This window comes from Phaseolus vulgaris, chromosome 4 (genome assembly GCF_051622355.1).
Source record: "Phaseolus vulgaris cultivar YP4 chromosome 4, ASM5162235v1, whole genome shotgun sequence".
In the NCBI taxonomy this organism is placed as follows: Eukaryota; Viridiplantae; Streptophyta; class Magnoliopsida; order Fabales; family Fabaceae; genus Phaseolus; species Phaseolus vulgaris.
This window is the reverse complement of record NC_143501.1, coordinates 49,824,436-49,896,524: the sequence shown is the minus strand read 5'-3', so window position 1 is coordinate 49,896,524 and position 72,089 is coordinate 49,824,436. Positions and strand designations below refer to the sequence as shown.

At 31.5% G+C, this 72,089-nt stretch overlaps 6 protein-coding genes across 9 annotated transcripts in view; 3 read left to right on the top strand and 3 right to left on the bottom strand.

Annotated features, from left to right (window-relative positions):
* The window catches only part of LOC137838124 (golgin Putative 1), an 8,938-nt gene extending 3,807 nt beyond the window's left edge, over positions 1 to 5,131 (bottom strand). Inside the window, exons 1-12 of one of the 2 annotated variants that reach the window (XM_068647359.2) lie at positions 4,850 to 5,131; positions 4,257 to 4,337; positions 3,500 to 3,549; positions 2,802 to 3,413; positions 2,654 to 2,716; positions 2,451 to 2,528; positions 2,139 to 2,342; positions 1,482 to 1,538; positions 1,307 to 1,381; positions 1,156 to 1,227; positions 361 to 423; positions 153 to 251 (exon numbers count right to left, since the gene is read on the bottom strand). In XM_068647359.2, coding sequence (XP_068503460.1) covers positions 153 to 251; positions 361 to 423; positions 1,156 to 1,227; positions 1,307 to 1,381; positions 1,482 to 1,538; positions 2,139 to 2,342; positions 2,451 to 2,528; positions 2,654 to 2,716; positions 2,802 to 3,413; positions 3,500 to 3,549; positions 4,257 to 4,337; positions 4,850 to 4,877 — 1,482 coding nt within the window. In that variant the 5' untranslated portion in view covers positions 4,878 to 5,131. The remainder of the gene's footprint in view (positions 1 to 152; positions 252 to 360; positions 424 to 1,155; positions 1,228 to 1,306; positions 1,382 to 1,481; positions 1,539 to 2,138; positions 2,343 to 2,450; positions 2,529 to 2,653; positions 2,717 to 2,801; positions 3,414 to 3,499; positions 3,550 to 4,256; positions 4,338 to 4,849) is intronic. The other variant, XM_068647358.2, reaches the window with a different exon arrangement.
* An 11,086-nt stretch (positions 5,132 to 16,217) lies between these two features.
* LOC137838123 (uncharacterized) lies at positions 16,218 to 17,080 on the bottom strand. The gene has a single exon (XM_068647357.2). It carries the CDS (start codon positions 16,983 to 16,985, stop codon positions 16,413 to 16,415), a length of 573 nt encoding a protein of 190 aa, XP_068503458.2. The 5' UTR covers positions 16,986 to 17,080; the 3' UTR covers positions 16,218 to 16,412.
* A 16,438-nt stretch (positions 17,081 to 33,518) lies between these two features.
* On the top strand, positions 33,519 to 34,165 carry LOC137838122 (lachrymatory-factor synthase). Its single transcript, XM_068647356.2, has one exon. It carries the CDS (start codon positions 33,576 to 33,578, stop codon positions 34,089 to 34,091), a length of 516 nt encoding a protein of 171 aa, XP_068503457.2. The 5' UTR covers positions 33,519 to 33,575; the 3' UTR covers positions 34,092 to 34,165.
* A 5,050-nt stretch (positions 34,166 to 39,215) lies between these two features.
* STT3A (staurosporin and temperature sensitive 3-like A) lies at positions 39,216 to 48,224 on the top strand. The gene is made up of 23 exons (XM_068647354.2): positions 39,216 to 39,491; positions 40,158 to 40,220; positions 40,413 to 40,468; positions 40,588 to 40,659; positions 40,799 to 40,904; positions 40,983 to 41,033; positions 41,351 to 41,446; positions 41,675 to 41,734; positions 41,819 to 41,932; positions 42,425 to 42,511; positions 43,358 to 43,461; positions 43,552 to 43,647; positions 43,912 to 44,032; positions 44,124 to 44,204; positions 44,284 to 44,409; positions 44,513 to 44,740; positions 45,393 to 45,536; positions 46,193 to 46,379; positions 46,451 to 46,548; positions 46,691 to 46,770; positions 46,857 to 46,944; positions 47,825 to 47,914; positions 48,017 to 48,224. The coding sequence occupies exons 1-23, from the start codon at positions 39,372 to 39,374 to the stop codon at positions 48,071 to 48,073; spliced, it is 2,325 nt and encodes a 774-aa protein (XP_068503455.1). The 5' UTR covers positions 39,216 to 39,371; the 3' UTR covers positions 48,074 to 48,224.
* Positions 48,225 to 49,053: 829 nt separating this feature from the next.
* Positions 49,054 to 55,519, bottom strand: LOC137838120 (Gls protein (DUF810)). 3 transcript variants are annotated; one of them, XM_090301873.1, is made up of 6 exons: positions 54,708 to 55,519; positions 51,998 to 52,864; positions 51,198 to 51,653; positions 50,850 to 51,039; positions 49,831 to 50,756; positions 49,054 to 49,193 (listed from the first exon to the last, which is right to left on the bottom strand). In XM_090301873.1, the coding sequence occupies exons 1-6, from the start codon at positions 55,116 to 55,118 to the stop codon at positions 49,188 to 49,190; spliced, it is 2,856 nt and encodes a 951-aa protein (XP_090157999.1). In that variant the 5' UTR covers positions 55,119 to 55,519; the 3' UTR covers positions 49,054 to 49,187. The 3 variants fall into 3 exon arrangements, with proteins under 3 accessions (XP_090157999.1, XP_090158000.1, XP_068503454.2); XM_090301874.1 differs by having other exon boundaries at positions 51,994 to 52,864; positions 54,708 to 55,502; XM_068647353.2 differs by lacking the exon at positions 49,054 to 49,193 and having other exon boundaries at positions 49,775 to 50,756.
* An 8,868-nt stretch (positions 55,520 to 64,387) lies between these two features.
* LOC150028174 (uncharacterized) lies at positions 64,388 to 66,313 on the top strand. Its single transcript, XM_090301075.1, has one exon. The coding sequence runs from the start codon at positions 64,388 to 64,390 to the stop codon at positions 66,311 to 66,313; it is 1,926 nt and encodes a 641-aa protein (XP_090157201.1).
* The last annotated feature ends 5,776 nt before the right edge of the window (positions 66,314 to 72,089 follow it).

Below are 72,089 nucleotides of genomic sequence, written 5' to 3'. Positions count from 1 at the left end.
GTTCTTTGAATTGGTTTAGTCAACAACCAAAAAGAACACCGACTCTTTAAATATACTACCCTAATACTTGTTGATGAACTTTGAAGAAGATGTGAAATACAAAGAAACCTAATAAAGTTGCAAATTGACCCACTTCTCAAAATATGTTATACCTGAATTACTTGATTAGCCTCTTCTGGGGACTTTTTCTGTTCCCGGCGCACACGGGCTTCCATATCTTGTAGTTCTTGATTTAAAGATGCACATTCAACCTGGCCATAAATGTTACCAAAATCTTATTTAGTAGATCTTCCTTTCATCAGAATAGCAATCACAAATCAGCCTAAAAATTCAAAAAAGGAAAAGTGTTCATTCATGTACCTCGAGAAGTGCCAGCTTCTGCTCAAGTTCTGTGGCTTTTGCTGTCCTCTCATCCGCTACTCTCTGAAAAGAGGAGCAAATAACAAATCAGTATATACATTTAAACGAATGTCAATAATAATTCTAGAAGCAAAAGTAGCTCGACCAGGGGGACTGAAGCAGCCTTATTAATATTAACACATGCTTTACAATTGTGGATTTGTTACAATTGCTCATCATCGGTAAAGTAGATCTCTGTCAAAATTTTAAATAGCAAGACCAAAAGGCATAATCTGATGCCAAACATCACCAAAAGCTTGAGGGAATGTAGTCAGACTTGCGTAGAAGCATTGAACTAGCTGAGATGATCCCACCTCCTATTTTCAAATTTATTGTGACCAATTTTAACATTTTCATATTATTTTATAATCATCTCAAGATCCACTGAACAAGACTCTTTCATATTGACAAACACCCTGGCAAGTGAAGATTTATACATACTTTTTGCATACCCGGACAATTATTAGGATATGGAATTATGTATATGACCTGTGTCCAAAACTAAACTGAACAAAATTATAAAAATGAACCATTTTGAGAAAAAGAGAAACCAGACCACTTTATATTAAGGTTCTGATTGTTTCTTTGAGAAAACCAAACCAGGTATGAGTATAAAATAGATAACCAAACTGAACTGAACGGGATGAACCCAAAAAATGCATGATTTTGAGAGAGAGAAAATACACTTTATAAAAACAGATCGGTTAACCAAACCATTTTAAAATGGAGCTAAACCACAGTAAGTGCTTACATTACCTGTATCCTTGCAAGTGCAGTGGATGACTCAACAGCTCTGTGCTCCAAATCTACTTCTCTTTCCATAGCAGCCTGTTCTACCAATCAGAGAATCACTCAAATATAATGCCAAACACAGAAACTAGAGAAATAAACGACCAAAGTTACAGACCATTTTGGTAGCATTATGTGCAGCACGCTCCTCTTCTGCTCTTCGCTCAGCAGATGCTAGCTCCTCTCTTAGAGCCTACAAGAACAACAGTTTTAATATTAAAAAAAAATCATCATATAAATGGGAAATATTGAATAATTATAGTAATCATACTTGCATAACAGAACCTACTTACCTGCATCATCCTTGTTTCTGTTAGTTCTCGACTTCTCATCATTGATTCCATGCTTGCCTGGTAAGACATGAATAGGGTTATACAAGTCATAATTGTAAATAACACTCGACATTAAGAATATATAGAAGGTACAAACTACAGTGGAATGACTAATCCTACACTACAGAAAGAAACTAATGAAGGAAACTTAAGTAGGAAGATCATTTTGTTGCCTAGTCAATGTCTTAATACAGCTAATTTTTTTCCTGATTCAACTAGTAAAAAGATTCCCTGATATCTGCTAAACAGATAATTTTTATCAGTTATCATGTACAGATAAGCACACACTGCAAATCAATGACCATCTTATAGCTATAACATGGGACAGCAATAAAGCCATAAAGAAAGTAGTGGTAGAATTTTCTGGATTGTGGGTAAACATGCTATTCCAGCAAACCTTATCATTCAGAGTCCAAAAAACTGTTAGTAGATAAAAGTATATATAAACTACATTTTAAAATTCCTAGAAGCAAATACAACTAGTTCATTATTCATCAAATAAATAGTTCTACAAGATGAAAGGAAATTGCTCAGGATTTAGTTCAGGTGGAAACAGAAGTTGTATGAAAGTAAGTAAAATATTCCAAGGCACACTTCAATAAATTAACAAAGAGGAACCTGCATGGAAGCTAGATTTCCTTCCGACAATGCAGCCTGTCTCTTAACTGCATCCATGGAACTTAGAAGTGTCTCAATTTCAGCATTTTTTGCTGACAAGGCCTCAGCCATATTTGCTTCAACTCTTGTCACTTCCCTTTTACTTTCTGACAAATCCTTCTGCAGTTGTTTTATGCTAGCCTCATATGATTTACCCAGCTCTCTCTGTAGATTTAGAATTAATCACTGAGATACAGTAGTCAACATGTTTCTATTCAAGCATATAATGAGACTTTATATTCCTTTAAACAGGAAATGGTGATAGTGCTTCACCTCTGCAGTGAGAAGTTCCTCCAACTGTGCATTTTCAGATTTGTATTCTTGAAGGCGGGATGATAATCCAGCACAGACCTGAGCATCATTTGAAAATATCAATCCGGCATCTATAATGACCAATTAGGAAGAAAATCTACTTGAGATTCCAGAACTAAATCTTATGAAGCTAACAGAAATGTAGGTTTAAGCAACACCCTTACCCGAGCTAACCTTGCCTCTTTAGACTGACCAGTAGATTTTGTTGTTTTAAGCAATCCTTGAGCCTATATACCAACTAAAAAAATTAGTCAGGAGAATTTTTTAATAATGTGTACAGGGATGTAAAAACTTGTCCATTATAAGTATTACCTCCTCAAGTTGATCCTGTACTTTTTTGGGGGAGATTTCAGTATTATGATCCTCTGGATTTATCCTATCCACAACAGATTCAACTGTTTTTACATCAGAATCTTTGAGAGTGGTGTCATTATTAAGAGATGTGTCAGCAGCCACAGATTCAGATTTCTCTTGATCCATATTTTTATTGGCATCTGAATCTCCAGACTTGATAATTTGACCAGCACTGGTGGGTTCATCACTAGGGTTCTCAATTCCTCTGGGAGCAGGAAGAGGATCCATCTCACGAATGTCTGAAGCATTCTCTTGGGAAGGATCATCATTAGTAACAACAGTGGCAACTCCAACATTTGCATCGTTTACTAATGCTTCCACATCATCTGTGTCATGTTTAGCAACATCATCATCTAGAATTTTTGATAAAGAAGTGCCCAACAAGGGTGATGTTGCATCACTAGATTGTGGCTCCTTTGGTTGGTTTGTGGATTGGGAAGTGCTCCCATCATTTTCAGGATCAACTTGGTCTGTGGAAGTTGTTATGGCCGCAGGAGCTGGTGGAGATCCACTTTTCTCCTTGGTAGTATCACTGATTATAGTAGATGAATTGGATAATCCTTTTTGAGCCTGCAAAAATTCAAGAAGACAAGTTTGATGTGAATATTACATGGAATACTATATGTGGATGCTGGATAGTAATGCAGTGGCAATACCTTTGGTTTTGATCTTCCCCGCTTGCCTTCTGATGCTTGCCCATTTGATGCTAATTTTTAAAAAGGTAACAACAAAACAACTGTAAGCATTTCTGGTATAGGAGAATATGTATCACTAAATAATGATTTTGGTACAAGCTAGAAGAGTTTTGAGAGCTTTCCTATGGGAAATATATAACTTTTTCCATTGGAGTAGCACTCAAAAGTTCTTCTAGCCTTGCATCCAAACCTTAATGCCCAATTCATTGGTGTTGCGCTTATAAATTAGTCAGGTTCCAAGGTGGGATATGTAACATCTAGACAGAAAAAAGTTGTATAAAGGTACAGTGTATGGTTTTAGGCATCCAGTTTATAAGAACATGATTTCAATACCACTTTCCTCACAAAGGGATGGCTAATTCTAAGAACACACTGACTCTAACTCCTACAACTTAACGATTGTAGAACTACATTGGGCTTTTCCTGGCTTAACAAAAGTTTATCATAGTGCATGTTCCCTTCGGATTAATTTTGGGGAAATAACTACTTATTATTCAAAGGCTCTCTTAAGGAAGCTTACTAAAACAAACAGTTATTTCTTCAAAATAAGCTGAACCAAACACATTAAATGTTTTAAACCATAATGACCTCGATATTTATCTATATAACAGCACAGCTTTTCGGCAATAACGCAAGTCTAATTCCAGAAAAAAAGTATTCAGCATAAATTGACGCCTAAGACTAACTACAGAGTGAACCGAAATCACTAAATATAAACCTGGAGACTTAAAATCCGTCTGCTCATCCGATAAGTCAGTGACAACAGCCTTCGCTCGTCGATCTACAACTTCAAATAAACCTGATCAACCATGGCAAAAAAAGAGGTCCATGTCAGAACTAAGCTCAACAGGAAAAGAATCATCCATAAACGTAACATCCTGAAATGCAAATACATCAAGTGACATAGCTCCCTCTCACCACCATCTCTCCCCTCCAAAACAACAAAAATGAAGCAGCACTCCTAATTACAGACAATGCCGTCCTTCATTATTAAATTGCAAGAGACAAATCGCGAATAAGAGAGCATGTGCACGTATTATACTACATTGATGAAACCACGAAACCGTTAGCACTCACCAGTTCATTGCCTAATTTCCAACACATAAGCCTCACAGTTCGTTACTACAATAACATTGAAAAAAAATTCGCAGAACACGATTTCACAGATGAACATGTAACTGTCCATCGAAGGTTTATCGATCGAGATTGAAAACAATAACAAGATGACACAAACTCTTAGCTCTGGAAAATTGACGGAATCAGAAACGAAATCGGAGAATCGATGTGTAACAAACGAACGAGATCCGTTACCTTCAGCGGCTTTGAGCCACGAATCCATTGCCGGAACGAACAACGAGTTGCTCAATATTCGAATACCGAAGTGTTCAGAGATCCAACACTTATTGAGCTACTTTCATCGCCCGAGGAACGACGTCGCTTCGATTCTGCACTTGCCTGAGACGAATCGCGCGAGAAATATAACAAAACCGGTTCGGTGTCGTGTTGAGTTTCTGATTCGCCACTCCTCTCTTCACCATCTTACTTTAACGCAATTTTCTTATTATCAAGTGCGTTACACTAATTAAAAATAAATAAATATTCCGTTGAATATTACAACAATATTAGCCAAAATACCAAACTCTGATCAATTTTATTTATTTATTAAACTTAATTTCGTATATTTTATAATAATTTCATTTATCGTTAATTTTAGAAGAAAATAAAAATATAAAACAAAAAGTAGTGCATAATTTAAAACTTGTAATGAGTTACATATATTAATATATATATATATATATATATATTGTGTTCTCGTACGGATTGGATCTGATAGAATTGTCTGAAAAAACTACTACATTCTTCTTCGGTCGATCGATCATTTTTTTAACTTCTTTATTCTATTAAGCAACTTTGTTCGCTTAAATTGTTCTCCCTTATCTCATTTTGCTAGTCTTCACTCTTTCGCAAACGTTCTGTTTGGATGATACCGGCAAAAGGGACTCACACGCTCAAGTAATATATAAAGTTTGGTATTCGATACAATAAATGCGTGATGACGTACATTTTTTTTCGAAACTTATAACTATTTATATGATTATCATGGATTCATTCTTGTTGAGCCGAATTAAGGTTTGATCATAATTAAAATACATTACTTATCACTGTTTTAGATCTAATAACCTTCTGTTTGAACTTAATGATTTTGGCCGTGTTGACCAGCACAAATCGAAACTGATTTGTCCAAGACTCGTCTGAAACCGACCAGTACATATTATCCATTTAAATTTAAAATTATAAATATTGTACTCTATTTTTACAATGACTTTTACACTTATAAAACAAATAAGGGGTAAAAATATCTTTAAAACATTTTTCCTTTGTTTCTAAACAGTTTAAGAACAATTATAAAACGTAAACTTTCTCCCCAAAATATGGTGGCATGTCCATGTTTATGTTTAGTGTAATCACAAAACTTTTGATAGGGACAGTGACACGCTTCCTTCCAGATAAGTATTTATTCATTTCTATTTTAATCTTGCGGCGTCACTTATATAAAATACCAGAAAACTAGCGTGTTACACTATTTTATTTTAGCATGTTGTTTGATAAAAATATCATTTCCAAAAAGCATATTTTGTTTTATTCATAATTATGCAAATGATATTTATGCCACCTAGTTTATTTTGTTAACATAAACTAGAAATAAGGTATAACTTTTAACATTGTTTTGGTCATCGTTTATATTTATTTAGATCCAAAAGTAATAAATTTTTACTTTAAAAAAAGACATGATGGTTTTTAAAAAAAGACATGATGGTTGTTTTTACAATAGAAGTGTCAAGTTTGCAAGTCAATAAACTAATATCAAAAATAAGATTTAGACAATAAACAATATAAGAAAGAGTGTCAATTTCTTTGATATTAAATGAGTTATGAAAATGAACTTCAATACATTAGATTTTGGAAAGGTTATTGTCGATCAATATAATGTGACCAACATATATCAACAAAGTTTTGAAAAAATGATTGCATGTGTTAATAAATAAAGAATGATAAGTTACACTTTGGACATAACTAATTGTATGTTTTCTATAATGCAAATCCACCAAAAATCAAATTTCATTAGACTCAAAAACATCAAGTTCATGTTGCATAGTTTCTTTCAAACAATCATGTTTTATCGCCTCTTTAAATGATTTAGGTTTTTTTTATAGAAGAAATATTATAGCGAAAAGAAGAACATGTAGAAGAACAATTATGGTAAGAGAGATATTGAGATATCTAGTACGTGAAAAGTGATTGTTAACATATTTGAAAATAAGAAAGTAGTGTGATAGTCCTTCAAGTATCCAGATTGCTATTTGAAACGAGCAGAAACTCGAACAAATGGATGTTGTGGATCATAATGTTGATGTTGTAAGACATTAGTATCAGTTAAATGTAATGGATTAGAAAAAGCAGTGATAGTGGTATTAGATGTAGAAACTAAAGAAACAATGTCACTATAAGCATAATAACAATATCATTATCAGAAATAAAAGAAAACAAATGTTTGACAACATATGACCAAAGATAAAGAGGCAATTAAGACGAAAAAATCAGGAGTGGCATTCAAAATATGTGAATGTTTACGTTCTTACTACTTTTAAATGAGTACTTAATTGATTTTCAACCGTGTTGATGAAATTTTGTAAATGTGTGAGTGTTTCTACTTTAGTTGTCATTAGACAAAATAATGCATATCTTTTGTTTATCAAAATAAAATGTATCAAAAGGATCAACATAATTTATGGAAATATTTAAATAATATGAAAACACAATTTTCAACTTATCATGAGACAAATGTCTCATTATAAAATGTTAGATGACTAAGATACCATCGTAAGAATTAAATTTTAAGTTTAATTCAACATTACAAAATTGACTTGTAAGATCAAGTTTGCACCATTTATATATTATGTATTGATTTTTATCTCTAATCGACGTAGTTTCTCACGCATGTCTCTTATTGTTACCTTGAATTACAAATTCTATTTAATGTTTTTTTTAATTATACATTTTAGAACATTTATGATTTTCTCGCTCATTATTTGGATATGTAATTTTTTTTTAATATTTTGTAATAGTATTTTTTAAAGCTAATAAAGAGATTTTAATAGGATATTTTTGTTCATCATGGACAAAAGTACGGGTATTTGGGAACAAAAACCTAGAACAGAACACGAACATTTAATTGGGCTTTAACAGGCCCAAATCTAGTGGACTGTATATGTATGTTGATGGGTAGTTTCTTCCTGCACCCCTACATTTTTTCTTCCTGCACCCCCATAATGTTGTGCAAAGACAAAACAGTCCCTATAAAAAATTGTACATTTATTTTTCTGCATTCTGGATTACAAAATTCGGTAAATTTTTGGATTGGCACTTCCGGTAAAATTTTGGATTGACACGTCCAGTAACCTTCCGGATTGGTGCTTTCGATAGTACATGAATGACACTGTTAATCCAAAATAAAAAAATGCATAACATCAATACTTAAAAAACCATTATGGATCCACCAATCCGTAATTCAAAATATGCATTCCGAATTGAGAAATCCATAATTGAAAAAAAATCATTTTGGATTCACCAATCCGTAATAGAAATTAGGCTTCCAGATTCAGCAATCTGGAAATCAACAATTTATGCAAACTTTGCTTTCAGAACACCCCTCATCCAGAAAACAACACGATTCACTTCTGGATTGATGAATCCGTAGCACACTCCCAAATCCTGATTTCAAATAAAAGGTGAATGTCAGTTTCAGGATTTATAAAATTGTGGGGGTTCAGTAAGAAAAATATAGGGGTACAAGAAGAAATTGCCATGTTGATGTTCAAGCACTCAAGCTGTTTACATAGACCATTCTTTCCAGATAAATATTAACTTTTATTATAAATTAATAAAAATATTTTCCGAGGTATGAAATTTAGTATAAACTATTGAATCTTTAATTATATATTTTAGTTTTAATATTTAAGAAAAAGCTGGGCTTGATCCACTTTATCGAGTACCTCAAATAAAAAAAAAATTTAATATCTAGTTACTGAATTTGAGGAATTAATTAAATATCTACTTTTAATTCCTTAAATTTGATATTTAAGAATTAAAATAATACATTATATTAAATCATTAAAATATTTCTTTTATTTGGAGAATATAAGTAGATTCATCATACTAAGATTGGTCCCCAAATATATTTGAGTGTTGTAAGGTACATACTATTTTATTTTACAAATGTATCGGTATGGGCGAGGCCGACCCTGGTCTCCCTGTCCGAGACTAGGTCAACCTGACTTTATCCAAGATCTGAGAGACTTGGCCGACGATCCACCTGGCCGAGACCTTGGGAGACCTGACCGAGACCTTGGAAGACCTGGGCGAGACACTTGAGACCACGGGAATTTGGCCGATGACCGACCCATACCATTGGAACTTGGTCGACAGCCGACCCCTATTACAGTTAACGCTCAAACCAATATCAATAAAGTTAATCCATCATTAGGAATTAAGTAATACAACCCTAAACGATATCCACCTCGATAAACGAGCCAAACAAGGTAAGCCCATTAGAATAATATAAATAGCACGCATCCCAATGAGTAAGGTATGTCATTTATTACTCTTCACCTACCTGAGAGCTGACCACCTGTTTTATTGACTTGAGCATCGGAGTGCCTTCGCAGGTACCCCCACCATCCAATGTTCACCCGAGATCGAGTGCCAAAGGAGAAGCAGGAGGACAAGAAGAATCTCAACTCATCACCCAATAACCTGACCGACCGAAGGAAGGAGAGGAAGACTTCAATAGTTCTTTAGGTCTCATCTCCCTAGTAGGAACAACAAATATTTGAATAAACCTGGTAACATCATCATACATGAATTATGTAGCATGATTACTCACCCCAAATGCTAATACGACAAGGACATAGATATGAAGATACACATAATTTTTAAAATGTAGGATTCAAAGACACAAATTTATATATTATATAAATTTATAATAAAAATTTATGTACACAAGTATATTTTAGTTTTTTTGGCAAAAATATGTTTTTCATACTTGATTCAAAATTTTTTTTTTTTTTGTAATTATAATAAAAATTTGTACAATAAATTTTTGTTTGTAAAAATTATGTTATTTTATAATTATTAAAAATTTAATAAATATTTTTTAGTTATATATCTTTCCTGTATTAATATCTTATATATATTTAACACGGATATATTATTTAAAAGACGTAAAGAATATACAATTTAAAAGATGTAGACGTGTGAGAGTGTCATAAATGACTAATGGTGATGTTAGTAGTGTTAGAAAAATAAAGTTACAAATAACTGTCAACTGAAATTAAAAGACGCATACAGTGTCTTCTTCTGTCTTTTCTCACGTGCTTTCTTTCAATTGGAGGTTGGAGCACGCAAAGATAAGGGAGGTTCAAAAAGAAAATATCTCCCAAAAGGAGATTCAGATATACTAATTAATTCCCATTATTTCTGATCTCTTTTGTTTCATTTATTTTCTATAAATATGGGTTTATAAATGTAGGTCAATTTGCATACTAATAAAATTATAAACCACTTTTTTTATTTTAAGTTTAAACTTCCAAAAAAAAAGTATTTACTCTGTTAAAATAAAATATAAAAAATTAAATTTTTTATTTACATATTATGTAAAACATACTAAATAAATATTCGTAAATATATATATCATATAAATAATTATATACAATAATAAAATATTAAAGAAAACTTATACGGGTTATGCAAGATAGAATAAGATAAATAATTTCTACAAACTAAAATGTTTAACTTGTCTAATATTTTTATTAGAAACGACTCACATAACTTAATCACATCATCTTCCTAATTAGAAGTAAAACAATAAGTTATCTCTGCATTAATGGAATTATAAAAATAAATAAATTGAAATGTGGCACATAATTTTTCATTATGTTGATAAAATGAAATGTTTTATATAAATATAATTGATCACGACATGTTCTTAATCAATTATGATTTTTTTTATTACAATAAATATTTAAGAAAAAAATTTATACGCATAATTATACCAATAAATAAAACAATTATTTAGCTTATTTCTTTTCATTTCAATGAAATAATTTATGTTTTCCACTTTTTTTTCATGTGTTTAATTTGTTTTTTTCTATGAAAGGAAACACTAATACAAAAGTAGTACTTTTGTAAAGAGAAAAGAGACACGAAGAGCCCAGTCTTATCCATTAAATTAAATGAAAATTAATTATAACCACTAATAATTACTTTTTGGTCAATACGTTACACCCATGTCAATGTCACATCCTTAGTGTTGGATGCAAACCCAAATATATTAGATGCCTCTCAAATTATTGCACCCCAGAAGAAAGAAAAAGAAAATCTCAAATAATGGATCACTTAATAGGGTTTTTTTTATATTTTAATGGGGAAATATGGATAATTAGAGTACATAAATTTTATTTTTGGTTAATATAAATGAAATATAACACTATGAGATATTTTTTATAGTATAATAGGATAGGTTAGTTAATTTAATAGTATATTTTATTACATTAAAATTATGTAAATAAATTGTATTAGATGAGACTGAAATCTCGTGAGTCATATAGACAATTAAACTGTTTAAACATGATCTCGGCACTATAACAAGAGATGTCCTTAGTCATTGACAATTGAACTGCTTAAACATTATCTCGACATCCTAACAACAAATTTAAAGGGGAATTAAAGATAAGATCATAACGTAAGAACAATAATAATGTAAATTGTGTTAATCTAGGCTCAAACATAAGAGGCTAACTCAATTCTATAAATAGGTTAATCAGTATCACAACAATGTATGTATTTATTAATATTTATTACACTTAATCACTACATATCGAACTCTAATCTAAACTTTAGAGTATCTTTTGCACGTAATCATATCTCTCACCAAATATACCGAGACCAGATACTGATACATAGAAGACCAAGAATGAATTCTTCAACCTTGTTTAAACGTAATATTTTTATGTTGATTTAAAAGTTAAAATGTTTTTTTTTACTATAAATAATTATTATTTTAAAGGAGAATTAGTTAACAATGAAAACCTATTAGTGTAGCATAAGAAGTAAAGGCTATTAAGAATTTAACAAGATAAGTATGGTTGGAGAAATTAATGGTTACTTAAAGAAACCAATTCCACATCATCATTTTCATTTAAAATAATAAAACAAAAGTTTCAATTTGATTGCTTTTTTTTTTATTTGATAAGAGATTCTATTTGGTATCTTCTGCATGTCTCTTTTGGAAAAGAAAAAGAGAATCCAAGTTTCTTCAAATTTAGATTGTTTCACGATTTGACATAACGACCCAGTGGCTGCAAAATATAAGCATCCCTTAAGTAAGAAGAGTGTGTAATTATCACTTTTGGTTATTCGAAAATTTAAAATTATGTATGATATTTAGACTTTTATTTTTATTTCTGATTTGGTACTGTTAATATAGTTTCACATAGTTCATGAGTCGAGGTTAAAAATAGTTTATATTTTTTTTTTATTTTAATCCACTAAAATGCTTTTTAAGAATAAAATTGTAATAGAACATCAACCTCCAATGCAGAAAATATTTCAAATGTAGTGATTGACCTAACCATAATATTTCTTGAACTTGAAGGTGAAAACAATTTCATTTATTTTGAGTTTTAAATATAATAATTTTTATATATTTTATGCATGAATATGATTCCCCATGTTATTAATTATAAAAGAAAGTCAATATTTATTCTTTATTGAAGACAAAATCAATTCTTAAATTTTTTAAAGTATATTTAAAAATTATAGTTGTACTATATAGTCGAGAGGTACACAATAAGATAGTGATGTTTTGCTACCTAGCCAAATATATCTCGATCAACGGACGCAATTAAACTAAAATATAATTAGACGTATTGTATTGTATGAGACTAACACAATGAATTTAATAGTGGTAGTCACACTAACGAAGTTCAACTCCACTATAAATAAGTTGATCATATCTAAGTCAATGTACGTGTTTAATAATATGCATTATCCTCAATCTCCACATAAAAAAAATACTAACTTGAACGTCGAAGAAAATTTTACATATACTCTGTCACCTGTACCGACTGTCGTGACTTAGACAAGACCACAGACCGAAAACCTCGCATCCTATCCAAACTCGTTAATACTCTTTCGACCCACACAATAAGAATTATTATTTTCTATTTTTTTAATAAAGTAAAAGCTTTCATGTTTACACTCATAAATACGTGTCCACATTTAAATAAACTGTACAAAATCAAAACTTTGAAGGTTATTGGTAACCTTAAACCCATTCTTAATTAATTGAAACGACACTTCTTTGTCTTACCTATGTGCAGCATAGTTTTTTTTTCTTTGGTTGCCATTGCCACTACTTTTTATACAAGTAATGGACAAATCAATGCACTACGTTTGATTCATCCCACTAAGTAACTCTCCATTATCATTACGATTAGTAAAAGAATGTCTCTACTAAAAAAATATTAAATAAAACATAAGTTTATCTAACACCGTTGGACATTTTTCTTTTACCTTATTTTTCCAAGAGAAATTGTAGAACTAATCTAATAACTTTATATAATAATGTTGAATTTTTTTATTTCACTTTAGAGTCTATTTTATTTTTTAGGACATGGGTTTGGATCGATCTCGTAATCAAGAGAGAATGGTTTAATTTCGATTTGGAAAATTAATAGAGATCTTGTTTTTATCGTTAGAAATGATGAAAATTATATTGATTGACAGATATGCATGATAGAGTTGTTAATGTACAATAAAAACTAGAAAACGAAAAAAAGAAAACTTAGTGTAAAAGAAAAATAAGACCGATCAAGAAGACAAAGTACTTTATTGAAACTACTAAAACATTTAGTTAAGGTTATTTATCTTTGCTAGAAAAAAATTCAATAATGTGTCTAAAATGGTAGAAAATTATAACATTAACAAAATAAAAGAAAACATGAATTTTTTAAGTTATCAGGTAAAACTTTCCAAAATACTTTCGCTATACACATCTTTGTCAAAATTGTCAAAATGGAATATGATTGATGTCTAATTATGAAATTGATCGTGACCTTAAGTTTTAAAATAAAAATTAATAATTAAACGTATAGTGATATATGAAAATGCCATGTGTCAAAGGGTGGCTCCAAATCAAAGATATTAAAATTAACTCCAAAAAAGGTTAAAGTATTGTTCATAGCTAAAGGCAAAAAACTTGAGTTAGCCAATTAGTGCAATGTAGAGAGGAAAGGAGAGATAACCCTTTGGTGCTTGAAAGGGACTACTCTTTACTCCAATTATAGAGCACCACTATATTAAAATTATTCATTTTCCCCACTAGTGCTTTTTTTCTGTTTTCTTTTGGTTGAAATTTTAACTACCCTTTCTTTATGCTCACTTTAATAAAATTTAACAACAAAAAGCTATATATTTTTTTCTTCTTATTTGTATTAGATGGTGTAGATTAGGAAGTAAATTTAAAGTTTAATTGTTAAAGATATGAATACTAGGTTTTTTTAGAAGAAAATTAATATAAATTGTATATTTCCTAATTTTTAGTCCATTTTCTTTGTATAGAAAAAAAAAATCTTCTTATATTCTTTGTCTTTCTTTTTATAATATGGTAGTACAAGTTGGTAGGTCTTGACGTGATGGTGTGTTGAAGATTATACATCGATTAAAGATCACATATCGATTAAAAATAAAAAAAACTTTTCATACTAACTCAATCTTGTAAAATCAGGTGAGATTTGCCTCCAATTATATATTATGAAATGTTCTTATCTTTAGTCGATATGTCATGTATATGCTAATGCCTTTTCATGGAGAACCATATATAAGATGTACCTTAAATTTTTCTACTAAACTTTTCTTGTTATATAAGTGAAAAAAATGAAAGGTTTATTGAAAGTCAAAAGAACATTTTAACTACAAAGAAAAGAACAAACACAACACTATTTTGTTTCGTGCGACTACACTCCCTTCTTTTTGTTACTTACTACTATCAACAATAATGCCAACATAATAAAACCAAACATTTCACATCATGATAAAGAATGAAATTTACTCTTTCTTTGTTTGCTATAAACATATGTAAAACCAATAAAAAAGAAACTAGGTGAACAAAAGAAAGAATTATTACTACCAGATAATCATCAAATAAAAATCAATTTTAAAGATAAAAAATAATTAGTTATTATATTTACTAAATTATATATTATTTTAGAAACTAAAAAATGTATTGGTTTCTAAATTAGTTTATAGACAAATAGTTTCTAAATTAATATCTAATTAGTTACTCTAGATTTTAACAACCAACTATTTATATTCTGATAGCTAATTAAATATCAATTTAAAAACTATTTATCAATAATATAAACTAATTTAGAAATTAATAATTTTTGTAGTCTCTAAAATAGTATCTAATTTAGTCAATATAATAATTAATTATTTTTTGTCTCTTAAATTAATTTTTATTTAATATTTTTTTTAATGTATCTACATATGCGACATCAAAATCTCTCCATCTTAAAGTATGATCTAAGAACAATCAAACTACTATACATTAAATAAGTCACAACTCAACTATAGGTGTGCCTTTAACTAACCAAGTACTCTCTCCGTGCAAATAACTCTCACTATGTGACTTTTTTTTTCACTTCACAAAAGGCTGTGAAAAACATGAAGAAGGTGATGGGACAAAAAAAAAGAAGATGGTTGTGAAGAGTTGCTTATCAAATTAAATAACTTGTATTGGTATAAAAACAAACACCATGTGCATGTTATAACAAGGAGAAATTACCATGGTCCCGTTCTATCATTGTCTTTGATCCCCACATACTTCTAGTGATATATAATCAAACTTTTTATTTTTCTGTTAAAGTTAAAATGTTTTCATAAACAAATGTTATTGGAGGGACCGTGTGAGGTAAAATTCCACTTTTTTCTTACTTGGTAAATTATTGGTCTTTCAGTTCTCATATTTTCCGTAAATAGTGGATCATACCGGTAAAGATACTCAAACGTTTAAGTCAATTTTTGTATGTTTGAACAATTTATTAATGTTGTTTCACTTACCTGTTCTTTGAACATCTATATATACATATTCATGATGGACTTCGTGGTGGATCATGAAGAGTGTTCAACCTTCGTTTGGATATGAATATTTTCACTAACACGACACATATTACTATATTATTTGATGATTTAATCTTTAAAGTAAATGCACAAGCGGTCATACCACGAGACATGTTTCTCTCATAAGTTTGCGAATTTACCTAGATCGAGAGGTCGAGAGTATTATAGAATAGTTTGACCAGACAAATTGTGTAGTTGACCTAGATCGAGAGGTCGAGAGTATTATAGAATAATTTGACCAGACAGATTGTGTGCTCATATACATGCCTAAATCGGTTGATATGATGTAAATACGAAGGTAGTCTAAGTGTAATTTTTAATTTTTAGATTAATTAATTTCTTTTTTCTTCTTATTTTTTTACAAATATAATAAAAAAATTACATATTGTGTTAAATTTGTGTTAAATTTACGAAATCATTGTGTGTTAAATTTGTTAACTTTTTAAGATAATCACGTATAATTTCTGATTACTGAACAATACATATATATTACAAAACCAGTATATATCCATTAACTCGTGTTTATCTAAACAAGGTGAATATATGTATATGTCACAGAGAGATGAAGATGGTGGATACAGAGTAGTTCCGAAGTATACGACGTAGTTTTGAGGATAACAAAGGGTAACAGTTATCATCTTCCCCAGAAGTTAGAATGGTAGGGTGATTCAATAGCAGCCATTTTCTGCTGCAAGTGGAGGTCTCTGTAGAACCTCTTGATGAACTCCTCCGCCGCCACGTCGACCTGGTTGTCTTCTTCCTCCTCCTTCAGAGGGAAGGGAGAGTCCGTGATTCTCACTTTCTTCCCAATCGGACTCTTCGCCAGAGGAGAACCCTCCCTCTGGTTGTTGCTGTTCAGAATCTCCAGCACTTTCTGAACGCTCGAAACGTCGTCGTAGTGGGGGAACCGCGTTCGGTTTTTGCCGCGTTTGATGACGTGGAAGGGGAAGCCGGCGGCGGGGCTGCTGCTGCAGCTGAACTCGTAGTCGCGATGGGGGTGGACGGCGTCGTGGTGGTGGCGCTGGAGGTGGAGGATGGCTTTGGCGGCGGCGAGTTTGCCGCTGCTGAAGTTGAAGTCAACGGCGTGTTTGCTCTTGGCTATGCCTTTTCTCAGTATCAGGAATACGATGCGTACTACGTTCCAGAGCTTCCTCGCCGCCGCGGCCCGCGGGCTTGGGCTTGGGCTTGGGTTTGCCTGGATTTCCATTGTCTGAGAGTGGTGAGTGGTGAGTGAATGGGACTTTGTTGTTGTTATGTGTTGGAAGATGATGAATTGAATGTGTTGTGGAATGAGAGAGGTGTGGGGTATTTATAAAGGCAGTGTGTTTGGGATATTATAATGTAAAACTCTAAAGTTCCACTTTCAGTACTTAAAACTCTGAATACATTTTTTAACTCGAATCCAAGTCACGTTTCTATATAAAAGTTTTAATAAGGTTAAATGTGTTTTTGTCCGAATAAGAAATTGATTTTTTTTTAGTGATTCAAACTTTAGACTTATTAAATATATATTATAAAAATAAATGAAATGAGTTTTTCGATATGTGAAATAATTGTTGGTTTGTTTTTAAAATTGTTCCAACAATTTAGTCGGGATCGAATATCTCCTATCGGACACTCTTCTTCTTTATATTCATGTCGTCTCTTTCGCCAATTCAAAGTGAGGGTAACTGTAATGACACTTGGATACTTAAGTTAGAAAATGATCAAAGTGATTGATTTAGTATTGTTTTTTTAGGAATTTTACCTTTCATTATGAAGGTTCCCTCTTATTTATACTCTTCTATTGGGTCTTGGTCTACCAAAGGATTTAGCATAAGTCCAATAATAATTGTTTAACTATGCTTTATATTTCCTAATTAAGGTTAATGTTTTTAATTTGTGTTTTGACATGGTAGTTACTATAAAGTGCTTTAGATCGAAATGTCAACAGACTGTCTAGATATCTGACGATTCGACCTTCTGGGGAGTTAGTAAATAAAAATTAATTATTATTTTGATTAAATACTGAATTTCTTTATAACTAATTCTAATAGATCGATGTGAACTTTCAAATTAAACCAATTTTTATAATACAAAAATCTGAATACAAAAATCTGAAATGAAAATCAATTTCGTCTTATATTAAATCAGTAAAATATATTTAACTCATTTTTTGGCAAATAATTTATTTTTCAAGTAAAGCTTATGAAAAAAAAAAGTGGTTGGTTGAGTATTGAATGTAAATTTAGTAGAAAATAAGATTAAAAAAGAAAGGAAGGGTTTGGATTGGAGTAGAAAAATAAAGGTAAAATTAATTGAAATAAAATGGGGGTAGGAATTGACGAGCCAAAAGCGCGTTTGGGAAGCAGATGAATGATTGGTTTGGTTGTTATTATATGGTTTGTTTGGATGTTAGTGCTTTCGATGGAAGTTGGATTGGAATTTACTAGAAGGTTTCCATTACGGAAACTAATAATAACAATAATAACACTACAACGGTTACCGTTTGATGTAGAGACTAACTTTGTCTTCACGTAACACAACGTAACGTCAATTCATTTTCATTGCGTTATCAGTTATTTTTATCTGAGTTCCTAAAACTTTTTTATGTGATTATTAAGTATTTTCTTTTTCTTATTCATAAAAATTAAACAATATTATATGGTAAATTAATTACGTTACATCTCTTAACTTTCTAATTATGTTAAAATAATAATCCCTCCAATATTATATACGGATATTACACGTATGCATGTTCTTCTTAACCAAGTTTATTTATTAATTTTGTCTACTTTTATCTAAATTTATTAAAAAATATTTTTTTAAAAATATTTCACCTAACATATATTTTTTAAATAAAAAGGGTAAAATTAAAATAAAATTTAAATAGATAATGGACATGAAGCAATTTATTACTAGAAATAAATTAAATAATAAAACATAAAAAGAGAAGAAAAAAGAGAATTAATGTTATTCAAAATAAATTCAATAATAAAAAAAATAGAATAACGAGGAGCACTGTATTATTAAAAATAAACTATACAATAGGAATATAAGAATATAAAAACCCGTAAATTACTGAAAATAAATTATATATTACAAACATGAAATAAAAAGACTAGTATATTACTACAGATAATTTAAACCACAATGATAAAAGGAATAAAAAATCATGTATATTACTATAAATAAATTGAATAAAAAATATCAATATATTACTCTAAGTAAGTTCAAATGTACAAACGTAATAAAAAAAAGGAACCAATATATTGCTATAAATAAATCAAATTACAAGATATAAAACAATATAAAAAATTATTTATATATTACTAGAAGTAAATTAAATAGACATAAAACAATAAATTAGTGTAATTTTGTAAATTAAATAATAGACACATAAAAGGGAAAAAAAAGTAATATGAAAAATTAAACAATTATAACATGAAATGAAAAAAATAGTATATGCTTAAACTATATAAACAATTATTATGGATAAATTAAATATCAATAAATGTAAACAAATGACATAAACTATATATGCTTAAAGTAAAAATGGAGTTTGAGTTTGTCCTTAAATAGTATATTATTAGACTAAAAAATCTCAAATTTTAAGGCCAAACTCAAACTCGATTCACCAAGAACCACTTATCTAGATTAAATTTGTAATAAGTCAAATTCACTCACCTACTAATGATGTTAGATAGTAATTTAATTTTTTATGATTTCAGATTGTATTTTGAGTTTAACATGATTTTGGATTACTTTTAAGTTCTAAGTTTTAAGATGAATAAATTGTATTGACTTTTAGAGATTAATTAGAATTTCACTTTGGATGTTATTTAGAATTATCATTTAGTATTTATGTTTATACATATTAATATGATATTTATAATCATCATTCATATTCATATTATGTATTATTATTATTATTATTATAATATAAATATTAAGATCTATTATAGTCATTATATGATGATTTTTTCTCTCATGACTATTCCAATAATTTGGATTTTAATTTTAGTTTTTATATTAAAAACTATATTTTAAAAAAACTGAAATTTAGTATCTAATTTAGTTAATATAGAAATTAATTATTTTTTGTCACTAAAATTAGTTTTTATTTAATAATTTTTTAGTAGTGTAAAAAATAAAATAAATATAATTAAAATATTTTTTTAATTATTAAAAGAATGTTTTTTGTCATTTAGTACTATCAAATTATGAAGCACAAACATGCAGCATGCTAGTATTTATTAGGTAAAAATGAACCCATTTATCCACCCAAACTCAAATAGAATTTCTTTGCTTCATTGAGGAGATTTTGTAAGGAAAGATGAGAGTTCTACTAATAAGGTTCCAAATAAAACTTTCTATACTTTCCCTGCACAACCACCAATTCTAGGACCATTTTATTTCTTTCTCTTTAGCAATTTGGAAGTGGTGTTTTATGATTTGTGTACACATTCAATGGCTACCCTTTTCATCCATCACCATTCTGGTCCCAATTCGCTAAACTCCACACATTTAAGAGAGAAAAGAGCACACACTTTCAAGACAAAACATGAACATATATAGGCTTTCTCTCAAACAAGTATTTCTAGGGTTCTTCAAAATGGCTAATACATTGTAACTTTAATGCATTATGCTAATTCTCACTTGTTTACCTTACTAGTTTGATGCTATTGTGAATTGGGTCTTGTGAGGGTTCCAAGAACTAAATAGTTAATATTATACATTTTTTATTATGAGATTGTATTAATATTTGTTTAAAAAAGTTTTACTTGTAATTGTTTACCAATAATTTTTGTAATATTTACCTATGAAATTCATGTGGTTAATATCGATTGGATAATATGAATATTACCTACTTGCCATCGGCTCAATAAATTCCTCTAAATAATCATTAAATATAAAAAATAATAATTAGTTTTTATAGTAATTAAATTAGAAATCATTTTAGAGACTAAAAAAATTATTGGTTTCTAAATTAGTTTCTATTATTGATAAGTAATTTTTAAATTGGTATCTAATTAGCTACCCAGGTTTTAACTACCAATTATTTATATTCTAAATTTGGTAGCAAAAACCTTGGTAGCTAATTAAATATCAATAATAGAATCTAATTTAGAAACTACACATTTTTTTGGTGTCTAAAATGGTCGTTAATCTAGTTAATATAACAACTAATTATTTTTTGTTTATAAAATTGTTTTATATTCAATGATTTTTTTGAATGATTTTCTTGTATTGTTCCACCAATTATTCATGATATATTAACAACTTCATAAATCTAATGTTGTTGATAATCGTTTAAAGTAGCGATAAATCTTGAAATGTATATGTTATTATAAGTATAAGTTCATGAAATACTTCTCACTCACTCAATACTTTATATTTATTCTTTATTTTGATATCATTATAATTTTATTGACTTGAACCTTATTTCAAATTTAAAAATCAGAACCATCATCAAAGTCATGCAACCTTTCACAATACAAATTTTAACAATAATTAGCAGAATCATGAAGGTTCAAAGTCAGATGTGGGATCTCCAACACACTTTAAGCCTAACTCAACCCCATAAAACTCGCTCATAAGGTTGAGGTTTGCACCCACATATGTACAATAAATTGTCTTCATCTCTAGTCGATGTGGAATATCCAACAGAATGTCGAAAAATATTTTACATATAAAATTTCATTTATGATAAAATTCTGACAATCCTTAAAAAAAAATCATTATCTATCAACAACTCAAATTCAATATCTCTAAATACTCGATGCAAAATCTAATGAAAACACTAATTAGATTTTTCTTACAGTTAACTTCTCTAACATTATATAAAGTACATTTTCTTGCTTGGACTCAAAACAATAGAATGTATGGATGAGAACTAACGAGGTGGTGAAAGAAGAAAAGAATGAGAAAGGAAAATTTCCTTTATGTAAAGTTTTGAAAACTTAAGAGAAAGAGACACACGTGTAACTATCACGAGATGGAAAATTAGTGAAAGATTATTGCTTAATTCTCCCATCTAATCAAGTAATTAATCCTGACAAATGTCAAACACACACGATTACTCGATAAAATTAATGAGATATTTTGTCCTTAATCATGGGTGGTCCATCTAAAAGATACACATTGGGCAGTAATAATTGTAAACTCTTGTCTTTTAATTGTAATGCATTTGCTTTTTACAACTTTTTTTTTCTGAATAGAATTCTTAGAATGCTTTACACTTAAGTTTTTTCATGGTGGTCTCAGTTTATAATTTATGGGTCATTTCTATTTGCTTGCCATTTGGCATCTCATTCAACTGCCACGTAGTGGTGCTTATCTAGATCTTCTCAAAGATTGAAACATTTTTATTTTATAATTATAATATTAAAAGAGTTTGCGTGGAGTGTGCTCCATATATAGATTAAATCTAAATAAAAAAATAAATGATTTGGGTTGGTCATAGTAATAGTTGTTCATAATTTATATAGTTCTTAATTTTTTAGATTATTGATACTCTTGGTGTAAACTAATGATAGAAATTGTTGATTGTTTGCGTTAATTTTATTTAAAGAAAACATATATCTTATTTTTAGAAAAAAATATATTGAGTAATTCATATATATATATATATATATATATATGAGATTATATTTTAAAAAAATTGTAATTATTAAGTATAATATGTCTTGTGCAATCATACAAGTATCTAAAATTTGTTTGGGTGTATATGTATTTATTTATTGTTTTACTTTTCACACAAAAAACGTTGGTCTTTGTATATGTAGTAAAACAGGTGGCAAATAGTAGAAAAGTTGAACAAGCTGTAAAGAAAAGAAAAACTGGTGGGTGTATAAGAAATAAATATAGTGGCAGTTAGAAAACTAAGCCTTTTGTAAACCAAGCCTAATAAAATAATTGGCCAGCATAATAAATCAAGCCTTTTGTTAAAGAAAGGTAGTACGGATAGAAAACGCAAGTGGCGAATAGAAATCTAGTTGGGCTAGCCGAATATGCCCTGGCTTTTAAAAAAACATATGGTGGTGTATATATAAAATATGTGCTGCAAATAGTGGAAAATGTTGTGAAAAATGATTGGGCCAACTTTAGTAAAATTGGTGGTGAGAAGAAAAATGAGGGTATCCAAAAGCAAAAGGGATCCAAAATCTGAAAACATAAAAACAAGACAACTGGTTCCATTTTGTCCAAGGGGATTTCTTCCTCCATCTTCTCCGGCACTTCGTATTAACTGTGAAAAGTCGATTTTAACCATTATAAAATTTTTAAATAACTTTAAATGAAACACAATCTCATTTTTTTAAATAATCTCTATTTACCCTTGCATCTCCATATTTCCATTCAGCCACAATACTTCCATTATTTTTCGGATATAACGTTTGAGAGAGTCGTTCCATCAATTTGAGCATGTGTGAGAGGATTAACAAAAATATTTGTTGTCTTCTGACATTTCATAATTCAAATTTTTATTTTTTTTAGTTTTATATTACATTTTACACCTTATTAATTTTTGTTTTCTTTTATAGTTTAAAAATATAAAAAAATAAACAAAAACAAACACAATCACTAATATTAAAAATACTAAAAAACTTACTTGTGGATCACCACAAACAATTATCACCTCTTAAAAATTAAGAATAAAACAATATACTCTTCACCATAAAAGATAAAAGAGTATTGTTGAAATAAAATAAAAAATATAAAAAGTGCAGAAAAAGGTATGAAGTTGCAGTAAAAGTTTGACTTTGTCTAAAATGCATGCAAATATGGTCCTAGTACAGTTAAAATTGGCAGAAAAATTAATGGTAAACATGTGCATGAATAGGATTTGCAGATGGATATTTTTTGTTTTGCAATTAATGATTTTGGATTCTTATGAAACTAAAATCAAACACCCAGGTATAAAAATTAAACATATTAATTAATTAATTAAAAACTTAAAATATTTATATAATTATTTTTTAAAATATATATATATATATAATTATTTTTTAATATACATACATATATTAGAATAAAATAGAAAATAAAATTATAATAAAACAAACTGAGATTTTTAATTTATCTGACCAGGAAAGATCGACTGATTCATTTTATCACTCATAAATTTTTTGTATTACAAAAATAACGTCTCTCCAAGTCAATCAATACTTATCATTCGTGTTTTTTTTATATTATTATATATAATGTCTAAATATCAAGATAAAACATTTTTTATTTCGTATTACTTCCTAGTAGAAATTAAAAAAAAAGTGACCTCATTCCTCTTTTTAATATATTTAACTTAATTTTCTTTTTATACCAATATTTCGATGTAATTGTTTCTATGTATTAATAGAATTATAATATCCCGAATTTTTTATGATTTGAAAATTTATTGTTTTATTATAATTTTATCTTAAAGCAATATTTTAATTATAAACCAATTTATTTATATATATATAAACTATTTCTAATCTCAAAATTTAAATTTTGTGAAATTTGAGAAGATATAAACGTTTAAATGATTTAAAATAACTTTGCGTGTGACTTATAAAATCCACAAAGTGGGTGATAAGATAATTACACGTGTCTTTCTTAAATTATACTAAACTGAGAAAGTCATATTCAAATTTCAATTCATAGGGTGGTAGAGTGATCAATTTTGATTCCTCAAAAATCTAGATAAGAGGAAAAATATTTATTATTTTTTCATAATATCTTTTTTTATTTCATGTTACTTTATCGATCGACATGTTCCTAACTTTGTTTTGTTGGTTTATGAGATATTTCTTATAACTATGTTGTATTTAAATATTATTTAATTAATATACATATAATAAGTAATTATTTTATAATAATTATATATAATTTACTTATATATGTGTATATTGGTTGATAATAAAATTAGGAAAACGAATAATCTTTTTTATTTATAAATCAATGAATAATTAATAATATATATATATGTCTCAATTTAGAAATTTAAACGAGTAAAATAGTATTGTTTATCTCAATTAGACACTATAAAAAATAATTTAAATCTTTTTCTTTAAAATAAAAACAACTATATATAAATAAATATATGAATGAAACTTATATATATATATATTATATATAATCTATTCACATAATATTAGTTATCACTTTTTTATGTTTTTTGTTTCTTTCTTAATAAAAATGACAAAAATGATCACATATAGGTATATAGATGACTTTATCATAGTAAATTAAGCAATTATTTGCTATAATAAAAGTCACATTTTTCACTGTACAATGTAGCATAGATGTCCAAAATAATCCTGTGATTTCTAAAGATAAGATTCATCATTCCTAAGAGTTCTAGATAAACCAACTACATTATCTGTGACAAGTCATGTTAATGATTACTTATGTTAGTCTATTATATAATATGTTGTTTTATACAAGTTTCTTCTTAATAATTATACAGTTAAGTTATAATTAACTTTACTAGTACAGAAAACAAATGTGTATTGTTAACAATAACAAGACCTTTCATATAATAAAATTTAATTGAATAAAATTGTGTAAAAATATTATGTAATAATAGTAGTAGTGCTAAAACTTATTTTAAAAATTTTAAAATAAATTAAATCAAAGGGGTTAAAATTTAAAATGATTTAATGGTTTTATTAAACTAATTTATAAATTAATTTACTAATATGTAAGGTGTTATACTTCTCATAATAAGATATATTTTGTTCTTTAGTATGCTCAAATGGAGAATATGTGTTTGTCAATATCAAAAGTACCATCGTACCGATTTAGGATAATGTTTTTCCACTTAGATGGGAAATTTTCATGTTTACATAAATGAATGAATGTCATTGGAAACTCTGTATAATAAGATGTGAGTAGAGACATGATACTTAATTTTTGCGTTGTAGTTGTTATCGAGTTCTTATCTCCTTAATGTTGGTGTGGAGACATGTTGAGGGCGGTGTTGATACACATTAAAGTTGAGTGGGTGCCTTGTAAGTTTGATCATAATCATTCTTGTTGGTGTTCCCATAGTCGTTTGCATATATAGGCGTTCTCGAGTTTGAAAGTATCGATTTTTTCCATGTTTCTTGTCTTCAAGTTCTCAAGCTCCTTCTTAATCTTGAGTAGCAAAGTTGATTCACCTGAGTTGTTCTCTTAGGCTTATGTGATATTTTTACGTCCATTGTTTACCACATTCTTTATTAATACCATATGGTATCAAAAGATTTTATTTGTGTCTCTCAGTGGATCCCAAATGTGTTTACAAAGATCGAAATGACTTTTATAATACCAAAATATTCTTTGGATCTTATTCCTTCCATTAGGAGTTATAATTTTTGTAAGGATAGATTGGAAATATTTAACACCAAAAGTCACAAAGTCAATCATATAAGATATCGACACCACATTAAACTCAAAACAACTTTAAGACTTAATGTCTATGAGTTTTCTTCTTCATATATTATTCAATTTTCTTATTTTTAATCAAAGTAAAATTTTCAACTTATACCTAAATTTTTAACAAAAATATTATTCTATTTAAACTTGAATTAGTGATGAATGTATGTCTAAAAATACTTATAATTCAAATAAAATAAAAAAAGACCAAGATAATAATGATGTAAGAAATAAATTAATTACCACCTCTTTATATCATTTTAATAATTTCTTGCCTACATACATATATGTTTGATATTTACTTTAATATTTAATGAGTGGCTAAATTGTTCAATTGGTAATCTAAATGTTTCACAATATTTATCTTAAAGGTATTAATTTTTTTTGTTAGGTATACTCAATTTGATCTTGGTATGTTAAAAATATGGCCCAAATTTAAATACCAAGTAATCTCCAAATTTAATTTAACTAATTATTTTTCTTTTCTTTTTTCAAATACTCTTCATTTATCATTCACGTTCTACTCTCTTTAATTCCATGGCATCTTTCTTTTAAAAACGTGAATTTTCCCTCAAATCCCTTTCACTTAAAAAAAAATATTCGAAATTATTTCTTTTAATATTATAAGTGGTTCTAAAAAAATACAAAATAATTATAATAAAATCAAACAAAAAGTAAAAAATACCAAAAATTAGTTTTTTTGAAAACGTGTAGCTATTTTGAAAAGTCTTTTTCGAAAATATATTTTACACAAATTACGTTTTTTAAATAAGTATACGTCTTTATTAAAAAACAGATTGTGATGTATTAATTTTTAAGTTTATCATTTTGAATTATACCACGTGTTTTCTTAATTTATAAATTATACCACGTGTTTCCATTAAGGAAAATCCACCTCCAATCTTATATATTTAAAAAAGACAAAAACATTTTTTCTTAATTTTAAGAAGTTTAAACTCACTTTTTATGTATACATTGATAATTTTTATACCTTAATTTACGTAAAATTCATTAAAGAAATGTTTACTAGTTTTCTTAAGAAATAAATGCATGAAAGGAACTATAACCATATAAGTTACATCTATAGTTAAAAATAAATAAATTTGAATTACAAAAATATCATTTAATAATTATTTATTTAAAATTTTAAGTTCATAACATTTTAATTAAAATTAACTAACTTAATTATTTTTATTTGTACTAACTAGGTATCTATAACTTGTGATTTCCTTTTCAGTTTTATTATATTTGTTCCCACGTGGCATAGTTAAGGACCACATTTAGAACGTTTATTACCTATTATTCTGAATTTATGGTTCACATTTCAATTATTTTTTGAAGTAGAGATAAAGTTAGATTATAAAGAGCTCAAAACATTTTTCTTCTTCTTTAATTTGATTTTTTAAAAATTTAAATAAGTGTTAGCTTTCAAACATATAATTGATTTTTATTTTTATTACCAAATAATTAGTTTTTTAATAATTAATATATTATATAATTTTGGGTTAAGCTTTTAAAAATGTATTTATTTATATTTCCATTACTTAATAGTTGATTCTTTATTTTTAATTTTGTGTATCTCATATTTTTATTATACACTGACGTATAATATTAATACATATAAGAAAAAAAACGACTTAATTTATACTATTTATTAATGGTTTAAATTGTATAATACATATTTCACCAGATATGTACTTAATTTATATCATTTATCATAACCTAACACAGGTATAAAAGCATATTAAATTAAAATATTTATTTTCTTAGATATTTAAAGTATTAAAATATTTACTATGTACGCTAAAGAAAACCAATGAAACTATCAACTTATTTAAACTTTTTTAATTTAAAATTTTTACGTAATCCTTACATCATTAATTATTTTATCCGTTTCTTTAAGTTAAATTGGTTTTAACTAACACTATAAAAAATATTAAATAAAAACAAAAAATAATTAATTATTATAATAAATAAATTAGATATTATTTTTGAAAATATTTTTTATCATTAATAAATAATTTTTAAACAGACATCTAAACTTTAGTAACTATATTTTTAAAGTGGTATTTACTTAACTTTAATAATATACTAATAAATAATTTTTAATTATAATAGTCATCAATAAGCAAAAATTAGTACATATTCATAAAAAATAACCTAAATAACCTTTCTAATATTAGTTGAAAAAACTTTAATTAATATCGAACGAAAAGTAATAATGATATACAATAATAGTAATAAACCAATCATATAATCTAAACAAAAAAATAGCTCTTAACAAAATAAAATAAAAAATTCAAATCAACATTCACTAAAAATAAATCATTTCAATGATTTTTAGTCTCAATCAAGTCAAAAATCTAAAACAAAAGAAGAATTAAAGAAAGAATATGAAATGAATACACTGAATCTAAAAGTATAAAAAAAATATTAATTTTTAACTAAAGTTTTAATTTTTTTCTAATTTTAAATAAGTCGATTATTTTCTTAAAATTTACATTTTATTTTTTTATAACTATTCTCAATCGGATTAAATGAGAGAACGATTACCTTCCTCCTCGGTCAGTCGGTCGGTTTGCTTCTACCTCATTTCTTCTTGAAATAACCTCACAACTCTCCCTTCGTTCTTATCCTCTTCGTCCTTGTAAAGTTCAAGTTCGGATGATACTTTTAAAAGACACTCCGATGCTGTGCTTGATGTAATTAATGTGTGATGATGACGTACCTTTTTCTCGACATATGCGACTATTTATATGATTATCATGAACCCTTTGTTATTGAGTTAGATTATAATTTTGAATCATCATTAAAAGTGTATTACATAATGCTGAATCACTGTTTGATCTTGTTAATCTCTTGTAAGACTTAATGAATCTGATTGTGTTGGTCAGTTCTAACAGGATATTGAGACTTCCACCTGTCGTTTGAATCCGATCATAAAATAACTCTTTATTTAAATAATATTTTATCATAAAATATTTCAATTAATCTATAAAATAATCACTTTCTTTCTTATAATTGCATATACAAGTTGCCCATAAAAAAATTGCACGTACAAAACAATGAAAAATTTACATTTGAACAAAACTCTATTTTATCCTATACTTACCCTACCATTTCTCATAAACCACTACAGAATTATTTGAAAAGGAAAAGACACAAAACAACACTCTTAAAAGGTGAGATCCAGAGTGCATCCATGAATGAGAAGTCATTTTCACCCTTTTACTGGTCACGAGGTTTGAATGAGTGGACTGAAAAAGGAAGAAAACTGAAAGTCGTGTAAAAGATAAGAAGAATAATGAAGAAAACAAAGGTTGTGTTACATCCTAGAATTTATTCACATATTGTGAAAAAAATAAAAAAATAATTAAATATAAAGTTTTTATAACTAATTATAAGTTTTTATATATTTTTTATTACAATAAAAATATATTTTTTCTTACTTTTCTTGAATCAAATAATTTATTTTCACTATGTTTAATTTTTTTTTTCATTTCTTAACGACCACACATTCCAAGAATCGTGGCCAAGAAAACATGTTTCTGACAACCTCTGAAGTGGGTGTTTTTCAAAAATTTTCCCTCAGTGGTATGCATAAGTGAAGTCGTCTTTAGTTTCATTTTTCTCAATTGCATTTGATTAGGAATGACAAATTGTACTTGTTCTTGTATCAACTTTTTGAAGAATTTGTCAGTTTATATCAATTTGATCGGTCTAATTAGTGAATCCAGCAAGTTAAGGACGGTTTAGTTTGTCAATCCACTTTTCTTTATTTTTTATATAAAATTTTATTTATATTTATTTGATTAATTAAATGATTATAAATATTTATTTTATTTTTTTAAACGTTAAACACTTTTTATTAAAATATTAAAGTTTGATTCAATTTTGTTGTTTTTCTTTATTTTTTATTGTCCAAAAAATTATATCAAAGACAAAAAAATTTTTAAAAATTATATTTTTTGAAAAATAATAGATCAGTTCATCAACCCACCATATGATAAAATGAAATACTAATTTCAATTATATAACTTTGACAGACAATCTGTCTCACTCCGCTTTTGACGGATCAGTGAATATTGGGTGAGTTTGACCAGTCACCCGTACATTTGATCAAATCTAGCTTCCTTTGCAAATTTATGTATTGATAGGTCTGATAACTTATTAATAAATGTCACATACAATCTCACTAACTCGTATGACAAAACGAGTTACCAATTTTAATCCGGATAATCTTAATGAATCAACCTGTCCCATTCCATTTTTGACGGTAGGTATAGGTTCAAAACGGCCGCCACCCCAACATTTGATCAAGTTTGGCTGCATTTGCAATTTTGTGAATTGGTGGGTCTCATGACTTGTTGGTAAGTGGCACACACAATGTGGTGGAATTTTTGGATTATTTTAGCAAGGATTAAGGTTGAAAAGAGCTTTTGAAAATTGCTACAAATACCCACTTCCACTAGCTAATTACACTGTAGATATCAAAACATGTTGGGAGTTGGAGATATAAACTTCTTTATTTCATTTCATAATAAAGTGAAGTTAAAAATAATCAAGCAAAACTACCATGTGTTTATGCATGATTTTATTTGATAAAGTTTCAATTATATGAATAGATTGTCTTGCCTGCCACATAAATATAATATTTACAATTATTGGAGGGGTGGGTTCCAACTTAAAGGACAAAAAATCATTGTAGTTTGGGCCATAGGATAATTAGGTTATGTATATAAAGTATATTTAACTAAAGAAAGAAATGTAAAAGAAAAATGGAATAGAAATTTATCTTTTTAAATTATTTATTTTTTGAAATTTATTATTATTATTATTATTATTATTATTATTTATTTTAGTAATAACATTTTTTCTTATTATGGTACAAAACAAAAGATATTAAAAAAAGTTAAATAAATTAAACATACTAAATAATTAAGCTTTTTTAATAACTTTTTTATATATTAATACACATATTACTCACGATTTAATTTAATTATTAAGGTTGGATTTTTCAAGTCAATATATCAAAAATAGTTAATAGGTAATCAAAGATTTAGATATATGAGTTGCAAATAATAAATCAACTCATATAATTAACTAAATAAGATATATTTTAAAGACTAAAAAATTATTTGTATCTAAAGTGATTTCTATTATTAATAAAAATTTATAAAATGGTTTCTAAATTGATATATAAATTAGTTACCAGTATTTTATCTACTAATATTTTATATTCTAAATTGGTCTCAATTAGTCTTTTAGATATTAATTTATAATCTAAAATATTAGTAGCTAAAATCTTGATAGTTAAGGCTTAGTTACCAATTTAAAAACTACTTTATAAATTTTTATTAATAATAGAAACTACTCTAGATATCAATAATTTTTTTAGTCTCTAAAATGATCTCTAATTTAATTCAATAGTAACTAATTATTTTGGATTCTAAAATTAGTTGAAAATGATCTCTAATTTAATTCAATAGTAACTAATTATTTTGGATTCTAAAATTAGTTGGAATTTGGTCTAATCTTCTCAGGAATATTATTGAGATCCTCACTTAAATAATGTAAGTACTTATCTCTTAATAATTTAGGTTGTGTTTGTTGAAAAGTGGTATATCTTGTTTGCATATTGGAAGGTGCTCACATGCATTGTTTAAAGCGAAATGCGATGATATGCAAGGAAATGTGGTTCTGAATCACAAACTCATCTTTCCATTCCGAAAGGCAATGATTCAGAAGCAAAGTGAGATTGACTATGTTTCTTGAACAATCACAAGATTTCTATAATTGCATTCAATATGCAAGGTAGATGATAGGTTACAATCTATCAATTTTGTAATGCACTAAGTTTAATTCATTATGTATATGAGTCTAAATGTAAATAGGATATAATCAATTTTTAAATCAAATTATTATTATCATTTTAATGTTAATGATTTTTCAAATCAAGCAATATTTTTTTATCGACAAAATAAATAAATAAATATGGTCTACTTTAAGGGTGATCCAACCCTCATACCAAGCAAAAGAGGCAAATGCACCTCTCCCCGTACACAAACAAAAACACAAAAATACCGCCAACTATCTATCCGTAAACACCAACTAAAGACAATAGAAAGATCAAGGACCAACCCCACCACTCTATAAGCAACTTATAATCGAGTGCATACATACCAAAGATTCTAGGAACCAATCAGAGAATGAAAAACTCAATGATGGTACCTTTAAGGAAATCTAAGACCAAACTTTAACTTGTGTCAAGGAGAAAACTTCAGAACCACTCCTCCATTAAATAAGTAATTATTCTTACGTCCCCAAATCTCACTTACCAACGCGAACCAAACATTATTCAAAATTAGATTAATATAAGTAGACGCGTCAAGTAGTTTAAAGTGCTCAAAATGTGAACTATATGGATAAAAAAATATACTCAACTAACTCTTAACCAAGCGTAACAAAGATTTCAAACTAGTCAAACAACTTCAAATATTGCTTATTTATTATACTTTTTTCACGTATGTGTTATTTATGATTATTTTCTCCATATTAGTTAAATTAAGAGTATAATTGAACCATATGTTGTTTTAAATTAAAAAAATATAGATAAAAAACTTTTATTAAAAAATGACATTTTAAAAGCAACTAAGAAAATATTCATGGATGTTCAAGTTTTAGATGGGAGCAACAACACAAATTTATGTATATATTTAGTAGTAGGTAATGAAGATATTGAAAAGGTGTGAAAATACATAGACTCACTCATGAAGTGAAAATTTGATTATAAGAGTGGTTAGTGACAATTGTTTAGAGAATATTTAGTATATGATTTTCATGGATATTTTCTTGTGTGATGATGACTCTTTGCAGTACTCTCCAGAATCTCAGAAATACAAGTGATTGGTGGAATTGTCCAATTTTCGTGATTAGTACATATCCTTAATTATCACTATCTCTCTACCCCATAAAAAAATAAATAAAAAATCACTATCTCTCTAATTGATATTATCCATAGCACTTAAAGATATGAAATGCAAGTGTGAGGTAAAGATAAAACTTATATACAAATAAAATTTGGTATGTTTTTATCTAGGACCCATTTTTATCAAAGTGTTATACTACTATTTAAAATCATTAAATAAAAATTAATTTTAAAGATAATAAAATATATTAATTAAATTAAATATTATTTTAAATACTTAAAATCATCCAATAAATTAATATTTTATTTTATTTTTTAATTCAAAATATTATTATATTATTGTAAGTGTTTGTTAAGCGTAGGTGATGTTGATGGTGTTAAAAGAAGCTTTTCTCTTTCCTTTCTTTGCTTATTATATATATGAGGCTATACCTTCACAGCACTTCATATTTTCTAACTCTTCTTGTGTGTGTCACTGCAACTACACTAAAAATGGAGTCTATTGAACAAGGAAGAGAAGAAAAATGGAAGGGCAAGGCCATAGCAGAAGTAAAAGGAGTGAAAGCAGAAGAAGTGTGGCCACTTTTGGAGGATTTCTTTGGCCTGAACAAGTGGTTTCCCACTCCTTTGTGCATTCCTGTTGAAGGCCTCTCTGGGCAACCAGGGTGTGTTCGTTTCTGTGCTGGTTTCAAGACACCAGTGGATGATGAAGCCAAGAAAACTGTGAATTGGACCAAGCAGAAACTCTTGTCCATTGACCCTTCTCAATGGACTTTCACCTACTCCATTGTGGAGGGAAATGTAGGGTTTCACTCCTACATAGCAACTTGGAAACTCAAGCCAACTCCTGAAGGGACTGAGATTCAGTGGCACTATGAAGTTGAACCAGTTGAAGGGTGGAAGCTTGAATATCTCAACACCTTCACAGACAAAGGGTTGAATGCCATGGCTAAGAAGATTGAAGAAGGTTTGAAGAACATGGAAACAGCACTCAAGTTCCACAACTAAGTGACACACTCACATACTGTTATGCTTGTACTGCATACTGTTATGCTTTTACTGTTTAATTAATGCAGGTTTCATCCGTTTTAAATATCCGTATTCCATTACGATTTTATTTTTAAAAGTCATTTCAGTAGATTTTGAAGGAGAAAGAAATATATAAACTATCCTTATCAGATTTGAACAACACTATAAGAAAATCATCAAATAGAAATCAATATTTAGAGATCAAAATAATTAGTTGCAATACTAACTAAATTAGAGACCATTTAGAAACTAAAAAAAAATTGGTTTCTAAATTAGTTTATATTATTGTGAAATAGTTTTTAAATTAGTATCTAATTAGGTACCAAAGTTTTAATTACCAATTATTTAGATTCTAAATTTGATAGTAAAACCTTAGTTGCTAATTAGATAACAATTTAGAAACCATTTAACAATAATAAAAATTAATTTAGAAATCACAAATTTATTTAGTCCTTATAATGATTTCTAATTTATTTTTTGACTCTAAAATTATTTTTTATTTTATGATTTTTTTTAGTGTAATGTAAGATTATTTTGGTATCGGAAGAATAATAATTAATTTACATTTTGCATGCATGTTACTGTTACTGAAGTAACTATCATTCAAACCAGTATTTTGTTTCTGTATCTGTATTTTAGCTTTCTCTTGGATAATTAGAGGAGAGTTTTGATGTGTGTGTAAAATAAGTTTATGAGTTTTAATAAACTCTTGTTATTAATAAAACATGTTTTCTGTGTTACTCAAATTTATAATGGAATTCACAGTGACATTATTGAAAAATATTATAATTAATCACAGTTTTTCTATAAATGTTATTGGAAAATTAGGACTTTTAGTGATTCTTATCCAGAAGAATGGCCATAGAGTCCTTTTACTTTAATATTTGCAGAGATTAAGTAAGTTTTTCAAAAAATATAACCTTTTTATGATGAGAAATGAGATTTTTGAGAAATAAATGCAACATATATTGATTATTATCTGTTATGATTACTGTTAAAAGTTGCCTTATCTTGTATGGAAGACTAATATTTAAAGTAATTTTTGGACCATGCTTTTTCTTCTTTTAAAGTAATCAAATCAAGTTTTAATATGTTGGAATAAAAACATTTTTTGTGTGCATAAAAATAGTACAAAAAAACAAAATCATAAAGGAAGTCTCATAAAAGCTGCAGTACTAAAACCTGCTAAATTTTATGTGGTCTGCATAATATTTGTATATGTAGATTTTTTGCACGTGATTGTTACTTACAAGAAAGAAAACGAGTTTTGTTTGTGTGGCTATGATTAACAGCAGCTCATGAATCTGTGGGTTGATATTTGCCCTTAATTGTTGGGCAAAATGGTCCTGATCCCATCCATCACTACTCTTCGTTCAATTCTATGTACCATAAACATTGATATTGATACAATTTTATTATGTAGCATGAACATTGATACGATACGTATAATCTCTAAAATATAGTTGTACCTGAACGGATATTGGAGGCCAAGTAATCTTAATCCACGTCGATACACTATCTACTTCACTCTGGGTTGTCCTATTCTTCACGTATCCTTTCCACTTCGCGTGCCTCGGTCGGCCGGCGAGAGTACCTGCGATTGCACTCCAACGCTCAAGTCAGCGATGGTGCTCCAAATGAGAATTCTCTGATCTTATAAAAAACGTACCTTTTCTCCCTCTCTCCTTCCCTTTTAGTAGGTTGACTTGGGCCTCTACCCTGTGGGCCCAGTGAGCGTTCATTGCTCGCTAGGGACATGTTTAGTGGTCTCCGGGTCGTGTTTGGTGGTTTCCTGAAAACCAAGGGAGTGATCTAGAGAACGTGTTTCGACTTAGTCAATGGTTGTTATAACTGCTCTTTACTCCACTTGTAACAACGTTCCGGACTTAATTAGATTATTCGACATAAACCATTCGGTCGTTCGATGCCGACCGGTACAATAGGACACTTGCTAGAATTGTCAGAAATTTAACAAATATTTTTTTTAATTAGACATTTCACCGATACATGTTCTACAAATGTCGTACGATTTGTATCCGACACGGACATACCATTTAAGAGACATGTCTGAGCCTCATATATTGTTACTTTAATAGCTATAAATGTCCGTTTGATAAAAAGAAAAAAATATAAAAAGTGAAAGAGAAAATAAATTAAATTTTGTGGAAAACAATTGTCTGGCTAAAAACAAATAAGTAAAAATATTATTCACTTGTTAATAATAATAATTTATTTATTTATATTTAATATCAATTATATATTTAATAACTTATGTACAAATAAATATAATAATAATTTTTTATTTTATGTAGAAAATAGCATTCAACGTATATTTTTGTTAGGAATTTTGTTGAATTATTTCCTATACACTAACCATTATATAGTAAATTTAGGGAGGGTGTTTAAAATATTTTGTGAATTTTTTTATTCCACAAACATATAATAATCAAGATTTCCATTAATGGATCCTCTCAAGTGTTACATAGAGGAGAAATGAAGATAATCCAAAAATTGTGGTGAACTAGTATACGTGTTGTCATATTCCAAAGTTCTTATTTGTTATATGATATGAGGTTTGTGAGAAAAGTTTTATGATTTTATTCTTTTTTAAAGATACATATTAAATATTGGATGGACCACGTGTCGTTATACATATATTTAAAATTTATTTGAGCATAGTGCAAAAATTATATCTTTTTATTTTTTATTTTACTTTTCTCAATAAAAAAACATTTGTGATTGTATATTTAAAGATACAGGTGACAAATAGTAGAAATGTTAGGCCGAACAAACTGGTACTAACTATTAAAAGAAAATAAATACTGGTTAGTCTATAAATAAACAAGACTCTTTCCATACCTTCTTGCGCCACTCATATTAAATGTGAAAATATCGTTTTATCACTTTTTTGTGGCACCTCCATACATATTCCATAAGATGTTTCTGGATCCGAAAGTGTTATTTAGATTTATAAAATCCATAACTCTTTTTTGGATTTGAAATAAACCTATGGATTATGTAATCTAGATATATTCTGGATTACATAATCTGGAAGTCAATTTCACATTTATAAAATACTTCCGGATTATGTGATTCAAAGTCTAATCACACATATGAAGAAAAGGCTTCCGATACATAATCTGAAAAACTAATCTTATGTATAGAAAAGACTTATGGATTATGTAATCCGGAAGCTAATCATAAAAGACTTTTGGATTACATAATCCGGAAGCTAATTATGGATCTATAAAAAGACTTATGGATTTTGTAATTTAGAATATAAAAAAATGATATTTTTAGAATACAAAAAACTTATGGGAATGACACAAAAAGGTATGGAAGTGTAGGAAGAAGCAGCCAATAAACAAGGAAATTGCAAGTAACAAAAATTTTGGGCCAGTCAAATGGGTTCAGGCTTTTATAAGAAAGATGGTGCATATATAGAAGGGCAGTTTCTTCCTGTATCCCTACATTTTTCTTCCTGCACCCCCATAATGTAATGACAAAAATATTCCTATTACTTTTTTAAAACCCCAAAAAGCACATAAAACCCACAATGCAATTCGGTAGTTTTACGGAATTGGGAATCTGCGTTATTTTTTTTGCATTCTGGATTGGAAAATTCGTAAAGTTTTTTATTTGGGGAATCTGTAAATTTTCCAGATTGGTGAGTGTGGTAAGCTTCTTGATCCATCAATCCGTAATAGAAATTAGGCTTCCAGATTCAACAATCAAGAAATCAACAATTTATTAACAATTTGCTTTCGTAACACCCCTCATCCAGAAAACAACATGTTTCACTTATGGATTGATATGAATTCGTAGCACACTTTTGGATCCCGATTTCTGGTAACCCCAAAGACTCCATAACCACCAATGCTCATAAAAAAACTTAATTATTACCTTTAAAATCCAAACAACACTTCGACAATGTAACCCATTCCACAACCTTGCTCCGCACAACCCTCCACCAGCGCTTGAGATGAACGAAGAAGATGAACAATGCCAAACAAACTCCACCACGATGCCCTTTTTCAAATAAAAAGTCAAGGTTAGTCTTGAGATTTTTAAAATTGTGGGAATGTAGGAAGAAAAACTTAAGGTGCAGGAAGAAGAAGCCGAAACTTGGATGCAGATGATTTAAAAGGCTGATCCGAATGAGTAGACCCAGATTAAAGAAAATGTTACGGTGTATATGTGAAAAACATTTTTCGATTGGTATAGGTTACATAATAGTACCTACCGATAATAAAGTTATGGTAAGCAAAATGCATGTTGGTGCATCATGAAAAATAAAACTCTTTGGTCTTTGTATTGGGCTAGTAAGCCTTTTATCCTTGGGCTGTGCTTCCCAAATTCTGATTATTTGTTCTTCCTGCACTCCCATGATTACTAAATGCACCCCCATATCACAAGCAAAAAGAAGTAAATTACCCTCCCTCTTCACCATGCCTCCACTATTGCTGCTCTTGCCTCCACTGAAAATAGTGAGTTTGGTTAGAAGTTTGTTCCATAAAAATGTTTCTAAAAAATATTATATATGTTTCAGAGTGCATTTTATAAGTTTTAGAAAAATGTTTTAAAAGGTTTATTATAAAATATATATGTTTCAAAAAAACTTGTTAAGAAAATCCTATTTTAAAAATTATGTTCCAAAATCATGTTTTAGAAATTTTAGTTATTTTGAAATGTTTCGACCTAAAGTTCGAGAGATAATATCGATAAGATCAATCACCAGATATTATTCGTTTTTTATCACCAATTTATTTTTGAAAGACATTTTGGTAGATTAGAGGAGGAAAAAAATATATAAACTGTTACTAACATTAACTCCTGAACGAATTTTCAAAACAAATATTTTAAAACTTTACAAGGATGTAAGAAGAAAAATGATAACCAATATATATATATATATAATCTCATATTTTATTGAAAGAAGAATGAAAAATTAGCATAAGCGAAGACCTAAGAAGAGAGAGTCTACATCCAATCACATGATCCAGAGTGGCAAAAATTTGTAACAAGCCCAACAAAAATTCGCCACGTCAGAACCTAAAGGATATTCCAGTCATTTTCATAAAACCAGACCCAATACGGTCTTTTGATTCTCTGCAACCCAACACAGCTTAGTCTTCCCCATCGGCTCCGCAACGACTTCCACAGATATAAACCTCACTGAGTCACAGTGAGACTCTCTCTCTCGCTCTCTGTCTCTTGTTCGCTCATTTTCTCTCTCTTCATAGCTCAATTTGGCCGTCAATGGCGGCCTCAGATGCTCAGAACGGCGTGTTCTCCGTCAGGCACGCCTTCGGCAACGTTCTCGCGTTCTTTATCCTTCTCCTGATCGGCGTTCTCGCCTTCTCGATCCGTCTATTCTCGGTAAGCATTTTCCTCATTCCTCTTTCTTCCGCAGATCTGGTTACCTAAATCACGTTTCGATTCCGTGTTTTCCTTTTCTCAACGTGATTGTGTGCTTCTAAATTCAGTAGCTATGATTACAGCTCTATTTAACTTTCGTGTTTTTCTTCGTGTCTATAACAATTATCGAGCATAACTTGCAATCTTAGTGACTTAGCCGTGACGATTTAGTGTTTAGATTTTGTGTTTTTGCGACTTGACCGAGCTGTTCGTTCACTGAGGAGATAAGTCAACGATTTAAAAGAAAACGTTTGCATCAGTGGTGTACGAGTAATGCTTAGACTGAAATGTTGAGAAGATGTTATGTGATTTCAAATGCACATGCATTTGAATTGAATTTCCGGTTAGAGCAGTTAAAATTCTACATTACATGCATTAGATTCTTTTTTCTTTGGTTATGGTTGCAAAAGCTTGAATGCCTGGAGCAGTCATGTTTTGTTGAAGTAATTGTATAGAAGTAGTGACATGGTGTGGCTATTTCTATGAACTGAATACTAAGTGCTTACTCAAATTTCTATTTGTATTAGCCTTCTTCTGTTTTCTGCGGTATCAGAGTAGGGTATCTAGTTCCGTTTGTTTGGCAGAGTTTTTCTTGCTCTCCCTCACTTTTTTATGCATTTTGTACAGGTTATTAAGTATGAGAGTGTTATTCACGAGTTTGATCCTTATTTCAACTATAGAGTCACTCAGGTGAGCAAGCACTATTTGAAATGGAACTGTTTTGCTCATATTACTATATTCTATTGGGGCGACTGAGGAATCTTTCGTACTGGTTAATGGAAATTGGAATTTCTTCATGGCCATGGCGTTTGTTCAATTTTACTCTGTTAATCTCAATGCCATAATATTTCAGAGAAGATGTGATGTATTTGTTGGTTTCAGTTTTTGACAAAGAATGGGATATATGATTTCTGGAATTGGTTTGATGACCGAACTTGGTAAGCTGATGGTTTTTAGTTTTGAAGCAAGTTTTCCTCTATACTTGCTTAGTTTAAACCGCTTATTGTTAAATGTTTCTGGATATAATATAATGTCTTTGTTTCCTGTGCCTTTCAAGGTATCCCCTTGGTCGTGTAATTGGTGGGACTGTTTATCCTGGTTTGACCTTGACAGCAGGCACCTTATGGTGGTAGGCATTTGAAACACTGTAAATGTTGGTTGTCTTATGCTGTACCTTTTCTATTTGTTATATACTAATAAACATCCATTCAAGCAATGGTTTTTGAAGTTTATCTGATCTAGTTTTTAACATTCCCTTCTGGTTTCAGGATACTGAATTCCCTAAACATACCTCTCTCAGTTGAAACTGTCTGTGTGTTTACTGCTCCTATATTCTCAGCCTTTGCTTCATGGGCAACTTATCTTCTGACAAAGGTTTGTCCATGCCCGAATTTCACATTGATATTTTTGCTGTTTATGTTCTTTCTAATTTGAGCTGCTTCCTTTTTTCAGGAGGTGAAGGGTGCGGGGGCTGGTTTGACAGCAGCAATTCTTTTGGCTATGGTGAATTTCTCAACAAGCTTTATGACTTGACGAGATTGTCTTCCAATTTTCCTACTAAAATTTTTATTTATGATTGTTATGATCATAGTTATTGGCTCAATCATTGAACGTTCTATATTTGAATGATTAGCCAATCAATGCTTAGTAAAATTGTTGGATGCTGGTTGAATAGTAACCACGTGTGTTGATGTGTATTTGTAAATTAATGATGCCTGTTTGTAACGGTTGCTCTCTTGTAATATGTTTTGGTATTTTTTTTGCTGGGCTCTGGCATCCCTCTTACATGTAATTGATCCTGATTTATCTTGTGTATGCAGGTCCCGTCATATATATCTCGATCAGTGGCTGGCAGCTATGACAATGAAGCTGTTGCTATATTTGCTTTGATCTTCACTTTCTATCTCTATATTAAGGTGATCTGCCAAAGCAAGGAACTTTTTCCTTGCATTGATTTGTATAATGACTTTGGTTTCTAAAATTTCCTCCAGATTATTACAATGCACTATAATAATTGTCCAATAATGTGTAATTTGAATATTCTGTATGAACAGTCAGTTCAGTGGCCTTTGCAGTTAGAAATAATCACTAAGCTTTGTATTGTTTTCTATTTAAGCTTCTAACTTGATTTACACATTATTTAGACGCTCAATACAGGGTCCCTCTTTTATGCCACTTTGAATTCCATAGCATACTTCTACATGGTAAGCTTTTTACAATACTATTTATCTTGGTTGTCTTTGCTGTGCGCCCTCTTGTTTATGTTAAATTCATTTCTTATCTTTCAGGTTTGCTCATGGGGAGGGTACACTTTTATCATTAATCTTATTCCTATGCATGTGCTCTTGTGCATTGTAACTGGTCGCTATTCTTCTCGACTCTACATTGCATATGCACCTCTTGTAAGTAGCTCTTCCATTCATTCAGTTATTTTTAGAGTTCAAATAAATGCATTTGTCCTTTTCAATTGGATAGTTGAAATGCACATTGTACATTAGTCATGCTTGATGTGGTAAGCTGTAATTTGGATAATATTTTGGGGAGTTTTGATAAGGTTTAACAACAATAAACAACAACAAAAGACTCATCTCAGATAGGTGATTTGGCTATTTAGGCATGGTTTAACAGATTGATAAAATACTCCACAATGAGGTTCAACTTACTTATTCCAATACGTGAATGAAGAATTTATTTACACATAAAATCTGCATTTTGCTATATTAGAATTTGTAGTTCGTTTGGACACATATTTACTATATTTTGTGAATTTATCCTGTTATGTTTACAATTACCAGCCAGGTGTATTTCTGGTCTGAATCTGGTTTGTATATTTTGAACCTATCTCAAATTAGTCTACCCTGTTCCCGAATCACATTACATTTTTCTTAATGCAGGTTGTATTGGGTACACTGTTGGCTTCCTTGGTGCCAGTGGTTGGGTTTAATGCTGTAATGACATCAGAGCATTTTGCATCATTTCTGGTGAGTTCAGTTCCCCCCCAGTCTTTGGATTAAGTCAAACTTACAATAAAGATATGTGACGAAGAGCATGTTTGAGCCTAACAATATTATTGCATACCTTTTCTTGTGAATGCTTTATTTTCAATGGAATTGTTCTCACAAAATAATAACTATAATAATAAAATATTTAACTGAATATTCTTTGTTATTTTTTCTTTTGTTTCTGTGGAGGGAAAAGTTTTGTGCTAATATGTCAACGAAAGAGTTTAAATAACCCTTTAGCTAGTCAGTGTCAGTATTCGTATAAATGGGCTTATGAACTTGGAAGTTGATAACTTTGTTGAGATAACTGAAATACAAATATTTTTATGAAGGATCAATGTACTTTGTAAAATACTTTGTTAATTAAATGAATTTATAAACTTCTTTTAATACAACAACACAAACTTGTTCCCTACCTGTATGGACCAAACAATGTTACCATGCTTTATTTACCAAAAAATCAGAAAGGTCACATGATCAACTTTACCTGTGACTAAACTATCATCTTGTCACCAATTGGTACTACTCTGTCTGGTTACCCTTGTTATTTGAGCTTTTAAATCTAACTTAATCATTATTTAATATAGTACCCAACTTCTGCAAATCTCATGCTAGTTTTTAAATTTAATCTTCTTATCTAATTATGATATAAATGCTATTTATTTTCCAAGTCTAATGACTTAATCATTATTTATCACTGATTATATACACATACATTTTATTTTTGAGCACATCCAATGAATTTATTATTGTATTTTTACTCTTTCCATCTCTTTATATCCAACTTATTAGCTGCATTGAAACCTACCTATTTTTCTTGTGCAGGTTTTCATTATCATCCATGTAGTGGCTCTGGTGTACTATATTAAAGGAAGTCTTTCCCCAAAAATGTTCAAAGTAGCTGTGGCACTAGTTGTTTCTGTTGGCGTGTGGGTGTCCCTTCTATTGGTTTATTTGACTATTCAAAACATTGCTGGAAGATATTAAACTAGTACCTTTTTTTCTTGTTTATTTTGCAGGGCTGTGTGCTTTGCAATGGTGGCAGTACTTATAGCATTGGTAGCCTCAAGCCCAACAAAGGGATGGAGTGGAAGAAGTTTAAGTCTGCTAGATCCGTAAGAGCTGTTTTTCAATCTTAATTATCATTTAAATCCTGTAAAAATTATTATCATGTTTTTACTTCACCTAAACTGATATTCTATGATTAAGGTGATTGTTGGTTATTCAATTTCATAATAGCCATAGAATTTACCTAATATAGTACTGTAACCATGGAAATGTCTTTTGAATTTGACCTTTCTCTTGGTCATTCTGCCAAATATTTCCTTTGTAGGATTTGGCTACAATCCTAAGTACTTAATTTATTTGTTGTGTGACAGTACTTATGCAAGCAAGTATATTCCAATCATTGCTAGTGTTAGTGAGCATCAGCCCCCTACTTGGCCTTCATACTTCATGGATATCAATGTCTTGGCATTCCTGGTTCCAGCTGGAATTATTGTAAGTTCGTTTTTGATAAAAAGAATTGTTTTATCTTTTTGTTTTCCATACTCAATATAGACTAAATCATGGTGGTACTTACCTATTGTAGGCATGTTTCTCTCCCCTATCTGATGCAAGCTCCTTTGTGGTACTTTATATTGTTACATCGGTATACTTTTCTGGAGTCATGGTAAGCATAATAATGGAGGTGTTTTTTCATTCTATTGCATTTTTATTATTTTACTGAAGAAAATCTCGATGGATATCAGGTTCGCTTGATGCTTGTACTTGCTCCAGCAGCATGTATATTGTCTGGGATTGCTCTCTCCCAGGCTTTTGATGTTTTTACAAGATCTATCAAGTTTCAGTTGCCCAGCCTATCAGATAATTCTCAGGTTGGTGTAAGCATTATTTCTTTTAATGATCACTGGTTGACTTCATGTTCTTCTGGTCGTTATATTAGTTTGCTTTGTTCAAATTGTGTTTTTGACTATCAAGGCAGGGGAAGGCAGTTCTGAAAATGTTGTGCCAAATGATTCGGTGAAGGCAGATAAAACTGAGGACACTTCAAAGGAGCGAACCTCTAAGAAGAGCAAGAAGAAGGAAAAGGAACCTGTGGAAAAGCCTCTTAGCAAGTCCCAAATTAAGAAAAGGCTTTTGGTTTTACCTCTGGAAACATCCGTCATTGCTATTATCTTGCTTGTGTTGCTAGGGGCCTTCTATGTGGTAATTTCTTAAACATAATATTATTCATTTGAAGTTTCCTCAGATGGATTATTTATTTGATAATATTTTTTTGCCTTCTCTCCACTAGGAGTATGAAGGCCAAGTAGGTGGATTATTTATTTGATAAAGATTCCTTTTTATTTATTTAATATATTTTCTTAGTATTGTTTTACAATTAACTTCTTAAATGAAACCCTTGATTCATGGTATTGTATTACATTCCGAAAAATATTATGCCAGGGAATATTATTTCCCATGAACATGTTCGATTGACATTTAGCAATTATAGAAAAGAATATTTTTAATCAAAAATTAAAAAAAGAATAAAAGTGGAAAAATATGTGATGAAATAATGAAGTTGGGGAGATAAAACGTGAACCTAACATTAAAATGTGACATTCTGAAGCCTACTTTCCTGGGAATCCTTTTTGATACCTAGAAACATACGCCAAGTTAATGAAGTTGGGGAGATAAAACGTGAACCTAACATTAAAATGTGACATTCTGAAGCCTACTTTCCTGGGAATCCTTTTTGATACCTAGAAACATACGCCAAGTTAAAAAGTGTAGGATTTTTTTCTGAAAAATAATGCCATTTCATGCAATCTGTATGTTATAAAAAAGTTCCTCTCTATCTTGATCTCAAATGTAGGTTCACAGTGTATGGGCAGCAGCAGAAGCTTATTCAGCCCCTTCTATTGTTTTAACATCACATTCACACGATGGGCTTCATGTTTTTGACGATTTTAGAGAGGCATATGCTTGGCTGAGTCACAATACAGAAGTAGATGATAAAGTAAGTTCTATGGGATTTTGTTATTTTTTCGGCTGAAATACATGTCTCTTGTGTGCAGTTTTTATGCCCATGTTGCTAAACTTATGTCCTTGATTTTTTTCTCTTGAGTTCAGAATATAGGTTAATTACTGATGTTCTTTCTGAAATAGACTGTCTGGAATTATCGGTGTTGGTTAGCTTCCACGACTTCCTGAGTTTTGTGCTAATTTATGAAATTTAGATTATGTTTTGAAATTAAAGAATCTTCTGCTTCTTAAATTTAAATGAACAAAAGTTGACAGATGATGTTTCCTTAGGTGGACTAAGTTGGTCATTCAGTAGTTGGAAATTATTATGTAAAAGGTGATAGTCAATTGAGACTTTGAGGTGATTTAACTGATTATATGTTAACTTGGGGTATACTCTATCCCTTATAAAGTTGTAAGAACTATTGTTCCCTGAACATGTTGATTCCTTTTCCACTTTTAACCAGTGGAAATTTGTTGAGAAGTTGGTTAAAGCGTTAACCAAATATTGTTTCTAAATTACAAATTTTATGGCTGAAGTTCCTAAATTGTTTGCACCTTTAGATTATTCTTACTCCAAATGAAGAGAAAAATGCTGGTTAAAACACTTAACTACTGTTGAAATATTCATGCTCATAAAAATTCTTGTAGGTGGCATCTTGGTGGGACTATGGGTATCAAACAACTGCCATGGCTAACCGAACAGTCATTGTTGACAATAACACCTGGAATAACACACATATTGCTACTGTTGGTACTGCAATGTCTTCTCCAGAGAAGGCAGCTTGGGAAATTTTCCAGTCACTGGATGTCAAATATGTCCTTGTTGTCTTCGGAGGTCAGCTTCTTTCTCTTTATTGGGTTATCCTAAGTCCCCTTGTTCTGATTAGATGCTATGATTATTAACAGGACTGGTTGGTTATCCCAGTGATGATATCAATAAATTCCTGTGGATGGTTCGAATCGGAGGGGGTGTATTCCCTCACATAAAGGAACCAGATTACTTAGTAAGTTAAATGAGTAATATGGGTTGTTCAATGTTTTATCCTGGCCTCGATATTTTGTTTTCGAGAATAGATGACATTCTAGCTTCACTTGTAATATTTATATTTAGAGGAGTGTTAACACTTTTTTTTTTCAAATTTCAAGAGGGATGGTCAATATCGGATTGATTCCATGGCCACACCAACAATGCTAAACTGTCTCATGTATAAACTTTCATATTACAGGTCAGATTTTCTGTAAAATTGGTTTTGAAATTTAACGTTTTCAGTTGGTATGCTGCCTAACTCCCCTTGCCTTGCTTTTGCTCCAGGTTTGTAGAGACAGATGGTAAGGCTTTCGACAGAGTGAGGCGGACAGAAATTGGAAAGAAACATTTCAAACTTACGCATTTTGAAGAGGTCAGATTGTTTCTATCGATTTCTTAAATTCTTACATTTGGAACTTTATGTTGCTGTGTGCTTCATCTATTATGATCCTGAAATTATTTTCAGTCGTTCATGACCGAATAACCATGGTATTTGTTCTACAATATATGGAGAACCAGTATGGTGCAATGTCTTAAATAATATATTTGTAATTGTCTAGATTTGTTAATTGTTAGCGTGTCTCTATTTTTGTTTGGATAGTTATCTTGCATCGTTCCTCGATAGTCCACTATAGTACTAATAAACTTTAATATTTGAAATTTTGATAGTATATTTTATTTTACCTGTAGTTGTCATTTTCATATGATTCTATTATCTCACGCTATTTTTTTTTACAAATCTATATTTTATTTGCACCCTATTTTGTTCCCCATGACTCCAAGTGATGATTTGGTCTCTCGCAAGTCCTGTTTGAAAAGAATAAAATACTCAAAAAAAAATTAGGTTTGGAATATAAACTTATTAGCTTTGAAATATTAGCCATTTTATATTTTTTTGCCGCTTTACTTAGTTGGCGTTTATTGGGCTAGTAAAAAACATAAAATGTCGTATACTTAGGTTTTTGGTACACTTTTTTGGATATTGTTAATAAAAGTGGTATTTGTATTCTTGTATAATATCCTATGAATCCTCTTAAGAATTATAGATGAACAAGTAAATGCATTTAATAGTATGAAAATAGTGTAGGAAGATTTCCAATGGGGTTGTAAAATTTCTACTTTTCATTCCTTAACTAGTATTCTAAAAAATGTTGGTTGGCAATTTTCTTCCAGATATTCTGATGAGAATTAATCATTATACCTTCTATGGTCTTAGTCTTACTCATGCTAGACATTGCTTTTAATACATTCAGGTCTTCACAACTCACCATTGGATGGTTCGGATATACAAGTTGAAATCACCAAAGAACAGGATTAGAGGAAAGACTAAAAAGTCGAAATCGGTTAGTGTGTGATTGTTTTCAATGTGCTTTAATTTCTTAATATTTGTAGTTGGAGATCCCTTTAACCTAGCCATGACTGGTCTCTTGTTTCATGTTTTGCAGAAAACAAGCTCGAAAACTGCCTCGAAAAGAAATGAACTAAAAAGGAATCCCTTTTAGTTTATTTTTTTTCATTTCTTTGGGTAGGGGTAAGCTTATTTTAGTGTGCGTTTAATGTATACAGCTAATGCAATTGCCTTGGAAGAGATTTTGCCGGCATTGTTAGTTACTCTTGAGTATCGAATGACCAAATGAAAATTTTGAAACTCCACATTTTGACCCAATTTTGTAATATCTAATTTTTAGGATTGAAATGCCAATCAGCAAAATGATTTCATGTTTTTCTGGCTTTTATCACAACAAAAAATTACTAAATAGAAAATCACTAAATAAAAACTAATTTTAAAAATAAAATATATTAACAAAATCAGATACTATTTTAGAGATTAAAAAATTATTGATATCTAAATTAATTTTTATTGATAAATAATTTTTAAATTGATATTAAATACCAATTTTAAAATAATTAGATAACAATTTAAAAATTATTTATCAAAAATTAATTTAGATATTAATAATATTTATTTTTTAAAATAATATTTAATTTTATTAATATAATAATTAATTATTTTTTTTCAGAATTTTTTTTAGTGCTTTTTTTTTATAGTGAATATAGTTAAAAAAATACAATTTTTTGCTAAATGAAAAAAAATAAGTACCGAAGATTTTCAAGATACTTAATTGCCACTGCCCTTTACAAGGATTAAAGAGATAAGTGTTTTGCCGTTCAAAATAGTTTGTTAACTTCCATTACTGCTTCTCTCGTTTTTAACAGTTTCTCTTAAGGAACAAAGTGATGATTGTATTTTAAAGCAGACTTTTTATGCATTTGAAAAATACAATAATTGCGTTATCGTCACCATTCCTGAGTCCGGAGTTTGATTTTTCACATTAATAGCATAAATTGTTTACTCTTCAAATAATTAAATGCCTTCTAAGATTAATGAAGTTGCACAAATAAATAATGTTTCATTTACAAGATCAAGCTCAAATAGTTTGTTGGAGGAGGGTGGTGGTAGGAGATTGCAGTGTTGCACAAATAAATAGAACATTCAATTCGAAATTATAAGTCAAATAGTAACTAACTATAAATACTTCTCTGTATTACAGTGCCGTCAGTAATTGCGTTTTGACACGAGCTGAAAATACGCCAACAAATTAGCAAAGCCAAGAATCACACCTGTACAACGTATACTGTGAGCATTATTGATGACATGGCACCATTGATCAGTAAGAGTTGCAACCACCTTTACTTCAATCATATCCTCAAAAACCAAACCAGATTTCACAACACAAAAAAAACTAAAATTTTATATGATTGTTTCTTCCTGAGCCTCCATATGTTCTTGTGTTACTGCCATACAAAACAAAACGTAAAAAATACCTTTTTATTCTTCTTGTATCACCTCCATAAAATTATAAAATCCAAAAGCAATTTTAAAAAATTATATATATTATGGATTACATAATCTGAAAAAGCTAATCTTGGATTCAGAAATAGCTTACACACTATGTAATCTCCAAAATATGTTTAAGAAAAAATAGAATTCCAGATTTCCGGATTATGTAATCCAGACAGACATTTGAAAAAAGGCTTTCAGATTTCATAATTCGGAAGTTAATCTCATTAGGAAAGACTTCCAGATTATGTATCCGGATTACGTAATCCAAAATACTCCATAAAGATATTTTTGAAATACAAAAATTTATGGAGGCGAGAGAAAAACATATGGAGATGCAGGAAGAAGCAGTCAATCTATATTGGGTGGAAGGCGTGGCATATCAGAGTGGCTACTTGTCAGTTGTTAGACTTAAACCTTTGTGGGCAAGTTGTAATTCTTCTTAAGGAACTTAGCAGCTGCTTCATTATTCCTGTTACACAATACTCTCAAAAGTGTGTTTGGTTCTGTGGGGCTCCATTGATCAGCCATTGGAGGCAATGGAAGCCTTGACTTGGCTGTAGAACCATACATTTCCATTGTAAGCTCACTGAACTGCTGAATTATATGCCCAGTATCTGCAGAAAACAAGGGAAGAACACCTCTGATAGTGGTTGAATGCTTTTCTATCAATTCTGTTGGCAAGCCATCTCCATTGGACCAGAACAAGCCAGTCAGAAACTTGAAATCTTCCTCTATAAGAACGGCATCTTGCAGAGAGAAAGCGCGCGATGGACCTCCAGCTAACAAAACCAGCAAGAACCCATCAAAAGAAGCCTGCATCAGTTCAACAATTACTCGTGTTCTAACTTTATCATGCACTGTTGACGATATGATCTCCAAGTATTGCTCAAGCTCCTGAAGATAAAGCTCAATTCTGGCAGATGCAACTTGTCCAACATATAGCTCATCCCAGAGAACATGACTCAGATCATGGAAAACGATTTTGTATGCTATGCATTCACAGAGTTGATGAATGCCTTCCACAGTAGCAGATGCAGAAAGCTTGAACTTCAAGCTCACCCCATTTGCTATATCGTATGCAGCGGATTTAGAACTGCTGAGATTGGCAACTATCCTCTTCTCCAAAACCCCTACCTCCATTCGAATGCGCTGCATAGTGTTGATGCGAACCGACATCTGGGCTATATCAACTGAACTGTTTCCATTTGTGGTTCCAACATGAGCTTTCCTCCTCTGAGCCACTTGTGACTTTTCTTTCTTCCTGAATACACCATTGAATTTTGATTTTGTTGAACACCTGGTCAGTTCTGGCAAAGTTGGGATGAAGCTGCTACGGCTCCCTGCAGATCATAAAAAAGGGAAATTGTGGTAAAGCAGTGATCCAATATCCATGGACTCCTCAGTAAAATAAATGTTATGCAATACATGTTTACCACAGCCAGATTTGGCTTTCAAAATGTACTGTTGGAGGGACTTGTCAAGACCAGACATCAGTTCAGGAAGCAAATCAGCATGCATGGGTATAGGCAACAGAAAGAAAGCCTCCAGAGTATCATCTATGATTCGTAGAACTTCAATAGCAGAAGGCGCAAAGCCCTCTTTATTTGCCTGTGGATTCCATACCTATGGGAAGCAAAGGTGAAGTTAAAAATTATATTACTAGTTTTAAGGGTGCACCAACATCACCAAAATATCCTCTTAAAAATTAAATGGAAGGAGAAACACTCTGCTTGATAAAAGAATAAATTTTATGTTCACTTGATTAGATTAAGAGTAACAACCTCTTGTTGTATATTTCGGTCAACCCACTCCCCCAATCTATCTACTCTGATCTTTATCCATGACTTAACCAGAGTAGCAATTACAGCTTCAGCTTCATAAGGTTGCATCTCCCTTATAATGGATTTTCCACCATCTTCACTGTCAACGGAATCGGCCACTGCTATCTGGACCAGATCTTTCTCCAATTTGTCTGCAGCTATCAGCACTTCTATTGCATCAGGTGTCAACTCATTAACACCCTTAACATACTTCTTCAACTCATTTCCATAACACACATGAAGGGTAGCAATGGCAACACCAGCAGCATGAGGATGCCATCTCTTCAGTTTAGGACTAAATATTGCTTTCTCATTAAAAGCCAGTTCAGTAATATCTCGAGCGAGGATAGAAAGAATGGGAAAGACTTTATTCTGTTTTCTTGATGGATGCTTGCTGGGGTCCAGTTTCTCCAATTTCTGCCTTAAAGGAGATTAAAAAAAGTTAGGTCGTACTGATGGCACCACATAGCAGGAGTAGAAAGAAGTTTAAGCTTATAAATTATCCTTGCACAAGTGGTACGCTCTTGCAAAGCATAAAAAGAACTAATACCAACTTTCTAGACATGAGGAAGAGTTGAGGAAAAAAAGTATTTCTAGAACTCGATACTGTAATAGAGAAAAACAGCTGGTTTTATCCAGTTTCAGTCAGTGGTATCAAAAGTAAACCTTATATACAAACATGTCATAATTTGTCATACGTCTGTACCATCCGAAAGAAAGTGTTCATATTTAATGGAGCATGAATAAATGAGAGAACTTGCCTGAATGAAAACAGCATGCAAAGATGATCTAATATAATTATCAACTCTAGTGTACTCCACATCATCTTCTTTCTTCTTCTTCCGATTGTAGTCATGAGAGAAATCTTCTAATATCTTTGCTGATAATACTGCAAGGGAAACTACACTTTCCATTGATTCAATATTACCATCATTGAAAGTATCATGGTATGCAAGGAGCCTTTTCTCTGCCCAACTTAATATCAAACTCAACGTGTTCCTCAAAATTTTAGAGCAAAGAGGATCTTTTGAGCACCCACTATCTTTCCCAACTTCTGCCAATAAATTACTAGATGCAAACAGAAGATCATTCTCCACTTGGCCAGTCACAACATACATTTGAAACAAGACCCATGAGAAACAAATATTATGCAGCGTCTCATTAATTCCAAGCATAACCCAGGTCTTCTTAATGAGTTCTAAGACCTCATCAACCTCTTCTATAACAGAAGATTCTGCATGAAGATCAAAACATGCTTCCAAAAGAGTTTGGTAGATCCAAAGGTTCAGTGGAAAACCATCAGCCCAGTGGCATGTCTCAGAAATAGACCCAGCAGGTGATCTGCAAGCAAGAGACAATACAGCAGTCCGAAAGGTTTGTATTGATTCACCGTTCTTTCCAATATCCATGGATTTCTCAAGTGCTCTTTGGGTTATTTGCCGGAGGCTCTGTGCAGCAGGGTCTGATTTATCCAAGGGAAGATAAGGATGCAAGAGAAGTCCCACTTCAAGAACCTTCAAATTTCTCCTCAGCCAAACCTCATACTCTTGTTGACTGGGAAAATCAGAACTCCTAAACAACTGGATTAGCTCTAGAGGAAGAACAACTGTCTCCATGCGTCTTCCAAGCTATTTCATGAATAAACACCAAATAGTAAGTTATTACTGTAATTAAACAGATACATCGAACCATAATGCCATGTTCAAACTGTACATTTTGATCCACATATTTCCATGCAACTACAGAGAAATAAATTAAGTGAAATTAACCCTTCTGTAACACTAGGAAGTATATCGCACTTAATGGTCACCAAACAAACAATAAACAGAAGTTATATACAGTTACATAATACTATATACAATCAATAATAGCTGATGTTTATTAGATTCATGTCTATCTTCATCTAGTTTTAAATTACAGTTGCAGTTGTGTTTGTAACTGTGTTGTGGTTTAATTACTTCAACAGTGGGTGGTGAAGTGACTTTGATGTGGGTAGCAGCCACATTTCATTTTTGAAGAAAAGCAGCAGCCCAGTGATCAGCAACTCGAAATCATGATTAATCTCATCAATTAGTTATCTGACATGTTAATAAAGTACATATTGGAGATCCTACATTGTCTAGTGATATGATTACGTTATAATATATAGGTGGGTACAAATCTTACCATACTAAGATGATTTTATGAAATTGAGTTAAACTTAAAGTTTACTTTTTAATACTTATGAACAAGACCTTGCAAGCCAAATCAGCACAAGAAATGACTTTTAATCAAATCAACACTTTTTGGGAGCATGTTATATGGAATTATATTCTCTTCTTACCAATAAGCACTAAGGAAAGTCATATTAAACATTGAAGATAGAATGCATCAAGCATTGTTGCCACCCATAATGAGCAACAATCTATGAGTCACCAATACTTCTATTTGTTTCACATATTTGTTTCTAATAGTCTCATATATTTCACCAATACATATCTAGGAAGTATCCAAGCCTTTAAATAAAGTTACAAGCATTCAATTCAACTTCTTAGTACAGAACATAGAAGCCCTGTCCTTGATGAACCAATGAAAACTCTTCATAAATGATTTCCAGAAAGAAATTAGATTGATATGATTCCTATTTGTAGACTGTATTTATGATGACAATGATTTATAATTTCTTTTGTTTTAGGAATGTTCAATAAGAAAGCTCTTAATTTAGATTTACAAAATTGATTAGGTTTTATGAGTTTTTATACTCATTTAGACAAGTATATTATACACATCTCCTTGTATATATTTTTAGGGTAATTGTATCTGGTACGGTATCTTACACGTACACATCATATCTACTTTTAGAATAATCATATTGTCATAACATATTTGTGCTGCATCTTTGTCATCAAGTTTAGCGCAAGTCACAAAGCTATCAAAAGCAAACAATGATTACTTGTGTTCTTGCTTAAAGCCTAAGTAGAACATTTCATCCAATCAACACACTCCGGTAGTCAAATCAAGTCAAACTAAGTATCATTCACTCATTAAAACCTGAACAAGATAAAGATGAACAAAACTTCCACTGCAAGGCAAGCACCCACTTGAGCAAAAATCAATTTAAAAGTCCAAATTAAACCCTTCAATCCAACCTTAAAAAATTTGAAATCACACACTCCACCCACTTCTCCCTCATAATAAAACAACAATTCCATAACTCTTAATAGCTTCTTCAATTTTAAAGTTGTTAAACATATGAATTTTGGTCTATGATTGTGGTTACTTGAATTTTGGTCTAGTCAGATTACTTGAGGTGTCACTTGTTACTTGAGGTGTAGAATGGCCCAGAAGCTTTATTCAAAAATTAGCTTCTTCAATGTTAGAGCAATTAATTGGATGACAATAACCACTTGAAAACTCATTCCAAACATGAATTCAGATTGATGGATAATTTAAAGTTGATGCAAAATTAAACTCAAAAACTAAATTCAAAACCTGGCCTGCAGCAATTCTGAGCAGTGCTCTTCGAATTCTGGTATCACTCTGCTCAGAAATCCTCATCTGCATTCTCACCAACTCCCCCGTCGTCCCCGCGCGCTTGCTCCCCTTCGACGACGACGTTTTGAGCCCCAGAGCCCTCTTCACCTTGCTCGCCGCAGTCGAAGTCAGCGACCGGTGCAACGACGGCGCCGGCGCCGCCCTATCCCGATCCCCCCTCTCCGACTGCGATATGAACGTCAGCGGCTTCGGCCCCGAACTCCGGCACGCGGCGACTAGGATCTCGTACGCCGTCTCCCGGAGCTCCGATTCTGAGAAATACGGAGCCGGGTCGCCAAACGGAGCTCCGGGAAGGTCCTGAATTGGGTGCACCGGCATGGCGCTCTGGTGGTGTCTCTTTGCGGACATTGCCGGTGACCCAGATAAGGAATTGGAAGGATCTTGATATGGGGTGGCGCAAGTTCGAAGCTTTTTGAGGCTGGTGAAAGTGGAACCTTGGTTTTTCTGCTTGGGTTTCAGAGAAAATGGTGTTGAGAAGTTTGGTTCGTTTGGCCCTTTGTGTGCGTTATTCTTGCTTGACTTTGAAGATAGGTGCGTGGGCCAGTGGGAGAATTGAAGAAAGAGAGAAAAAATAGAAAAAGAGGTGTGAGTGAGTGAGATCGTAGTTTGAAGTTTGAAGTTGAAGAAGAACTTGGCGGTGGTTGCAGAGTGCAGTGGGGACACAGTAAAGGATGAAGGAATTAAGAGGAAAACAAAATTGCATCTTTTGGATTGAGACACATTTTGTTATGCAATTTTTTTAATGCTTTACTTGCTGGATATGATAAGAACAACCTGTTATACATCATCTTTTCTTAATCATTTATTTGCTCGATATCTAACTCTTTTCCTAACACTAATTCAGATATTTTAGTAATTTATTCATTCTTTATTCTTTAGGCAAGCTAATATTTTTTTCTAGTATAAAATTTATTTTTTTATAAATTTAAGGGTTAAATATGGGTTAATGTTTTTCGTCTTGTTTCGTAGTATATAATAGGAAATTGATTTATTTTTGTTCAAACTTTAGGTATGTAATTTTATGGAAATAATTGAAATTGATTATTTTGTATGTAAAATTATTGTTAATTACTTTTAAAGTTTGTTAATTTTTTTCAAAATTTGTTATTGTTTTGATTGTGAAATTGTTATTAATTTTAAAATATTAATGAAGTAAAACCTCAAATTAATTGAGATATTTATTTTAATTATTTTCATTTTAAAAATATTTTAAAATGGTGTAAAGTTTAATCCAAGAAAAAAATTAATATTATATTATATTATGAAAAAATATATTTAATCTTATATTTAATTACCTGTCACTGTTATTGTTGTGATTTGAATTAAATGTTGTGTTAGATTACCCAAAACCATATTTAACCCTAGATTTAATTCAGGTTTATGTATCACCATTATTGTTGTGATTTGAATTTGCTTTATTCATAAATAAGCATATCAATTGTAATTAATGGATAAGATTAATTGTATTATTGGATCTTGAAAGAAATTGTGTCTTCCCTTAGTCTAATTTTTATAAGATAACACAAAATTAAGGTGTTTCTTTTATTTGAATTTTTCAGGAGTTTAAAATTTTTGTATTGGCAGTATAAACAAAATTACGTTACTGGTTATTAATATTATTTACTTTATAACTTTGTTTTAAAATTAGTATAAACTTTTTGTAGAGGATAAAAATAATAATCAAGTGTTATAGTGGATAATTTATTATTGCATAGTAATATAAAAATATTTTGTGTTATCCCTAATTAAACTAATTTTTTTGTTGTATTCTAATAATGATGATGTATGGTATTGTTAAAGGTCAATCTTGTATACTATATTTCTGACACTGATTTGGATTCTTTTATTTATCTTATTCGATTATAGTTTAATTTAGTTATGCTTGTCCTATGTGAAAACGTTAATTTACTTTTATTTTATTTCTCTAAAAAAAGCTTAATCTTATTTTTTGTGAAGATTTTATTTTATTTTTTCAAGCAAAAGGTATAATTAAGAATATTGAAAATTCAAATGAGCTTTGTTTTTTATTTATTTTAAGTTTATCCATAGAGAAAAAAGATATAAAGATTAATTTTAAAGATTTTAATTGTTTTTGGGATTAAAATTTATTGTAATTTCAACTATATATTTAATGCAGTAGTTGAATTGTTTTTGGGATTAAATATTTATTGTATATTTTTTACATTAAATGTGGATTCATAAATATGAAACTTGTTTAATTAATATTGTGAAATATATATTAGTCTTTTTTTTACTAAACTCAAGCCCCCTTGATAATTTTGGTTGTTTTAAATTTTAGACATCCAGAAAACTAAAATGTCTTCAAAGGATAATTCAAATAAGGTAAGCAAACTTAGTCTTAATTAAAAATAATCATAAAATAATTAAAATGTAAAATCCTAAGAAAAATATAATTATTAAAAATTATTTTTGTTTCATGGAGTTAATTAGATCAGTGAAATATTCCTTTTCAGACCAACATTTTAAAAGTCTGGCAGAGCAAGAACCGTCAAGCCCATTGGCCCAATTCGAACAGGCCTAGTTGTTCTTGGGCCTCTAATTATAGAGTGCAATCCAACTGGGCCTGTGCTTCCTACCCTATATTTTTTCAACCTGCACTATATCAAGTTACGTGAAATAACGAAAATGTCCTTTAGTTATTTTTTAAAATAGATTTAAGGATTTGGTTTTTCTTTCTTTTAGCATTTTTTTTACCGTTTTGAGTGTGGTTGGTGCTTAGGTCCATTTACATCAAATTGAAGCTAAAATGTCATCTTTATTGAAAATCACACACCACTCCTAATAAAAAAATTATAGGATAAAAACATTAAGGGCATGTTTGGATGACTCCTTGATAAGAACTTTTAGGAGAAAAACTAAGAAAAATTAAAATTAACTGATCTATTAGTTAAAATTAGTTTTTACCTACGTTAAAAGTGCATATTCTATCATATAACCTCTCTAAATTTTTATTTTTAATTTGTTTATAAACTAAATTTAGCTTATACACAAGTCAATTTCATTTCTTTTTTATTCTCCCCTTAAAATTGTTTATGAAGAAGTTTGTTCAAATATATCCTAACTTACAAAAATCAAAAGTATAATTTATTCCATTAAAAGTATAATTGATGTGTAATTATTAAAAAATAGGTTAATGCTTAGAGAGTTTTTTTTTTTGCCAACAAAACTCTTTTAATGCCTCTAATTTAGTCAAGCATTTTCCATTTTAATTGGGTCAACATCTTAGGACATTCTGTTGGCACATTCTCCCTGCACCTAACACATTCTAACTGCATCCAATCATTTAATAGTAAAAGACGAATATACCCTTAATGAAATCCTGAAAACTATAATTGTGATATGCATCCAATGACCTGCACCAACCCTATTCTTCTGTTCTTCCATTCCATTGTGCCTGCCGCAGCCACCGAGCCACCGTAAGCCACCGTGTTGTGCAGCCACCGTGAGCAAGCTTATTGTCCAACCACCGTGAGCGACGTTCTTCTCCATTCTTCTGCACCCACCGTGACCTCCATTATCGCAGGCAGAGCACCAGATTCGAAGGTACGTCATGCTTCCGGATATTTTTATCCATAAGTGAGTGAGAGTTGCGGATATTTTTATCCGCAAGTGACTTTTGAGGTGCGGATATTTTTATCCGTAAGGGAGTTTGGGGTCCGGATAATTTTATCCGTAAGTTTGTTTTGACTTACGGATATTTTTATCTGGAATATAGTTGGGTCCGAATATTTTTATCCGTAGGCACAACTGTGGCTTCCGGATATTTTTATCCGTAAGTAACGATCAGTTCCGGATATTTTTATCCGTAAGCAACGAGCAGTTCTGGATATTTTTATCCGTAAATGAAGAAGACAAGGGCATTTTAGGATTTTTAAAAGTGTATCGGGTGTCAGTCACAACTGATCGGGTGCAGGAAGCAATTGCCCATTCTGTTTCAGTTACATTCCTTTAAAGTATTGGGCTTAATGGCCCAATATCCCATTTTTAGGGTTTTGCTATTTTGGTAGGCTTTTGTTTTATGTACCCTTATTTTTCTACCAGCACCTCCATAAGTTTCGAAATACCAATTTTATTCTTTAGCATTTTATTTCAAACATTCCTCTCCTTTGCGACAATGTGAAACATTTGAATGTAAACTTTAAATCCTCATAATTATTTATTTATTTATATAAAATATTAATAATAATGTTTAATAATAAATTTATCACAATTATCTCGATAAGTATATTAATATTTTTTTAATAATAGTTGTGTAATATATAAGTGATGAATCAAAACTACTATTTCATATAAACCAAAGTGTCCATTCACATAACTATATAAATCAAAGGTGAGTTGAAAAAAATATGAACCAAAAATAAATTGAAAAAAATTAAAAAAAAATCTTCTAATGTCATCGAAACTATGCATAAATAGTTATATTTTATAACTAAATAAATATGAGACAATGAGAATCACAACGTGGTTCTTCTTCTAACTTTTGTTCAAATTCAATTAAGAAACAAAGAAAAATAAAAGAAAAGAATTTGAGCACGCGGAGAGAAGAAATGGAAAATTCGAGGCTTTAAGCTTTTTCCACCGACACCACATGCATAATACAAACAATTATAACATTTATATATATATATATATATATATATATATATATATATATTTGCTTAGGTCCAAAACACAAAATAAAACTCTTATTTCGAAAAGATATAATAATAAATTATTGAATATTTCCCTCAATTTTTAAAACATAAGTGGATTTATTTTATTCACTACTTATTAATTTGGTGAGATAAAATGATATATTTAAATTGTGTATTTGTTGGTATAAAAATAAAATAGAGCGAGTCAGAAGTTGGTATGTCAACCTGTTTATATTTTTTAATTTATTTTTATATTACATGTGTAAGATATTAAATTAACTTATTAAAATAAAAAAAATTATAATCCAAAGATTGTAAAATTTATCTAATATTATTTGAAAAATGTAAATATATGAAAAAATTTGTACTTTAAACCATGTATATTTACAAATCTAATTTCAATCATTATTGATTAATTTAATACATAAAGCAATACTTTTTTTTTTAATTTATTCACTTAAAAGCCAAACTTTAAAAAATATTTACATAATTAAATATTACATATATATACATATATTAAATAGAATATTAACCTAATATGCAAATAGGTCAACCAACCAATCTACATTTTTAGTAGAGAATATTTGAACAGTGACGACTCTTGTAACAATACCAAAATACTACTTTTTGTTTTAGATTTATATTGCATATATATATGTAAAAAAAATTAACCAGATCAATTTTTCAACCCAATTGAAGCCTGTTCAATAAATAAATAAATAAAAATCTAGTTCTTTATACGTAGGTTAATTTTAATTTATGAACAATTTTCTTAAAAAATATTACTAAGAAACTTGTTTAAATATATGTAAAACTATAAATGAATGAAGAATAGATAATTTAACTAAACTCAAAAATAATTAAATAAATTTATAAAATTATGATCAATATATAATTTCATATTGTTTAAAGATCAATGATAATTTAAATATTTTTTTAATCTATTAAAACACTTTTTAAGAATAAAACCATGACGACATTATCTCTTTAACTTTGAAGTCGAAACATTAATTAATTTAGTTATATTAATTAGTTTAGTTATATTAATTAATTTAGTTATAGTAAACCTATATTTTGTAAAATGATTTGGTTTGGTTAATTTATTTTTTATTTTTTTAAAAAGGTTTGAGAATTGTTGAAAACTAGAATTGGGAACACAACAAACTTGACATTGAGAGGCCACCAGTAGCTGTACGATTTGCTCTTTTGTCGGCCTCAATTATTTGTTCACATTAATCTTCAATTTTTCTTTTAACAACTTTTTTTTTTCTCCAATTTAACATTTTTTTTAATATTTCCAATGAAAACTTGTAATAGAAGTTGTTTAAAACAAAACAAAATATTACTTTATAGGTTCCACACGTATTAATTATTTAAAATTAAAAAAGTTATTTTCAAACAGACAATTATTTATCCATAACAACATATATAAAGAGATTCTCTTTATTTTCGTTTTCCAATTTAATCCTTTGCAATATTAAAATATAATATATTTTAAATTAAAATTCTAGAGAAGTTTCAATTTGAAAACAAAAACAAACAAAAAAAACTCAATTCCTTACTATTTTATCCTTTAAATAATGTTTTTAAAAAAAAATTCAAATATACTTCATATATTAGTTTAATAAAATTATAATTATTGGCAGCTCTATGTTTCCGCATTATGAATAACTTTCTCTACGCTGATAAATATATATTTTTTAAAATTCAAATTAAAAATAACTCATATTTATTTTGTAGCATAGAAGTAATTTGCTTATTAAAGTTTTTTTAAAGTGCATTTTTATTGATACATCATCATGAAACTTATTTCCTCCGGGTTAGGAACTCTCTAGAACCATTCAGACAAAAAAAGAAAAAAGTACTTCATGTGAGTAAATCTTTACTATTTTTTTTTTATAATTTTATCAATTTCATGTAATAAAACGAGACTTATTTTATAATTTACTTAAGATAATGTTAAGGGTTAAATATGTTTTTGTTCCTATAATTTCATATGAAATTGATTTCGTTCCTAACCCAAATATTAGATATTTTGGATACTTATAGTAAGAAAACTATTGGAATTGGTCATTTACAATTTTTTTAAGTAGCAAATAAATTTTTATTGTGGACTAGAATGTTAAAATATTACATGTTAACTCACAAGTGACGTGATGTTATAATATTATTATATAATCAACACTGTAAATTCGTTTGTTATGTAAAAGAAACACTGATAAAGATTAATTTCAATAATTTACTACTACGAGTACCAAATAGATCTAAATTTAGAACATAAACAAAAATCAATTTTGCATTATAATTGATGCACAAAAAACACATTTAACCCTACTTTTACTTTTAATTGACATAACCTTTCTACCAATAAAATAAATTAATTGTTAGGTTTTAATAACTAGTTAAGAAGTAAGAAAAAAAAAATAGATCTATAGGAACACCTATTAATGCATTAAAAGTAAGTAAGTTATTGATATTGTAAAGCATATAATGAATTTCAATGGTTTTGCATACATATCATGAGAAAAAAAAAGATACATTTTTAAGCATCAATTAATTATTATACTTTGTGATTAACCTATACACTACTATTTTATAATTTTGGTGATATTAAGCATGAGTTGTCCTTGTAACTAGGTAGAAACCTTAGATGTTATCTTGGTGTACATATATATACTATTGTGGGGTGGATAGGTTTGGCTCTAAGAAGTAATGTAATCTAGGGCTACTTTTTACTGGTGAATATTGGTGTGAAAAAAAGAAAGAAGTTATGAAAGTGATATGAAGGTTGAGACATTTAGCTTGAAGTGGTTGGTGGCATAGCCATAGCCATGGTTAATGATGTGTGGTGGTACTTGGAGAGGAGAGGAGAGGGAAGAGAAGACCACTAATAAAGTGTGTCGTTGATGTGATTGAAATTTGTTTTCAAAGTGGTCTCTTGCCATCATTGTCATTCCCAAATTGGAAAAACTTTACACCATGAATACGACCATGTCAAGAACATAAAAGTAATACAGGCACATAACATTAAAGCTCCACAACCCAGATAACAAAAAAGAAAATGAACATCGATGAGGATGAATAGAGATCAAGCAATCTAAAATCCGTGTGGACAATTCAGAAAGAAAAAAGAGTGCTAAATAGATTGATGAAAGAGATAGATATAAAGGGTTTTTTTTTATATTCATCTGATTTTGTGGTGAAATTAGATGTGAAGTTAACAGTAAAAGAGTTTTTTCCTATATTCAATACTCGATATTTTGGTGGTTGTTTAGAATTTTGATGTTAGATATGTATTTTCTCTTCGACTTATGTCTTGTGCGGGTTTAATTGGTTGTCATGAGTTTTTTAGAATATTACCTTATCATAACAGGTTTTTTTTCTGGGTGCTTGAGACAAGTAGCAGGTTTTTTTTCTGGGTGCTTGAGACAAGTAAGGGTGTGTGATTTTAATTCTTTTTGTTTTGTTTGTTTTGTATAAGAGTTGAGTCATCCCTAAATGATCCATATTTATTTATTTTTTCTTACCGATAAAAGAAATAGAGATGGAGAAACTTAGCTTTATAAGCAAATTTTTTTATTAGCAAGTAAAGATTTAATAAATGGGAGTATTTCAGAGATAGTTGAATCCTATTATAGATAATTTGTTATCCATACCAAAACATTTAATCCTGTTATATCTAGTGTTATTCTCATCACATCGTTTTTTTTCCTAATATTGTTATCAAACATGTATAGTTCGTCTAAGTTAATACATTACCATCGGATTAGAAACTATATATACAAGATTTTCATATAAATTTCACGTATACTCTTCCATCTCTATCTTTTATAAATAATTACACCTTTATTTAGCCAAAAGTATCTTCTCCTCGTTTTATTTAGCTTTTTAAGCCATAATTTCCTCTTATTTTCTGAAAAGGTTTTGGAGTTTGGTTGATGTAAGAATTGCATAATATGATGAGTAAGTTATCTTACATGATTTGGACTTTAGAAAATGATATGGTTGATTTAGGTGGCACCACCCACTTTCCAATTCCCACCTACGATGCACCATTTTTTGTCGTTGCACATCAATCTTCAGAAGATGGATTTGGTCTAATTTGCACTTCTTGCAATTTTTGTTCTCATTCATGCAATTATTTTTTGGCTCCCCATCATCACTTTGTGCTATTTGGACTTTTGCATTCCATAACAATATGATTATTAGGCCTATAACATGTTACCCCACTTCATGAATATCTTTTTTGCCTTCTTCATTGTTCCAATCTGTACCGGTCCGCACCGGACGACCGCAGGATACTCATGGTAAAATCATCACAAAACCCTGCGTCTTATACGACTCTTCGTCCTTCCATGACCTCTAGCCGGACGAACGAGTGGTTTATGTCGAATAAATCTAATTTAATCCAGAACGTGGTTACACGTGTAGAAAAGAGCAGTTATAACAACCATTGACGAAGTAAAAACACGTTCTCTAGACCACTCCCCTGGTTTTCAGGAAACCACCAGGCACGACCCAAAGACCACTAAGCATGTCTCTAACCATCAACTGATTGGCCCACATGGCCAAGGCCCAGGTCAACCTACTAAAGGGACTTCTGAAAAGGGGGGAAAGGTACGTTTTCCATACTATCAGAGAATTCTCACTTGAGCACCATCGCTGACTTGAGCGTCAGAGTGCAATCGCAGGTACCCCCGCCGGCCGACCGAAGCACGCGAAGAGAAAGAAGACTTGAAGAATAGGACAACCAAGAGTGAAGAAGACACCTTGTATCGACGTGGATCAACATTACTCAGTCCCCAATATCCATACAGGTACAATTGGCGCCCACCGTGGGGCCCGAGTAATCATTATTCCCAGACCCAAGGATCCCAACGCTTGAAGATGGACTCAACGGCAAACAACAACAATGATATCTTCGAAGAGCATAGGACCATACTCCAAACCCTCCAGATTCAGATGCAGGAGTTACTCCAAAAAGGAGTCATCGATCAACTTCGCCAGGATGAAGAAAGGAAAAGACGAGAAGAAGAGCGTCAACAACACGCAGAGGAGATAGCACAATTGAAAGAACAGAACAAGAGATTGTTGGATAGACTTGAGCAATCTGAACGCGAAGGGCATTCACGTGCACCTTCTCCATCACCGTTCCAATCAGGAACAAGAACAATAGCCCAGGCTATACCTCACACGTCACTCGTTCAACACACCCGTCAGAGTGCAAAGCCAGTAACCCCAAACGAGGTAGCAAACCCGAAAGGCCATCCGTTCACTGATGACATCATAGCCACTCCTCTCCCTGACAAGTGGAGGGGCCTAACGATAAACCTTTATGACGGTTCCACAGACCCAGACGAACATCTGAATATATTTAGAACTCAAATGACCCTTTACACAACCGACCGAACGGTATGGTGTAAAGTCTTCCCCACCTCTCTCAGGGAAGGCCCCCTTGGATGGTTTTCGGACCTTCCACCCAATTCCATTGCAAGCTTCGACGCTTTGGAATTGAAGTTCACCACGCAATACGCCACAAGTAGACCTCATCGGACATCCTCCATGTCTCTTCTAAATGTCAAACAAGAAAGGGGAGAATCATTGAGAACATTCATGAACAGATTTAGCAAAGTGTGTATGAACATTCGTAATCTTAATCCAGAAATAGCCATGCATCATTTGGTCTCGGCCATACTACCAGGAAGGTTCACTGAAAGCCTTATCAAACGACCTCCGTGCAATATGGATGAATTAAGAACAAGAGCAACAAAGTTCATGCAGATAGAAGAACATATTGACTACCATCGAAAAACTTATGCTGAGAACACGGACAATAGCAAAGGAATTCGTCCCCCCACAATACCGACCGACCGAGAACGACATCGCCCCAATAGGGGACCCCGTTTCCACAACTACACTCCCTTGATTGTACCAAGGGGTAAGGTTCTCGACGAAGCACTGCAGATTGAATTGATTCCGACATTGAGGCCATCACAAACCCCTCCCAATGCCGACACCAGTAAACGTTGCCAATACCATCGTAACTATGGCCACACGACCGAAGGATGCCAAGCACTGAAAGATAAAATTGAAGAGCTCGTCCAGGCCGGTCATCTGCGCAAGTTCGTGAAAACCACCATCACTGCACCCAGGTCACCCCAACGTGATCATGATCCCCGCGAACGTTCGGGACGAAGAGACGACCGGACCCGTGACAACCACTATCGTTCAAGCAGAAGAAAAAGAAGCGAAAGTCCGATCAGACGAACGAGGCCTAAAAGCGAAAGCCCTGAACGTAGAAGTCGAACTAAACAAAAAGTTCGCACAGTCATCAATACAATCGCTGGACCGGTGTCGCTCGGTCAGCCCCCTCAAGAAATTAATTACATTGCAGGCGGCTTTGCGGGTGGAGGATGCTCTAATTCGGCAAGGAAAAAACATTTGAGAGCAATTCAATCCGTTCATTCGACTCCCACACAACGCCGACCGCATATACCACCAATCACTTTCACTGACGAAGACTTCACAGCAATCGATCCATCTCAAGATGACCCCATGGTAATAACTGTGGAGATAGATAAATTTGCAATTGCAAAAGTTTTGGTAGATCAGGGTAGCTCGGTCGACATCCTATATTGGGAAACGTTTAAGAAGATGAAGATTCCAGAAGCAGAGATACAACCCTACAACGAGCAGATAGTTGGTTTCTCAGGGGAAAGAGTGGATACGAAAGGATTTATCGATCTATACACCACGTTCGGGGATGATTACCTCAGCAAGACCATCAACATACGATATCTACTCGTTAATGCCAATACATCGTACAATATTTTGCTCGGTCGACCATCTATCAACAGATTGAAAGCCATTGTCTCAACTCCTCATTGAGCTATGAAGTTCCCCTCGGTCAATGGAGACATAGCAACCGTACATATAGACCAGAAGACAACACGAGAGTGTTATGTAGCTAGCCTGAAGGTGGAGCCGACCCGAAGGCTTTATACCACGTCAGCCGAACGGACCACAGAGCGAAGAGGTCGGTCAACAGAAAGACGCTCCAGAGGAAGAGAATCTAGAAGACACTTGGTCGCTTTAGTCGATCTAGATCCTCGACTGGATGATCCCCGAATGGAAGCAGGAGAAGATCTTCAACCCATATTCCTTCGGGACAAAGACCGGAAAACATACATGGGAACATCCCTCAAACCAGACGACCGAGAGACGATCGGTAAAACATTAACAAAGAACGCTGATCTTTTCGCCTGGACGGCTGCAGACATGCCAGGGGTAAAATCAGATGTGATTACCCATCGATTGTCTGTTTATACAGAGGCCAGGCCGATCGCTCAAAAGAAAAGGAAACTAGGTGAAGAACGGCGGAAAGCCGCACGAGAAGAAACCGACAAGCTAATTCAAGCTGGTTTTATTCAAAAGGCCCACTATACGACATGGCTAGCCAATGTAGTGATGGTAAAAAAGACGAATGGAAAATGGAGAATGTGCGTAGACTACACAGACCTTAACAAAGCGTGCCCAAAGGACTCGTATCCTCTACCTACTATCGACCGGCTGGTCGACGGTGCAGCCGGTCATCAAATCCTAAGTTTCCTTGATGCTTATTCAGGTTACAATCAAATACAAATGTACCACCGTGATCGAGAAAAAACCGCGTTTAGAACAGATTCTGATAATTTCTTCTATGAAGTCATGCCGTTCGGCCTCAAGAATGCAGGAGCCACATACCAACGACTCATGGATCACGTATTCCACGACATGATCGGTCGGAATGTAGAAGTATACGTTGACGACATCGTCGTCAAATCAGACTCTTGCGAACAACATGTTTCTGACTTAAAAGAGGTTTTTCAAGCCTTGCGTCAATACCGCATGCGTTTAAACCCGGAGAAGTGCGCGTTCGGCGTAGAAGGGGGGAAGTTCTTAGGCTTCATGCTCACACATCGGGGTATAGAGGCTAATCCAGAAAAATGCAAGGCAATCACCGAAATGCGAAGTCCCAACGGACTCAAAGAGATCCAGAGACTAGTCGGCCGTCTCACTTCGTTGTCTCGATTCGTACCTAAGCTTGCCGAACGAACGAGACCCATCATAAAACTTCTGAAGAAGACAAGTAAATTTGAATGGACAGATGAATGTGAACAAAATTTCCAACAGTTAAAAGCATTTCTGGCATCTCCACCGGTCATCCAGAAACCGAACGCACGGGAACCCATTGTGGTCTACCTCGCCGTCTCCAATGAAGCGGTGAGTTCCGCTCTGGTACAAGAAATTAAAGCGGAAGAACGACCGGTATATTTTGTAAGTCGAGTCTTACATGACGCAGAAACCCGGTACCAAATGGTCGAAAAAGTTGCCTTCGCTTTGGTCATCACCGCACGACGGATGCGGATGTATTTCCAAAATCACAAGGTCATTGTTAGGATTAACTATCCCATTATGAAGATTCTCACCAAACCTGGCCTCGCCGGACGAATGATAGGTTGGGCAGTCGAACTGTCAGAATTCCACATCGAATACCAACCCAGGGGAGCCATCAAGTCCCAAGCCCTCGCCGACTTCACAGCAGAACTCACTCCCTATCTGACCGAACGGACTCCCCGATGGACACTATACGTAGATGGGTCATCTAACAGTCGTTCGTCCGGAGCAGGAGTTGTACTTGAAGGACCAGGGGAGATTGTTGTCGAACAAGCCATGAAATTTGAATTTAAAACTTCCAATAATCAAGCCGAATACGAAGCTATAATCGCAGGTTTGCATCTGGCGATTGAATTGGAGGTAACAAATATAACTTGTAAAAGCGACTCCCGTCTAGTCGTCGGACAGCTTACAGGGGAGTATGAGGTAAGAGAAACATTACTCCAACAGTATTTTCATTTCGTAAAAAATCTTCTAAACAGGTTCAAAGAAATCTCCTTCCAACACGTACGGAGGGAAAATAATACTAGGGCGGACGCTCTATCGAGATTGGCTACCCTAAAAAGGAAAGGCGCCCACCGGTCGGCCATACACGTGACCCTGGCTAAACCAAGTGTTGGTACCGAAGAATGCATGGCGACTGACACCCAACCTAACTGGATGACTCCCATAAAACAATATCTTACCGATGGTGTATGCGATCCACATTTGGAGAAAACGATGAAGTTACAAGCCGCCCGATACATACTGATTGGCGAAGATCTTTACAGGAGAGGGTATTCCCGTCCCCTCCTAAAATGCCTTGGTCCAGAACAAGTCACTTATGTAATGACCGAGTTACACGAAGGGATATGCGGAACCCATTCAGGAGCGCGGACTATGTCCGCCAAAATTCTAAGAGCAGGATACTACTGGCCGACCTTACAAGGAGACTGCACTGAATACGTTCAAAAGTGCGTGAAATGTCAAGAGTTCGGCACCCTATTGCACCAAAAACCAGAGCATTTGCACTACATCCTATCCCCTTGGCCGTTCGTGAAATGGGGAATGGATATTATCGGACCTTTCACACCCGGAAAAGGGCAATGCAAGTTCCTACTGGTGGGTATAGATTACTTTACCAAATGGATTGAGGCTGAACCACTAACAGCCATCACCGCCCGGAACGTACAAAGCTTTGTGTGGAAAAACATTGTCTGCAGGTTCGGCCTACCTCAGATCATTATCACAGACAACGGTCGACAGTTCACCGACCGTGGGCTAGCTGAATTCTATGAGAAACTTCACATCAAACATATAACGAGTTCGGTCGAACACCCTCAAACCAACGGTCAGGCGGAAGCCGCCAACAAAGTTATTCTCAATGAGTTAAAGAAGAGACTTGGCCCGTCCAAGGGAAATTGGACTGAAGAATTGTTAGAGGTTCTGTGGGCTTATCGTTGTACTCCCCAGTCAACAACTCAAGAAACACCTTATAGCCTGACGTACGGCACAGAAGCCATGATTCCGGTCGAAATCGGCGAGCCTTCACTACGCCGACAGACGTTAGACCTAGACTTAAACAAGGAAAGTCTACTAGTCGGCCTCGACCTCATCAATGAATTAAGGGACAAATGCAAGATAAGGGAAGAAACATGCAAGATACGAGCAGCACGAAGGTACAACTCCAAAGTGAAGCCACGAAGCTATCAGAAAGGAGATCTAGTTTGGCGCATGCGCAGCGACGCCCGGAAGGACGGAGGAAAGTTTTCAAGCAATTGGGAAGGTCCGTTCCGCATCTCCGACACAGCAACAGGAGGAGCTTATTACTTAGAATATTTGTCAGGAAAATCTGTATCGAGAACGTGGAATGCCACGCATCTCAAATTCTATTACAGTTGATGAATAAACTTAGTGCACTCTTTCCTCGCTCGGTAGTTTTATCCCTAAGGAGGGTTTTCTACCGAGAAGGTTTTAACGAGGCACTTTAAATCACCAATCTTGGTCAGAAATTCAGTTAATTCACCGTTCATTCGGTCGGAATACATAACGAAAGTTATCCGAATTATAACTTAAACGTTATTCACCAATCTTGGTCAGAAATTCAATTAATTCACCGTTCATTCGGTCGGAATACATAACGAAAGTTATCCGAATTATAACTTAAACGTTATTCACCAACCTTGGTCAGAAATCGAAATTATTTATGCCTCGTTCGGCATCAGAATTATTCAGAATTATTTATGCCTCGTCCGACATCAGAATTATCTTATTACTTTAATGTAATCAGAATTATTTATGCCTCGTCCGGCATCAGAATTATCTTATTACTTTAAGGTAATCCGAATTATTTATGCCTCGTCCGGCATCCGAATTATCTATTAATTCATTAACCGTGCGTTCGGCCAGAATATATAACGAATTATAACTTCAACGTTATTCACCAACCTTGGTCAGAAATCGAAATTATTTATTAATTAACCGTTCATTCGGTCGAGATTATATAACTACGGCTATCCGAATCATATACTTCTTCAAAACCCGGATCTATGCTCACAACAATCTCTGCAACATAAACACGAAAGTAAGAAACAGATACGCTATTAGCCGAACGACCGCAAGAAGAAGGTGCTCACCTTTTAGTTCCGCCTACTGCTTGGACGACCCATAAAGAGCTATCAGTTCCCACGTAGGGAGCCTACACGGTAGTTGATTCACGACCATCAAAATTTCTTGGTCGATGGGAGACAAAGATTCCCAAAGCCGATGGTCAAGAGAGGTGGGATTCTCCGTCCAATAGAATGGAAATTTTGTGCCTCCAGCAGCATTATAGAATAGATTTCGTGCACCGGACGACCGCAGGGTACTCATGGTAAAATTATCACAAAAACCCCTGCGTCTCATACGACTCTTCGTCCTTCCATGACCTCGAGCCTGGGGGGCAAGTGTACCGGTCCGCACCGGACGACCGCAGGATATTCATGGTAAAATCATCACAAAACCCTGCGTCTTATACGACTCTTCGTCCTTCCATGACCTCTAGCCGGACGAACGAGTGGTTTATGTCGAATAAATCTAATTTAATCCAGAACGTGGTTACACGTGTAGAAAACCCCTGCGTCTCATACGACTCTTCGTCCTTCCATGACCTCGAGCCTGGGGGGCAAGTGTACCGGTCCGCACCGGACGACCGCAGGATACTCATGGTAAAATCATCACAAAACTCTGCGTCTTATACGACTCTTCGTCCTTCCATGACCTCTAGCCGGACGAACGAGTGGTTTATGTCGAATAAATCTAATTTAATCCAGAACGTGGTTACACGTGTAGAAAAGAGCAGTTATAACAACCATTGACGAAGTAAAAACACGTCCTCTAGACCACTCCCCTGGTTTTCAGGAAACCACCAGGCACGACCCAAAGACCACTAAGCATGTCTCTAACCATCAACTGATTGGCCCACATGGCCAAGGCCCAGGTCAACCTACTAAAGGGACTTCTGAAAAGGGGGGAAAGGTACGTTTTCCATACTATCAGAGAATTCTCACTTGAGCACCATCGCTGACTTGAGCGTCGGAGTGCAATCGCAGGTACCCCCGCCAGCCGACCGAAGCACGCGAAGAGAAAGAAGACTTGAAGAATAGGACAACCAAGAGTGAAGAAGACACCTTGTATCGACGTGGATCAACATTACTCAGTCCCCAATATCCATACAGGTACACAATCATTTTCCATATGTTCTATGTGCTTCAATCAAAGTCGTATTTTGCTAGCTTAAAAGGTAAGAACAAACCCATATAAAAAATAAAAAAGATTGCCCATTAACAAATGTAGTTTATATATTGTTGAGAACTTATGCCACTTAATAAGATTCAAGATAAAGAATACTTTATATAATCTATATATATGTATATTTTTTTTAAAATTTTAATTCATTTATCTACCTTTTAGGGATAAAATTATGATTGAAGAATTAAAAGTTCTAAAGAAAATAATATTTATGTAATCCAAGTCATGTGACAAGATGATTAGATTGTGGTGGAAGCATGGTCATAAGATATTTAGATGTCAATTCATTATGTCTCGTAAATAGAAATTAATTTTAGTAAATAAATTAGAGATTATTTTAGAATTTTTTTTAATTTTTAAATTAATTTCTATTATTATTAAATAATTTTTAAATTGGTATTTAATTAGTTACCAAGATTTTTTCTATCAAGTTTAGAATCTAAATAATTGGTAGTTAAAA

What these genes read in the sequence shown, in the direction of transcription:
- STT3A (XM_068647354.2), top strand. Translation starts at nt 39,372, where the DNA reads ATGGCGGCCTCAGATGCTCAGAACGGCGTGTTCTCCGTCAGGCACGCC. An exon ending in ACAGCAGGCACCTTATGGTG is followed by an intron (nt 40,660 to 40,798) that starts GTAGGCATTTGA and finishes TTCTGGTTTCAG; the next exon opens with GATACTGAATTCCCTAAACA. An exon ending in CTTTCTATCTCTATATTAAG is followed by an intron (nt 41,447 to 41,674) that starts GTGATCTGCCAA and finishes CACATTATTTAG; the next exon opens with ACGCTCAATACAGGGTCCCT.
- LOC137838122 (XM_068647356.2), top strand. Translation starts at nt 33,576, where the DNA reads ATGGAGTCTATTGAACAAGGAAGAGAAGAAAAATGGAAGGGCAAGGCC.
- LOC137838123 (XM_068647357.2), bottom strand. Translation starts at nt 16,985, where the DNA reads ATGGAAATCCAGGCAAACCCAAGCCCAAGCCCAAGCCCGCGGGCCGCG.
- LOC150028174 (XM_090301075.1), top strand. Translation starts at nt 64,388, where the DNA reads ATGCAGGAGTTACTCCAAAAAGGAGTCATCGATCAACTTCGCCAGGAT.
- LOC137838120 (XM_090301873.1), bottom strand. Translation starts at nt 55,118, where the DNA reads ATGTCCGCAAAGAGACACCACCAGAGCGCCATGCCGGTGCACCCAATT. An exon ending in ACCGAAATATACAACAAGAG is followed by an intron (nt 51,040 to 51,197) that starts GTTGTTACTCTT and finishes TGCTTCCCATAG; the next exon opens with GTATGGAATCCACAGGCAAA. An exon ending in GAAAGCCAAATCTGGCTGTG is followed by an intron (nt 50,757 to 50,849) that starts GTAAACATGTAT and finishes TATGATCTGCAG; the next exon opens with GGAGCCGTAGCAGCTTCATC.